The 71,321-nt window shown below is 49.4% G+C and overlaps 1 protein-coding gene across 1 annotated transcript; it reads left to right on the forward strand.

The window, feature by feature from the left end:
- Positions 1 to 13,020: 13,020 nt before the first annotated feature.
- Positions 13,021 to 53,380, forward strand: KY (kyphoscoliosis peptidase). The gene is made up of 11 exons (XM_063114770.1): positions 13,021 to 13,167; positions 16,531 to 16,593; positions 20,257 to 20,319; positions 32,817 to 32,891; positions 34,652 to 34,714; positions 37,672 to 37,754; positions 39,071 to 39,179; positions 40,567 to 40,684; positions 48,932 to 49,120; positions 50,372 to 50,562; positions 52,159 to 53,380. The coding sequence occupies exons 1-11, from the start codon at positions 13,032 to 13,034 to the stop codon at positions 53,052 to 53,054; spliced, it is 1,986 nt and encodes a 661-aa protein (XP_062970840.1). The 5' UTR covers positions 13,021 to 13,031; the 3' UTR covers positions 53,055 to 53,380.
- The last annotated feature ends 17,941 nt before the right edge of the window (positions 53,381 to 71,321 follow it).

The raw sequence follows: 71,321 nt of genomic DNA on the forward strand, positions 1-71,321 counted from the left end.
GTTTGAGCTCCAGCACCACCATGCTTCCTTTCATTTCTTGCTATTTTAAACATTCAGGGTCTCTGAGATGTAGGACAAATTCTTTTGGTGGTGGAGGTGGAGGGGATGAAGGGGATGAAGGGGATGAAGGTGGTGGAGGAGGTGGTGTTGGTAGAGGTGGGGGGGGAGTTGGATGTGGTGAAAGTGTTAGAGGTGGTGGAAGTGGAGGTGGAAATGGTGGTAGACTTGGAGGTAGAGGTGTGGAGGTGAAGATGGAGGTGATGGAGGCGGTGGGGGTGCAGATGGTAGAGGTGGTGGATGTGGTAGAGGTGCAGATGATGGTGGATGTTGTGGAGGTGCAGGTGGAGGTGGATGTGATGGAGATGGTGGAAGTGGAGGCCTCTTGATAGAAATGTGGCAGTAAGATGACTTTATTAAGTAGAAACTAATCCAAGAGAAAAGTAGAGAGTACATTCATTCACCTGTGTGCAAATCTACACAGTGTGAGTGACAGTCTACCTTAAGAGCATTGAGTTTAGTTAAAAAAAAGAAACAGAAATGATTTTATCATAGAGTGAACTGGACACCACTAATACAGAAAGTGATATGCTGAAAGTCTGCTTTGCAAGAAGCAGCTCCATGACGCGTTCTTGGCTTGTCTTCCCAGTCAAGGCAGCAATGAACTCATAATGTCACCCCTAGTTCTGCTCCCACCTCTGGGCGGGCTCAGTTCCTGAGAGCAGGGGCCCTGGGCAGCTCCCCTGCTGGCTGCTCACACCTGCACAGCCTTTCTCAATCCTCAACTTCCCCCTCAGGCAGCAGGCCACTTTGCAGACAAGGAGATCCCCTGGCCCTGGGCTTCATGGCTTCCTCTCTCCCCTAACCTGGCCAGGGCTGTGTGAGGAGCCGCAAGTCAGAGTGGCCCAAGAGTTCTCAAAGTGCAAACTTGGATTTACACATTTTTGCAGGCCCCCAGCTCCTCCTTCCAGAGCAGCCTCGCAGTGCAACCCCAAGGCCCACGTTTGCCTGCACTTCTGGTTCCGGGCATGTCCATCAGCAGGATCCAGCCTATAGTCTGATGGGGGCAGCTCCTGTGAGTCCTCCTTCAGCTGGTTGGAGCATGAAACATGCCGCCCACCACATTTTGAGCCAAGAAGTCCCTTTCCACGATGTGTCCCCAGGGCAGATAAGTCTGTGAGGCAGACCCATGGGTGTTCCACTGACCCTGCTGTCTTCATGTTGTCAAGTCTACATATTTCTAAATACAATTTGCACTTGACTGTACCGACTTGTATTTTATTGCCTAATTTACTCTGTATCATCTTACTCACCAATAAAAAGTGCCCTCCGGTACCAGACCCAGTTTATGAGCCTCAGCCGAGCTGCTTGGCTCTCTCTGCCCCTTGGGCCTCGGTCATCTGCCCAAAGGAGAGCCCAGCCACTGGCACCTTCCGTTCATCTCCTGACACTGCCAGCCATCTCTGCCCTCCCAAGAGGTGAGGGTTGGACATGGCACAGCCTCTATCCTGCCTCCCGTGGAGGGACTTACAACAGCCCCATGTCCAGTCAGCATGTCCATGGCTGCCCAGCAGGGTCCAGGCAACAACCTGGGCGTGCGAGAAGTCAGTGCCTCTCGGGGCGAACTTTCACCAGTGAGGGATAAGACACAGGAAGGAGTAAATAGGTAAATTCCTTGCCCTTTCAACCACACACACGTGCTGTTTCAAGGGAATATACTCCATGAATTTCTTCTGGAAACAACCCAAGTGCCTGAAAAACTGGGCTTTGCTTCTTGAGCCTGTGACCAGCTCAGTAACGCTCTCCCTGCATTTGCCTTCCCCTCACACTTGCTGCTGTGAAATCACATCCACCCCACCCTTCCCTTGTAAGCTGTTAGCATGTGAACGTGCCTTGGGCTCTGTTCTCTAGAATACACGGAAAGACAGCTACCCACCATCACCTTGCTCACTTTCAGTGGTTTGTGCAAGAACTTTAGGGAAAAAGGGAGCTGGAAGATTGCTGCCCAGGTGTGGGCGAGAGGCATGAAGGCTGAATTGGGAAGAGGCATGACAATGGAAAACGATGGTGACAAGTGAGAAACCTAGAGTGGAATTGGCATTGGCAGGCTTGGCCACCAACTGGATGGGGAGATGATGGAAAGAACCAAGATAGAGGAGTGGGGGTCTTAGCCTGAGAGGCCATCGAGCCGTGATAGACAAAGGGGAGAAGCTGGGAGTGAGGGTGGCCTCTAGAGTAAGGCAGACCTGGATCCTGGTTCAGGTTCTGCTGTTTACTAGCTGTGTGACCTTGGGGACCTTGGGCATGTTACTTGTTACTTTCGGCCTCACTTCTTCACTCCTGAGCTGGAGTCAATGATGATCCCAAATCTATTTAAGAGAATGACATAAAATTATATTCAGCACAGAGCCCGGGACATTGTAGGAGCTTTTTAAATGAACGTCGTTTACTGCCTTGGCCCAGCTACTGAGGCTCCTCAGCTGCACAGAGTGGGCAGGACTCAGTCATGACCTCCAAGGTAATCATGACCGTCCGAGGTGGGCAGAGGGCCCCTACCCTTCCTGAGGGATTGCTGGCTGGTGAGACAGCACATGTAGGAAGCCCTGGGTCTGTGGGAGGGTAGCCTCTGACCCCTCCCTGCCCTGGCTCCTGTCTGGCCCCTGCCCACCCAAGGGCCCTACGATATGGGGAGAGGTGAGACGGGGGAGAGTAGGGACCAATTCCTGGCTTATCCTGGTGCAGCGTTTCTGACCGTGGCGGTTGCAATCCCTACAATAGAATCTCCTGGGAGCATGTTGGAAATGCAGATTCTTGTCCCCCACGACCAATGAATCCCACTCTGGGATGGAGCCCGGGCACTTGAATTTGAATGTGCCCCTCAGGTGATTCTGCTGCCTACCAACATCTGAGAACCACTGTAGGGATCCTAGACCCAGAGGCCTGGGATCGGGTGTGACTTCTTCCCTCTGAATGTCTGGGACTGAAAGGATTTGGGTTCACGAGGGTTCTCCTTCCACCGGAGAGCTTGCCCAGAAGCAGCTTTGTCTACCTAACCCCTCTCCAACCCCAGCCGCCCCAGCGTGCACCGCTCTTCATCTGTCTCAGGGAATCTCTCTGCCTCTGTCTCTCCCTGTCTCCCTAGTTCTTTTTTCCTCTCTATTGTCTCCCTGTCTGTCTCTGTGTGTGTCTGTCTCTGTCTCTCTCTCTCCCTTTAGTTCTCTCTGTTCCTCTGTTTCTACAGTTCTCTCCATCTTTCTTTGTCTCTCCCTCACTGTCCTGTCCTTCTGTCTCTTTCCCTATGTCTCTGTCTCTTTCTCTTTCTGTCTCTCTGTCATTCTATTTCTCCAATTCTCTATGTCTCTTTATCTCTTCTACTCTGGCGGCCTTTCCTCTCTCTGTGTCTCTCTCTCTGCCTTTCTGTGGTTCTTTCTTCCTCCCTCTGCCCCTATGTCTCTGAGTCGCTCTGCTTATCTCTCTGTCTCTGAGGGTCTCTTTGTCTCTGTCTGTTTCTGTGTTTCTGTATTTCTCACTCTCTGTCCCCTGTTTTTCCCTCTGTCTTCTCCCTCCATGGAGGCCTCTGGGCTGGTGGCTGGGAACAGATGGCTGTCAGTCCTTGGCCAGAGGCCCATGTCATCACGGAGGCCCCTCCCTCAGTGGCGGCTTTTCAGCGACCACCTGGGGAGTGCAAACTGTCCTGCCACAAGCTGGTTGCTGTCACCACTGTGATCCGGGCCTGGCCCGGCCCCGGGGCCCGGCCTGCCTCTGATAACCCGGTACGAGGCCAAACTCCCTGCCTTGCTTGCACTATAGCCACTCCAGGGGCCAGAAGCTCACCCTCAAGGGAACTAGGGTTGGGGGAGAGGCAGCCTTGCACCCAGTAGGCTTTTCCCAGGTCCAGGGGCAGCACTGGGAGGTAGGAGTCCTCCTTGGACACAAGGGCAGTCCCACCCTCTCTCACTGAGAGGTCACAGTCATGGCACTTGAGATGCCCTGGACACTTTTTCCCCATGGGGAGATGGGAGAGAAGAAGCTGGGCTGGTTGGAGTGCTCTAAGGTCCCCTTCCTGACTCTCCTGGACCTGCAGAGTGAGGCCAGCAGCGGCCTTGTGCAGGTGACCTGAAGCCCAACCCTGTCCACCTTGGTCTGCAGAGCACATCAGTGTCTAGTACGAAGCCAGGGTTCCCATTCCCCTGTGCCTGTCCCTTCTTCTCAGGACCCCAAGGCAACCTGAGGAAAATCTCTGCATTGAGTGGGGGAAAGGGAATGGATATCAAGGGACCCCTTATTTCCTGGGTGCCATGCAGTGGACCAGGTGCTGAATTTAGAATAGTCACATCAAGCAGAAATCAATATACCCATTCCTCAGATGAGAAAACCAAGGCCCAGAGAAGTGAAAGGATTCCTTCAACATGCCACAGCACCATGGGGAGACCTAATGTTCACATGGTCTAGTTATACACACGCGCACGCGCACACACACAACTTCCTTAAAGGAACACCTATCACGTGCCAGGAAGCAGACTGTTCTAAGAAAACACAAACGAGCGGCACAATCCCTGCCGTAGAGAGCCCCCACACACAACACTTGGCACACACGCCACCATGCTGATGTCCCTGAGACCCCGGAGTGAGGGGCATGTACAGGAGCTGTTTCTGTCCTTACTCTTCCTGTCCAGGACGCCAGAGATGCCTCTGGGAATGAGGTAAGCAGCGTGGTGCAGGTCTGTGCTTGTGTCCCAGGTTCCGGGATGGGCCTGGTGCTGCTCGTGAGCCGTGACCACCTTGTGCCCGGCCATGTGCTAAGGGCACCCTCCACATTATCTCATTTTGCCCTCTAGGCTGGGCAGTGAGCGTGATTGCTGCTGGGTGACAGACGAGGAGGCTGAGGCTCTGACTTGCCTGGGAACGCTGGGACTTCGACTCCCTATTCCTAGATGGTCTTTTTAAGATGAAAATTAAAATACCCAGCAGGAGCCCTCCCAGACTAGCAGAGAGGAAAGCAAAGCCTCAGGGGAGGCAGGAGCGACTCTGCTGGGCTGAACCAGCCTCACAGGTGTCCGGATGCCCGAGGAGGCCGGGGCAGCCCCCACATGCAGGCTCCTGAGGGAAGGCTGCTGCAGAAGCCCGAGGTGGCCGGGCCTGGGAGCTCTCCCCAGCCCTGCCCTGTCCTGTCCCTACCCTGCCCTCCCCTCTCTCCTGGATGAAGGGAGGACAGGATCAGGATGCAGCGGGAGAAGGCCCAGCTCATGTTCCCTCCTCTCTTCCTGGCAGGGATTACATGGTGAGCAAGAGGGACAGCTGGGCTGGCAGGTGGGTGGCCTGGCCATGCCAAGGGGAGAGCAGGGGAGGAAGGACGGCTGAGGTGACTCAGGCCTGCAGTAGCCACTCTCCCCTTTCCCACGACCTCCTTCCTAGCCACGCTGGGGCCCTGCACGCCAGTGGGGTATCCCCACTGTGGACCCAGCACCAGCACATGTGCACTAAACTCCCTCTCCCCCAAACTCTGCTCTCCAGGGTAGGCAAAGGCAAAGCCAGATAGGCTTCTCAAAGACAGACAGACAGACTTCAGAGAACAGAAGACACATGGGTGTGTGGGAAGCAGCAGGGCTCGAGTGAAGGAGAGCTGTGGAATTGTAGACTCTCTAATTAGCAGCAACGCCCTTAGCCAGCCTTTGCCATGTCCCCCACTCAACAGGCTCTGCAGCTGTTAGAATGCATCTGCCTGGTAGCCTGCAGCTCTGTCTCACCCCACCCAAGCCCTTCTTGAGATGTCACTAGAGCCTTTGGTTGCTTGAGCCACCTACCTAACCATCTGGCAATACTCCAGCCTTGGGACAGAGGTTGTCAATCAATAGTCCTCGAAGATTCACCAAAATGGTCAAGGAACAGTTTGGTAATATCAAGCAATGAGAACTGGGTGTGGAACCAGAAAGTACCAGGAATGATGTGTCAGGAGAAAACTGTGCACATCCTGGGTGCCAGAGAGGCCAGAGTCTGGGGCTGATGGAGCCCTGGCTGGAGCCTTAGCAGATGGGAGGAGAAGCTGATCTGTCCTCCCTCGGCTCTGCCTCCTACTCCACCCCTGTCCCCAGGAAGAGATCCTGGACCAGAAAAGCAAAGCTGAACATTGAACTGGCTGTGTGAATGCCTGCATATCTGGTCTAAGGGTATCTGGTAAATCCTGGCCAGAGAGAGTCCAGGGCCAGGAATCTCCCATAGGACTCTGTATCTGGTGCAGCCACCAAGGGATGCTCCAATTCCATGTCGAACAGGCACACTCTGGCATCAGACTCCAACAGCTGTGCATACCCCACCACCCCCTTCTCACTGGGCGCCACGTGAGCAAACAGACTTTGTGGTTTCCATCCACGTACAGCTTTGGGCAACGCAGTCCAGAAGTTAACTGTTAAGTAGCATGCTTGGTAGTTGCCCTAGACCTGCTTGCTTCAACCTCTCATTCCGAGGCTCTGTCTCAGCAGCGTGTTCAACCTAACTCTGCCCTTCACGTTTTATTCACATTGGACAGGTGTCCTCTGCTTTCCTTCAGCCAACTCCTGTGCTGCTCCTCTCAGGACGCTCTTCAATTCCATTGTTTCCCTCATGAGTGGATACGCACAGTATTTTCTAGGTTGACTACAAGAGAGTGACATTCATCTCTGTGTCCCCACAACAGACACAAGGCCTAGAACATAGTGTCTGATTCCAGATGGAATGAAGGAACTGTAATTGGATGGGGGTGGGGAATGAATGGATGGATAGTGAACAGGTGGGTGAATGAAGTGTGTTAGATGGAAGGACAGAAGGACGAGATTGGCAGAGTGGTGTCTAGGTAGAGATGAAGGGATGCCTGAAGAGAGGGCTGAGGAAGTGGACAGGTGGACAGATGGATGGGTGTGAAGGAGCGTGGTACTCACGTGTGCGAGAGGATGGACAAGGGGATGGGTAAACAAACAACACGGGCACATGCTCCCACCCCAGATCGAAGCTTTCATTCTGTCCCCCATTGCTCTCAAACCTTGAAGATGGGCGTGGCGAGGAAGGGCGAGGCTGGCAACAGCAGGGCCCAGTGCTGCCTCACTGCAGCTCTGCCCAAGCCCTCGCGAAGTGAGTTTTGCCACAGGCTCCATGCATCACGGTGCTCAGAGCCATGGGGCCTGAGAGGGTTGAGAGCACACTTGCCCCCTGCTCGTCTCCCCAGTCTCGTCCTCAGAAGATGCCACACAGAAAGAGGACTGACTCTTCTCACGGAGCTTTGACTGTCCTCACGCCCCACACAGAAGGCTGGAAACCTGCCAGCTCCACCTGCCAGCTGCCTCTCGCACAGGCAAGCTTGCACACTGGCCACACCGTGGTGCGGCTGGGAGTCACCTGTGGGGACCTCATCAAACTGAGAGCTCCCTGAGTGCAGGAACTGTATGGTCCTCACTGCCACATCCCAGTGGTAGAGATCCTGACACAGAGTTGGCACAGAAAGAATGTTTGGGGGCTGAATGAAGTAGACAGAGAGTCTTAGACACAACTCACTGTCACTGGGGAAATAATAGCGGCCCTCAGTCTCCGACACCCACTGTGACCTTACGAAGTCCCTGCACCTCTCTGAACCTCTGTTCCTCATCGGTGAACTCAGAATAGTAGTTGATGCTACTCAACCATCTCCTGTGGCTGCAAGGATCACACTGGGAACTGGCTTCTAATCTGATCCTTGTAGGGGCCCCCAGCCCCACCCCGAGAATCCTGACAGCCACGCCCCAAAGCCTACGTCCTCCTCCCCAACCTCCTCACCCAGAGGGCAGAGATGAGTCCTGTGGGGAGGAGATGGACAGGCCTCGGGACATGAACATGCCCCGCTTTCAGGTTTCTGAAACTGGGGCTGTGCATAATCACCCTGACCTCAATCTTTCTCTATGAATTATGGAGAGAGAGTTCTCTGAAAAGGAGGCATGTAAAAAGTTCCATTGGGCTCCCTCTCCTCCCCTTATTTCATCCTTCCCAACTTAATAAGGACCATGGCTTATTAGCTGTTCCCATCCAGCTCACCGTGTCCTGTGCCTGCACACGTGAGACTAAAAATACTCATGGCTCCTATTAGAAGCTCTGCCCCAGGGACAGGAAAGGCTGAAGTCTGCACTGACACTAAAAACTGGCTCCCTCATGCCCCTGGGATTCAGGCCACTGGGCCTGTCCTGCTTGGGGCAGATGGGCACCTGTATGCTCCCAACAGACCCCTCGGGCGTACAGGAATGCTCAAAAAGCTGTTCTAAGCTCATCTGTTTTCGTTCAGGCACTCCAAAGCCCTTTTCTGTGTCCCTCCTCACCAACTCATTAGATAACCTCATGCCACCCAGGATAGGGTTCTCTCCCAGGGGACTCATGTCACCCAGAGTACTGCAAGTGGCCAGTCCAAATCTCAGTCTACTCCTGGAAAAGCCCCCTGTGCCCTTTTCACTAAAACATGCAGAATGGCAAGTGGGTTAGGATTGGTGGGAGGATTGGGCCCATGCAGAAACCACCGGGAGAAGCATGTTAACTGATTTCCTGACCTTTGTTTCTCTGTCAATAAAATGGGCATAATGGGATAAGCTATTGTGAAGACCACCTGAGTTCATGGAAGTAAAAATGCAGAATTGTGTACAGAAGTAGGTGACTGATACCGAGCAGACCCAGAGCAGGAACCACAGAGGACTCCTCCTTTACATCAGAGAGAAAGGTGGATCGAGGAATATGCAAGGGGCATTTCATAGTTCCGTAATAAACACTTGGCAAAGGCGAAGGGGTAATCTATCCATGTGCTTTCGTGTGCCACTGGATACCTCTCTTGGCATTGCCCAAGATATTTTAGAAATGGTGGTGAGAGACAAATTGATTTTCATCATCTCCCTCCCCAGGAAAAGGCCAAGAATGCCACAGAGTGTAAAGACCAACATTCAAAGTACCTGAAATTTGGAGTGTAGCCCTTCCTGCATTTGCATGTCATTATGCACAAGAAGATGGGACTTCCGTGAGCTATGGATAGAAAAATACGGAAAGTCAATTAAGGTGTCATGAACAGAAATACTGAGACAGAGTATGGCTGACGGGCCAATCGGGGAAGGATGCACCAGAAAGGTGGAGAACGGAAACTTTAACAGAAGGAGTCGCAGCTCCTGGGCACGGGGTAGGGGCAGTGGCTGCATGAGACTCAGCAGCACTGTCTCAGAATCAAGCTCTCCCCGAACTCGTGCTCCGGATGGCTCTATCAGCAGTGGAGGAAGGTGCTTTTACAGCCTCTTGTCCTCATTTGACCCCCTTCCCCTCCGTTCTCTGGAAGTCTGTAAGAAAGACACGGAAAAGCAAATGTTACATGTCTCTGGAAGTCCCCCAGTTATACCTCTGGGCTAAAGAGAGAAATCTCAGCTTGTAGAGAGCACTCATTCTGTCCAATTTGATTCAAACATTTATTGAGCACTTCCTGTGTGCAACACACATAGGCACAGTGTATGGGGGTGAGGGGGGTGGAGATTCAGAAATGAGTAAGACCATGACTTGGCACTCAAAGAGCTTACAGTGAGTGACCAGAGGTGTGGCACTGACTTTGCCACAGACTTTGCTGTGAAATATCAAAGATCTGAGGTAAATCGGAAGAGTATTCTTTTTTCCAATTCATATTTAAATGTTTGTGTCATTACAGTAAGAAAAAGGAACTAAAGATATGAACCAAAAAAATCACACACACACACACACACACACACACACACGTGTGCACAGGCACAAGTAAATTTGTGAAAAAAAAATGTTCCATCTCAGTGGTAATAAAAATGAAAATTACAAAGAGTTATCATGTATCAATTATTATAAAGGCAAAGGTTTATGTAATGATAGTATTCAATGATTGTGATGGTGTACGGGGAGATGGATATACAGAGCTAATGAGATTGTAAATAGGTGCAATCTTTCTGGAAAGTAATTTGACATTATATGTATCTCAAACCTTAAAATAGTCATAACCTTTGACTCAGTAATTCCACTTCCAGGAATCTATTCTAAGGAAATAACCAGATACATGGTCAAAGGTATTTATCATCACGTTATAAAAGAGGACGATGCAAGGCAAACAAAATCTAACAATAAGAAATTAGAAAAAGGGATAGTGGTAGAGCAATATAATGGGTGATTAGGCAGCCTTTTAAATAGGGTTTTGAAGAGTTTTTAGGAAACTATTCATTACATGTGTTGAGTGAAAAAAAATCATGATACCAAACTTTGATCCCAGTTTTATTTTTTAAATATTTAATTACATATATTCATTCACTACATATATTGTAGTAGTAAGAAATGACAGAATGTTTAAAAATGATTATCTCTAGATGGTGGGATGATGGGATTAGGGTAGTTTTATTTTTTTCTTTATATAGTTCTTGCATTTTCTAAATTTTCAGTCATGAGCATAAATCTGGCAGTGCAGCTTGTCTCACAGATGCCCTATGAACTCCATGGCCCAGACACCCAGAGAGGTCTCACCTGAATCTGAAGACTGAGCTGGGCCCTGGCCCTTCAGCTGGGGTGGAGGCTCTACCTCCCACCTGCCTGTCCTCCCCATCTGAGCCCGGCCCCCCACCTTGCTGGGGCTCTCTTCTCCACATGCCCAGATCCTCCTTTGCTTACAGAGCACATGCATGCGGTGCTTGACTATCTTTTCACGCCATCACCACCCTTGCTAGCATCTTCTCCAGAAGACCAATCTCTGGTAACAGTGGTTTTCATCACGCCCATGGTAACTGTCAAAGCTGTACCTCTCCCTTGTGGATACTCCCTTCTCTCCCATCCCTGCTGACAGTGATCAGCCTCGCTGCTTAGACAGGCGGCAGAAGCCCCAGGCCAGCAGACTGGCCCTGGCTGTTTTTCAGCTTCCCTCTGACCTCTTCTCCCTGCACCATGGCACCAACCGGCCTGCCCTGCCTGAAACACGTCATTTTCTCTCTCTCCTCCAGCACTCCTTCCAGACCCCTACCCCTCTGCTTGGAAGGCCTCACCCTTCTGCTATGCTTCATTCCTACCCATTCATCCCTAAGGACACTGTTTGGTGTCACCTCCACCTAGTAGCCTTCTTGAGCCCTGCCCTCTAGGAGGACAGGTGCCCCTCCCCTATGCTTACTCTTTCATGTAATCATATGACATTGCACATAGCAGGGTCTCAAGAACCAGCTGCTGCCTGTGCTGGGCAGCATATTCACAGCCCACTGAGCAGAAGCAGAAAGCCCTCTTTACAAGTTTAATCATTCTCATCTCAAAACAGTATGAAGCATATTGCAACACAAAATTTCTTTCAATGTCTGCAAAAATGGCAGACTTCTGCCTCCCTCTCCATCCCCGACAGGGTTACCTCACTGCTCCCAAAGACTGCTGAATGCTCGTGGCCACCAACTTTTGACCACTTCCACTGCCACCAGTTCTCCCCCATTGATGCCACAGAGCCTGGGAAATCTTTATCTGCAAAGGCCCAGCTTAGGGCTTGAGCTCAAAGAATTTTTCCAGGAGCCTCAACAGAGGTCTTGGTCCCCTGGGTCCAGGTGTGTTCATCATGGTCATTGAGAGCATCTCCCCTGCAGGCTGACAGCTGCTCTTCTGCTTGGCCTCAGCTCACAGACACGTGACGGTCATATGGGTGGGGTGAGGGTGGGGTGATGGTGTAGCTGTGTGACCCCTACCCAGCTCCATCACTGACTTATCACTGCATCTGTCCCTTTCCTCACCCTTAAAATGAGGTAAGAATGACAGCTACCATTTGGAGACCACTTACTATGTGCTGGGCACCTTACATGCACGTCATCCTCACAACAGCCCTGTGAGAACTCTCATTACCTGAATGACACGGGTGGGAAGATGTAGGGGAAGTGGCTAGTCCAAAGTCACATGGCCTGCAAGTGGTAGTCCTGGTACTGGAATGCAGCCTGTGAGACACAGGCCATTCCAAGGAGAAGGTGGGAGCTCTCAGGGGCCATTCTGTAAGGTGGGAGCAGTACACTGCAGTGTGGGGAAGGGTCCCAGAGCACAGGCCTCCATGTGGGCGGCATCTATTAATGATGAAATCTCAAATTAGGGCACTGCCCCCCACTGGGTAGCCCATAGTGCAAAGGGCTACCAGGCAGATGCCCGTGTAAACACTCCTGAGACCTACAGCCAAACCCTGCTGCTGTTGGCTGGGCAGGACAGGCCAGGATAAAAATAGGCAGGGTTCTCAGGTCCAACTCCCTGACAGCAGCAGGCAGCTCCCTGTGTCCCAGCCTCCTCCTCTCCCTCTCCCCCTTCCCCTTAGGGCAGGAGCCAGGCTTCTAGAAGGAACAGAGATGTTAAGACTTCAGGCCAAAGAGGATTGTTAGTTTGATGCTCAGTGGACATGTTCCAAGTTCTGGAGGGGCCATAAGTGGGGGTGGGGGTTCTGACCCCAACACCCCATCCTGCTCCCTTCTACAGAGGGACAATCCCCAAAACCCACCCAGGTAATGAGGGAGACCAAAAGCCAAAACTTGTCCTGTTCTCACATTTTGCAGAACCCAACCCGGAGACCCCTTGCTGTCTCCTTTTCCTGAACGACTCTGTGTTGACAGCACTATGAGATTTCTGTATTTGCTAGTGGCTTTTAGGAACAGGTCTGCTTGAGCCCTCTCGGGAACCCCCTAGAGATCGTGGGGACCAGGCAACACTGGGCCATCGGGAGAACAGTCCTGGAGTCCAGGAGCGGCGCTTCAAGTGCACCGGGCAGGAGGCTCTGGAAGCGGCCGCCGGTGCCGGTGCAGGTCAGGGCTCGGCCGGCGGGGATTTCCTTTCAAAGGTGACTTAGAGCCGCCTCATTAGGGTAGCGCCCTCCCGGGCGGGCCCTAATGGCGTGTTTGGCAGAGTCAGCGAAACGCGGCGCCCAGCGGCCCGGGCGGCGAGGCAGCGCCCTCTCCCGCGCCCGCGCCCTCTCCCGCGCCGGGCAGCGGCGCGCACGGGGCCATTTGCAGCCCGGGCAGCCTCGCGAGCGGCCGCGGCGCGCGGGTCGGGAGGGAGGCGGCACCATGGAGCCGAAGAAGGACAGCAACGCCGTGTCCATCGACATGCTGCTGATCGTGCACTCGGAGAAGCGGCGCGCCGCCCAGGGCTCGCACTCCGACCGCCAGGCGGACCAGGGCGCGCTGCCGCAGCGCCGCGGAGGTAACGCGCGCCCGGCCGGGACCCCCAGCACCACCGCCTCCTCGCCCCGGGGCCCGCCCGCCGGGGGGCGCCCCACGCGGCCCCGAACCAGGTCGGCTGGCCCGATCCTCTCCCCCACGGCTGCCTGCGCCTCCTCGCTGTGGCTCCGGCGTCCCGTGGCAACGCACAGTCCCGTGGCAACGCGCAGCTCCGTGATTGCCCCAGGTTGACTCTTTGTGCAGGCCTGTGGGTGCTTCCGTCACCCTCGGGAGCCAATTTCCTCCCAGCCACTCCCTGAAGGGTGCAGGTCAGGGTTAGAAGATGCCCTGGAGGAAAAAGGCCAGAGCCTCAGGCCTGAGTCATAGATAGTGGAAGCCTACTCCCACACGCTGCACACTGCGGGGGCACAGGGGACCCAGGAGAATCCGTGTGCTGGGTGGGACTCGGAGATGGGTAACTCCCTTGGTGTCCTTGCACAGCTGACTGCCTGTTTCCCCTTTCTTGAGCCTCTCGCCCAGCCTCCTACAGAGAGAAGGCATGAAGGGGGTAAAAGGAGCACAGGCTTGGGTAAGGTGAGGTTTGAAATCTGCTCTCCCCACCTGAACTTAACCAACAGCTTTACTGGTCCCGCAGACTCTCTGGGGAAGGGTGGGCTAGTAAAGTGCCTGTTTATACAGTGATTGTGGAAAGCAGGACCCAGGCCTCTGTATTCTCTAGAGGACAGGCCACAGTGTGAATATAGATAGATAAAAATGGAGGTTAAATAAGCCCCGGAGAAGTCTTGGAAGCTCGCTGGGTCTGTGGGTCTATGAGGAAGCTCTCCAGAGCCCTCTCTGAGGCTGGTGTGAGGGTGCACTTAGGCTGACTGTGCCCCAGGTCTTTAGCAGAGATGTTTGACAGCCCATGCTGGAAAATGACTTCTGCCTCCCACCTCCCTCCAGCTCTCCAGCTCTGTCAAGTTCCTGCTGCTACTCTGCTCCTGACTCTTCTGTCCCCAGAGCCCCTGTGCACATTGAACATCCACCTTCCACCCACCCTGATAAAGCAATGGTGCCGTGGATGGCCTTGCTCCCACCAGCTACACAGGCTGGAGCTACCCCAAAGCTCCTGGGGACCGCTTGAGTAGGCAGTTAGGGGAAAGAGATTCTGCAGGGCTGAGAATGTTGACAGGTGCTCACTCCAGTCTCAGGAGGAATTTGGAGGCCAGGAATAGTTTGGGTTAGTTGGTTCTTTAGTTCTCAGAGCTTCTCCTAGGAAAAGGGGAAATGGCTCACCACGGGTATTTATCGTTAGGAACTGGCAGAGGTCACCAACTTCTTGATGGAAATGAGACTGCTCCTACTCCACCCACCGCATTCAAGAAGGCCTCCTCCAGTGTGTGGTGAGGTCAGAGGTCCCCCACAAGGCCAAGTTCCAGGTCAGCCCATGAGTCCCCACTTCCCACTCCCATTCTGATCACATCTCTCCTTAAGGTTCTGACAATAGAGAGGGCAAAGAATACAGAGATGCCCAGGAAATGCCAGGCATAAAAACTGCCTGAGAGGTGTCCGACACCTAGCACAAACCTCCCGTGACTCCAGACCCACACACTCCACATTCATGACCATGACTCAGGGAAAAAAGACCCCTACTGGCTGGGCCCTTTCTGCTGATATTGCTCTCCAAATATTTTCCTAATGGAGGTTTCTCGCAGATGCTCTGACGGTGGAGAGACTGTGCCACTTATTCACAATCAGACAGTTCTGCACTGGGGCAGAGAACAGGGAAAGTGCATGGCCTCTGACCTTGCTGGACAGCGATGATGTCCAGGAGACCCCAGACTAAGGCAGCTTGCAGGCCCACTCTTCAGGATACAGACTAAGGGAGGAAAACGGAAAATGCCAAAAAAAAGACTAGCTTGTTCCAAGGCTTCCCATTGGTGCACAGAACAAACCCATACCCGCTTCCAGGCATCTCCCCCTGTATCCTCCACACTCCAGGTCCTTCACTAGGGAGCAATCTTCCTCAGCTCTGCAAAGGAGGGCCTGAGCTCCATGTCAGAAAAGATTGAAGCTCAGTTATTGTCGCAACACAGAGGAGTGAGTGAAGCTGTGACTTGGTGGCTCATCTGCTGGTGGCTTTGTGTCAGAAAAGAGTCAGAGGGACAAAGAGGCAAGGAAACTATGAACAGGCTGGGTCACCAGGAATTTGGGCTGCAAGGCCAGCGGATATCTCTCCCATATCCTGTAGGGTCCTAGCAGCCTCCAACTTTTTCCTTAGAGCAGTGCTTCTCAAAAATTTGCCTGGAAGCCTTCAACACCTATCAGAAAGGAGAGTTCCTACGGCAGTGGAGGAGGTAGTGTAAAACTGCCTACACCAAGTTGGAAAGAGCTTCACAGTCTTAGGTTCTACCCTAAAAGTCTATATGACTGTGCATTCCACTCCATGAGTGTGTCAGTGAGGGTTCCAGGTGATAAGCCACAGACATTGACTGTAGAGGACTCTGCAGAAAGGAAGGGTGTTAAGAAGGGAGTCGGGGGCTGAGTGGTTGAAAGGGCTGGAGAGCCAGATTGAGGTTGAGCCTCCAGGAACAGTTCCATAAACTGAACCACAGAGCTGGCCTGGTGAGGGAACCTCCGTAGCCACCAAGGAGCACTAGATACTCCTTCCATGCCAGGAACTCAGTTTTATTGCAGTGGCTCCCACTGCCAGGACATATGCCAGCTCGGTGCCAGGAAGTCAACCTTGCAACTACCACTACCAGCCACTGCCAGAGAGAGAACTTCCCTTCCCTTCCCTCCTCTCCCCTCCCCTGCCATCCCCTCCCCTTCCCTTCACTTCCCTTCCCCTCCCCGTTGCATCACCAGGTCCCAAGACAGAGGCAGACACAGGTGCATGCATTGGCCATAGCTGGGCCACACATGTTTACACTGTAGCTGCAAGGGAGGCTGGGAGAGCAGGCAACCATCACTTTCTGTTCACATAGGGATAGGCAGTCTTTGCCCACCCCCAACCCCACATCAAGACTCTAAAAGTGGGGGATTCACATACAGAAATAGGCCAATGGATAGCAAATGTCTTTGAAAACAGTGCTTTCATATTTATGCAGTGGAGATGTGGGTGTGGGAAATGGGCATCTGTATTGCAAAAATTCTCCCTTGTTGATCTTGATAACCAATCCCACCACTCTTGAAAACTTGTTTTCACATTTTTCAAATGTTTTAAATTTTGAGCATTGCATTCATTCCCCCAAGTGCATCTCATTCATAGGTAGCCTCCCTCAGATCCCAAGAGAGCCAAGTTCCAGCAGCCCTACTTTAACCCAGATAAGTCTGCAACTGGTCACCCACCTGCCCTGGGGCTCCCCCCAAAGAGGACCTCACACCAGTACTTGTTGTCTCACAGGATTCCAAGGTGTCGGAAATGGACTCCGGAAATGGCAGAAATTAGAAGGAAACGAGCTGCATGGTAAATTCTCTTTTCTTTTTTATTTTCTTTTTAATCTCTAAAATTGAATACATTGAAAAATAACTGGAAGGACTGGGTTTCACTCATTTGAAGACTGGCCCTGGGCATCTAACCACTGAGCAGAAAGTGGCTACTCCCAGCCTCAGGTTCCCACTGTCCTGGAAGCTGTGGCTGAGGAACAACCATCAACTGGAGCACCCACTTGTTTGCTGGCTGAGCTACTGGGAGGACTTGGCATCACTTGAGATGGTCAGGTTTGAGTGTGTTCCCAGGGGAGGCAGAGCTGCTCATGCCATGCGGCCTCTTGAAATTTTTTCTGCAGAAAGAGGACAGTGGTCTGCCTTGGGACACTATTACTTGAGGCCTGGGAAGACTTCAGTCAAGGGTTCTGTAACTCCCTGGGACCGAGAATACAATAAGAAGTCAGCTCTCAAAGCTTCTTCTCTCTGGTGCCAGGTGTCTGTCCCCCCTGTGGGCCCAGGATCTCTCTGGGAACACTATGGATGGAGTGACTATGATGGGCCTTATTCTGTGTACTTCAGAGATTTATTAGCTTAGCTTCCAGGGACAAACAGTGACAATTTGCTGTGGGCATGTGAGAATTCTAACAAGAATCAGACATCCCCTCCCACTGCCCCTGTAGAGGGCTTAGTCAGACCCTGCTATGTGAGCCATGGGATCAGATGACTGGCTCATCAAATGCCATTCTGAAGGAATCCCCCCTTCATGACCCTCCACAAATGGGAAAAAAGGACTGCAGTAGGATAAGAATAGCTGTGCTCTACCATCCTTCTGACAGTAACAAAAGGGAAGGATGAAGTTCCAAAAGGAAATTCATTTATTCATTCATTCCCTCAACAAATGTCTATATTGCTTACTTGGTGCCAGCCACAGTTCTAAATGTTGGGGATGAAACAGCAAATAACGCAGTCAAGAACCCCTGCCCTCGTGGGGCTACGTTACAATTATTGCAATCGTGATAACATTCACTGCAGTAGACTCTCAACACTGGAGGTGAAGCGCTTTCCTGTGACCCCTGCCCTGCTCAGGAGTAGGAGCCATCCTCAAGATATGCACCCTTGCAGGGGAGCCACTCCTCTGTGTCCTGGCTGATGGGCATGCACGGCTGCAATGGATTCCTTAACCTTGCTACTGGGGCCATCAGACGGTAGACATACCAGCATTAGCTCTACTGAAGCAGACGCCAAAGCTAGCAAAACTGTGCTAGTAAGAATCAGACCTCCAAAGACCTGTCAGCCACAGAAATGGCCACGCAGGGCCTACATGCTAGGCCAGTGTGTGGGGGGGTGAGAGGGCAAGCAAGCCTCTGATGGGGCAGATACACAGCACCCTTGTGTACCGCGGCTCTCTCTTACCTGGCCTGAGCTGTCTGACATTCATCGTAGGGCTTCTCAGAATGTTATTACGTCCGGAGAGGATTGAAGTATACCAAATTCATCCTATTTTTACCATCTTCCGAGTTTCTGATTTGGGGGAGGCTTAGTGGAAAAATACAACAAAACACAAAGTGGCACAGTGACGATGACAAGACTATCACTAGATTCTTGTAGGATGTGAAATGGGTCTTAGTATGGTGTGTCAGCTAATAAAGAGGATGGTGAAACTAGCTCCTGCAGAACCACTTCGAGAACTGAGAGTTTCAGGTAAATGCAGGGCTGCAGAGAGGCTCTGCAGAGGGCCTGAACCCTCAAAAGATGATGGTTGCACCGCTCCACCAATATATGTGTAATGTAAACTAATGTTTTATTTATTTTTAAGTGGCTTGTTTGCATGCATGCAGAAATTAAAATTATAGCTTCTTTCTGCATTTTCTGATATCAAGATTCTGAGTGCAGGTATTGAAGCTGACCTTTTCTCATACCTGCCTTGCTGGTGCCCCAGGCACCCAGCCCGGGGAGCTGGATGGCTTTCATCTGAGAAGGAAGTAGCTGATGGCATGCGCTGGTGGAGTGTGCACAATGTGGCTGAACATGGGGCTGATCCAAAAGGGCACATTTCCCCCTCTTGTTGCCCTGAGCACTCCTTGTGCTGGGGCGTTGGCAGGGGCGGGGGGAGCCTGAAGCGCTCCAAACTTTTTGAAGCAGCAGGTGTTTGGGCCGAGCCACCGCCCCCCCACCCCCACCCCAGCTTGCCCAGCAACGGGCTTCCCCTGCTTATGATTGGCTGCTTTCCTTGGTCCTGGCCAAAGTCTGCCTAGCAGCACAGGGACTGACACCCCATAGCTACAGAGAAACCAATTGTACAGCCCTGACTATAAATACCCTGCAGCAGCTATGCCAGCCAATCACCCACTTTGAGGATTCCCTTCCAGGATCCTGTTTCCTCCCTCGGCCAGCCAAGCAGAGATGCGGCCAGCTGTGCCTACAGAAGGTGGCCTCCCTGTCCTCGCCTGAGTCTGGCCTGGGGTTCCAGCCCAGCATGCTACACCACCCTGCAGTGGTGCACACAGTGGACCTGGCCCTAGGCAGACTAACCATGGCCCCGGGGGCTCAGGAACCTGGCTGGGCTTGTTCATAGGAGAATGCTGGAGTGGGCAGGGCCCTCCAGGGTAAGACACTGCCCAGCACACTTCCCCAACCCCCAGACTCGACTGGCTTCTGCTTAGGCCCAGGCATGGGAAGCACAAAGTGGGCCATCTGGTTGGGTGCACAAGGATGGAAACTTCAGGCCAGTGCCCCGGAGGCATGCTTGTTCCCAGACCAAGGCACTGGTCCCAGTGGTCACTCCAGTGTCAGGCCCCTTACAGGCCAGCAGGAGGCCAGAGGGAGAAGATGGCAGACCAGGGTGGTAGCGGAGGGGGAACATCCTGCTGGCCCATTGCTGGCCCCTCCCCAGTTCCTCCCCCTGCCCCTCTGAGACAGAGGTTCAAGGGCAGCCTCAGTAAGACCAGGCCACAGTGACAACTGTAAAGGGGGGATGTGGGAAAGGTCATGTTTCCCATAGGAGGGGCAGGCAGGCCAGAGGATTCCCCCTTCATGGCCCATGGCAGGAACTAGGCATCTCTCTACAGCAGCCGGACCCCACCAAGCTCTGAGGACAACTCTGTGTTTGGGGACAGAAATGTCCCTAGTGTATGGAGAGAACTTGCATGTGGTGGGTGCCCTGCAAAGGTTTCCAAAATTGAATCAAACTGCACATCATCCTAACTCCTAACCTGGAGTAAGGGGCAAGCTGCCCCCTCTTCTTCTCGGGGCAGCAGGAGGCTGAGCTGGGAGTCAGTGGGGTTCAAGTCCCAGGTTGGAGCCTCCCAGCCTGCTCCACAGAACGGTGAGAGGATCCATGACATGTCCAAGTGCAGGGAACTGTGCCTCATGACACCAAAGTCGGGGATTATGGCTACATAGACCACGAGAGGCTTCAGCAGCCTGCTCTAGAAGAAACCTAGCCTGTGCTGGCTCCTGCTGGGAGGCATGGGGTGGAGGATGCACACAGGCTCCCAGGCATTTGCCTCCACATTCAGGTGTGTGACCGTGCTGGCTCACGAGTGTGCACGCCATGGGAGCATTTAGGCCAAGCCTGTGCATGTGCTTGGTCCCTGCCAGCCTGCCTTCCTTACAGATGCACACAGCTCCCTGCTCTGCCTGGGAAAATTCCACCATGATCCCAGTGGTCACTGCAGACTTCTCTGTCTTCCTTAAACAGGAAACCTGGCGGAGAAGCAGCGCTCTCAGCAGCCTCAGGTCATCACTTCCTATGACAACCAAGGTAAGTGATTTGCCGCTAGCCATGACCTCTCCTGTGTCTGTGTGCCCAGATCTGCTGCCCCAGCCAGAGACAGCCTGGTGTGTGGATCTCGGCCCATGCAGAGCAGGGTCCTCTCTGCCCCGTGGATATTGGAGCATCTTTCAGGAAACATTGACAGGCTGCACAGTCTGAGTCTGCCCCTCACCATGGGATCAAGAAATAAAGTCCTTTGCCCACAGAGTCCACTGCTGTCACTAACATCACCATCACTGTCATCACTAGAGCTAACATTTACTGAGAGCTAACCATTTGCCAGGCATGCTGCCAAGCCATTTACACGTTTGCTCTCATGTAAACTCAGCTTCACGGCAATCCTGTTTGATGGGTACTCTTACTATCCTCATTTTACAGATGAGCAAACTGAGGCATGGAAAGGCTGTCACGTGTCCAAGGTCCCATAGCTAAGAAAAGTCAGAGCTGGGCAGTCTGACCTTCCAAACCCCATCAAGGCCTCAGCTGTTAACCTTCCTTCCATGGTCCCCCAGCTGGCTCATGGTGTCCAAGCTCTCCCTCATCCTGAGTTACAATGGGTCCTTGGCCTCTCCTCCAGAGACAAGCCTCCCCAGGGCATTCCACCCAACGCCAAGTTTGCTGCAGCAAGGCAGAGTGAGAGGGCCCTTCTGTGGGAGTCCTCACTTTTCAGGGACAGGCTATGGGGGCTCAGAGAGGGTAGGCAGGGGCATCACTGACTCTGCAGTTGACTGGGTCTGAGAATATGATGTGGTAGACACAGTGGGGCTCCAGAGACTACCACGCCCGCCTTGGTAAACTGCTCTACATTACAGACTCAGAGCCTGGTGTCTAAGAGTTCTCATAGGCTCAGCCCTAAGAGTTCACCACGATTGCTCTCAGTGCTGATTCCTGACCTGTAATGAATTATCTGATTGCGTCCAGGAGGCAGTGGCACCTCACCCCCCATGCAGGAGGCCTCTGGAGGCCCTGGGGGATTGGAGCAGCCTCTCAGGGAATTGCTCTCTGACATGCGGGCTGACCCAGAATTTCTGTAGAAAGGCATGGGCAGGTAGTGAGGAAGGACCAGTTAGCTTAGGTCATCCTTGCAGTCCGGTCAGTATCCCTTTAGGCCAGAATTTCTGGGAATACAGCTCCAGGACAGGACTTAGAGCCCATTCAGTGAGCCCACTGAGACCTGCACCTGCCCTGAGCACCACAGCGATGAGCCTGGGCCCTGCTGCTCCTCTGCTGCTCCTCTGAAATGGACTTCATTGCATGAGGCTCACACAAAACAAGACTCAGAGATATCTTGGTATAAGGAGAGGGGATTAACGACCACTTATCTCCCTTACTGAGCAAAACAGACAGAGACTCCTGCCCTGGTGGAGCTGACGTCCTAGTGAGGGGAGACAGGCAGTCCTAACAAGTACAATACAGCGAGTCAGATGAGGCAGAAAGAGAAGATAAAGCAGAGAGGAGGATGGGGACAGGGTACAGCATTGTGTTTCAGTCTCCTACAGCTGCTACAGCAAATTTCTACAAACTTGGTGGCTTAAAACAACACAGATTTATTCTCTTACACTTCTAGAGGCCAGAAGTCTGAAAGCAAAGTCAGCAGGGCGTGTTCCTTTTGGAGGATGTGAATCCATTCCTTGCCTCTTCCTGCTTCTAGAGGCTGCTGGAATTCCTTGGCTTGTGGCAGCATCACTCCCTTCTCTGCTTCCATTGTCACATTGCCTTCTCTTCCTACAAGTAGCAAAATCTCCCTCTGTCTCATTGTTATAAGGATTTATGTGATGTGATTGCATTTAGAGCCTATCCAGATAGTCCAAGATAATCTCCCCATCTCTAGATCCTTAATTTAATTACATCTGTGTAGTCTCTTGCCATGTGTGGTAATATTCACAGGTTCCAGAGATTTCTCCATGGATAAAACCATTATTCAGCCTACCACGGGGGGCAATTTAAAATAGAGTAGGTGAGAAAGGCTTCACCAAAAGGGAGACATTTGAGCATGGAAGGAAGTGGGGGAGCAAACCATGTGGGCTTCTGGGGAAGAGCTCCCAGCAGAGGGAGCAGAAGGGGCAGAGGCCCCAGGCAGGAGTGTGTCTGTCATGTTCAGGGAGCAGGGAGCAGGCAACTGTGGTGTGGAGAGAGAGGGATGGTCATGGTTTTGAAAGGTGGGGGTAGAAGAAGATGGGTCAGAGAGGACACAGGACAGACCTTGCAGGGTCTGGGAGGCTACCCTCAGTATGCTGGCTTCTAATCTGAGTGCAATTGGAAACCATTAGGTGGTTTAGACATGACAGCCTCCAGCGGGTGGAGAATAAACAGAAAGGGGAAAGGTTGGAAGCAAGAAGACTCCTGGGGAGGCATCATGATAATCCCGGCAATAAAGGTTTCTCCATCATGTGGATTTGGGATGTAAGAGAAAGAGAGGAGTCAAGGCTCAGGCCCGAGCAGTGGGCAGAATGGAACTGGGGGAGACGCAGGTAGAGCAGGTTGGGAAAGAAATGTGAAGAATTCAGATTTGGCCTTGTTGAGGTTAGTGCCAGTGCCTGCTATTTTGGAAAACAGTAACCAGGAAATCATTCCATATGCCACTTTCCGACTCCAGTGAGCCTTGACATCCCTGGGCTCTGTTCTGCAGACCACACCAGCCCCCAGAGAAGCTTCCTCAGAAGCTCTTTTTAGCATAGTAACAGTAGTGACCAGAGGTAGAACACTGGTGTGTGCCTTTCATGGTTTACCTCATTTAATCCCCACAACCACCTTCTGTGGGAGATTATTATCCCCATTTTACAGATGGGTAAATTGAGGCTCAAAGAGGCTTAAATAACTTGTCTGATGTTACACATCTAGTGCATGCCAGACCCAGGAGTTGAACCCATGTCTGCATTTCCAAAGCCAGTGGGTTCAATTCCACCATACTGCCTCTTCCATGCAGAAAGGGACCAACTGGTCAGGTCGACTGGGTGCAGCACCCCCAACTCCAACAAGAAATCCAAGATTTCAGTTAGAACTCGTTGCTCAGAGAGGTCCAGTTTTTTTACCTCCTCCTCAGCTTATCATCCAACGGTAGACTTTATGCAACAGGTGACAGCAAGCGCAGGAAGGGGCTTCAGAAGATCCATCTGTAATGTGTGTGGGTTGGATGAGAGGAGAGGAATCACCAGGATCCCCGTGACTTCAGGCCCCAAGAGTTCTTCATGAGGAGTCAGTTTTCGGCCAGGGCTTCTATCCTTCCAGGTCATCAGCTCTTGTCCCCATGCAAACACTCTGTGGAACAGCCTTCTTTGATCATGCATGTACTTGGGTCAACCTGACATGTTTCCAGACCTGGGACTTCCTGTGGAACTCCATCCTGCAGAAGGAAGCATGAGTGGCCCTGTGTTTTCAACAGTCCAGTGGAAGCCAGGGGCAATCAGGGCTGCAAGAGACACCCTTCATCACACACACCAGCAGGTGCTTAAATGGTCTCATTTTCAAGTTCTGGCACACTAGGTTGTCATCTCATAATCAGAGCTGCTGAGTGGGGCTTTCATGCCACATCAGGCAGTACCGGTGAGGGTGGTGCTCCATAGATGTTCTACAGAGCTGGACAGTCCCCGGTCACCATCTAGCATGCCTGTTCCTGGGATGTCACAGCTTACCACTTCCAACTACTGTATCCTGGGCAGCATCACAGCACATCTCTTTTGAATACCTAGCCAGGGTCTGTTTAAGGGTGTTTTTAAATTATAAATGCTTTAGCTCAGATTTTCCTGACTCAGCTACTGCAGGAAAAAATTACAAGGCAAAGAATCCAGGTTGTAAATGTGGCAGCATGCTACAGAAAGAGTTCATGAACACCTGAAGGCAAGGATGGCAAATATCTAACATGAATCCTGCAGCTCCTACACACACCACGCATGCCTGCACACTCACACACACAGACTCACATTTATACATACTCACATGCCTGACAGTCTGTTAATTGATCAGCGCTCCAGGCAGCCACTTCCAATCAGTCAGAGTTAATGAACAACCCGAATCCTGTTTGCCATCCCTGCATTAGGTATTCTGAGCAAATTAGGCCTTTAGACAAATCCTGATTGAAACCTGAAGAGATCTGGAGAGAAGATGTCAGGTAGGAGGAATCTCCTGACTGGGTAGAAGGCAGGCCCAAGGCAATACACACACAGACGTGTTTGTACTTGCCCACGTGCGATTATTTCTGAGAGGCCAGGAAAAAGGAAGAAGAGCCAGTGGGAGCCAGGAAAGGGGACTGGCAGTCACTTCTTAGGGTGAGCAGGAAATAATCACTGACATACCTTTGAGATTGGTCAAATCAATATTTTTCTTAACTGAAGAGATTTATTTGATACAGGAGTATTGGAGTCAGCAAACTTTCTGCACTTCATGCCTTGAGACAGTGCTCCCAGCCCAGGCCCACTTCCTGGGGCCAGAGAAGCCTCCAAGAAGTGCCCTTACTCACTGTAAATGAGAGCAGGACTCCCACTTCCACACAGATCCCACAGGGCAAGTGCTTTGCTCTTTTCCCTGAGGGAGTACTAAGCAGCAACCCAGCTTTGGGCTAGAGCCAGGAAGAGGGATCCAAGAGAACGTGGGACAAGGGCCCCTGTCCGAGAGGGAAGAACAGCAGGAAGGGGAAAAGGATTAGAAAAGGTGACAGGTGGAGCTTCCAGGACAGGGCCACGTTTCCAATATGAGATTACCTCAACACCCAGTCCTGGAATGGCTTTAACAGCATTTTGTCTTCCAGCCGGATCATTCTTTGACCGAGACTTGGCTGAATTGGGAGTGGTTGGAAGTACCTGGCCATTATGAGACGATTGGGGAAGAGGTTTGTTGTTGAACCCTATACCAACAAGTTCACTTCTGCAGCTTCTCTAAGCTTATGGAGATTGTGCCAGTCTAGCATTTTCTACATGGTGTTTGACAAAATAGTACTGGGTCAGTTAGACTTTGCTGCAGAACTTCTCAGAGCATTATACATTGTGACTTACAGGAGGGGAGAGAGGGCGTGTTTCTTCATTCATGTTTCACAAGGCATCTTGTAGCTGAGTACCAGTTGGCACCCACTTTGCAAAACACCTCAGAGTGTTTCAGGTGGGGAAAGTGAAAAGACACAGGAGAAGAGGCCAATGCCCCCTGCATAGGTAGGCACACAGGAAGTGTCTGCTGCCGATGGCAATGGCACCCAATCCTATGACCAGAACTGAGTTTTGCCTTGAACTCTAAAATGCTGAATATCCTCCTTATAAAATCATAAGGCTAATTGACTTTCACAGTGAATGTGCTAGAAACTACACTTCAAAATGAATGTTAATTTCTTCAAAGTAATGCCTGGGGAGGCCGCATTGTCTCTTTTACAATTGTTTGAGAATTACCTTCTTCAGTACGCAGAGCAAGTTTATGAGCTATATGAGAAAGTCAGTATTGTTATTCTGTGAAAAATAATTGCAACATGTTTAACAGGCAAAGGGTTAATAAAAGGAGCTCTTACAAAATCAGTAAGGAAAAATAGTACATCAATAAGAAAATAGTTCACAAAATAAGAATTTAAAATGGCAAATATGTATATGAAAAGAATACTACATTAAAAATTAAAGAAATGCGCAAAAACAAGGTATCATTATTCATTGATAAACATTTAAAGGACTGATAAAATCAGATGTGAGTGTATCAGTGATCTGTTTTTGCATTACAAACCACTGCAAAACTCAGCAGCTTAAAACAATAAGCATTTACTAGCTCACAAGTCTGCAGGTTGGCCTGCTGTTCTCATCTGAGCCATACCTGACTGATCTTGGATCTAGGCTGGGCTTGCTTGTGAGTTTGTTGTCAGCTGGTGGGTTGACTGCAGACCAGCTGGTCTAGGATAGCCTCACCTGAGGTCCTGCTCTGTTCCATGTGGTCTCTCATCCACAGCCGAGCTCATACCCACGGCAGTGTGGCTGGGTTCCCAAGAATGAGATCAGAAACTGCAAAGTCTCTTGAGGTCTAGCCTCAGAACCTGTACAATATCACTTCAGCCACATGCTAATTCACCAAACCAAATCATAAGTCCAGCCCAAATTCAAAGAGTAGAGCAAAATCTCTCTCACTGGGAAGAAGTGCAAAATATTATGGACAATTTGTGATCAACCGAGAATGATCAGAACGGGCATTCTCTTGCACTATTGGTAGGATCATAAATGATGAAATCACTCATGGGAAAAGTTTGCCAAGATCTAACAAAAGCCTTAAAAATTTCCATAACTCTTTGGTCACTATTTTAGAATTTATTTAAAGGAACTGATATGAAAAGTGTGTAAAGATGTATGTATCAGAATGTTTATTGATCATTGTTTAAAATAGCAGAACATTTGAGAATAGCTAAGTATACAACAGAAATGTATTGCTTATAAGGATTATAAATCATCTATAAAATAGAGTACTGTGCAGCCATTTAAAATGATGACAAGTAAAGGCTTAAATGAAGACAACAGGTTACAAAAAGCATGTTTGCTATTCCTGCTTTGGATTTTTAAATGTAAATGTAAAAATGAAGTCTAAAAGGATTTTCACTGTCTACTTTATATTTTTCAATACCGTCCAAGTTTTTATTTTCTATCAATTCAGCTTAGGTTTTTTTGTGTGTGTGGTTGGTTTCGTTTTTCTTTTTTTCTTTAATTTTATTTTTTGTTGACATACAGTAAAATTGAATTTTCAGGGTTCTGAGTTTTAACGCATGCATAAACTCATGCAACCGCCAGCATAATCAAGATATAGAGCAGTTCTGTCACCCCAAAAAGTCTCTTGTGCAGACTCTAATCTTCCCATTCCCCCAAGAGTTCCTTTGCGTTGTTTAGAGGTATTCCTTAATATGCACATCCCACACTTGTTTATCCATTCACTCATCGAAGGACATTTAGGTCGTTGCCAGTTCTGGGTGATCATGAATAGAGCTGCTATAAACATTTGTGTGTGTACAGTTTTTTGTGTGAATGTAAGTTTTCATTTCTCTGGGATAAATGCCCAAGAGAGCAATTGTTGGGTTGTATGGTAAGTACATGTTTTGTTTTATAAGAAACTGACAAACTGTTTTGCAGAGTGGCTGTTCTATTTTACAATCCCATCAACAATATATGAGATCTAGTTTCTCTGCATCCTTGTCAACATATAATATTACTACTATTTTAAATTATAGTATTGCTCTTCTAATAGATGCAATATCCCATTTTGGTTTTAATTTGCCTTTTCCTAATGGCTGATGATGTTGCACATCTTTTCATGTGCTTTTTTTCCATCTGTAATCTCTTTTTAAACAAATATCTGTTCTGCCTTTTTTCCAATTGAATTGCCTTTGCACTTTTGTAAAAAAAAAAAAATCAATTTGCCATATTTATGTGTGTCTATTTCTTGACTCTCTATTTTGCTCCATTGAATTATGTATCTACCCTTTTGCCAATATCACTGTTGTGAGTACTGTAGCTTTGTTTTCATATCTTAAAATCAGATAGTGGGAGTCCAACTTATTTTTTCAAAATGAGTTTGGTTATTCTAGTTCTTATGCCTTTCCATCTAAATTTTAGAATCACCTTGTCCATATCTACAAAATTCCTCCAAGGAGTTTGACTGAGATTGCATTAAATCTATAGATCAATTTGGAGAGAATTGCCAACTTGACACTATTGAGTCTTCCAATTCATAAACATAGTATGTCTCCCCATCTATTTAAGTCTTCTTTATTTTTTTAATCATATTTTCCAGTTTTCAGCATACAATTTCTGCACATGTTTGTTTGGAGTTTTGTTTGTATCTTTTAGATTTATACCCAAGTATTTCAATTTTTATAGCTATGGGAAATGGAGATTTCTAAATTTGATTTCCAATTATTTATTGCCAATATAGAGAAATACAATCAATTTTTATGTGTTAACCTTATATCCTGTGACCATGCTAAGCTCATTTACTAGTTCTAGAAGCTTTTTCTTGTAGATTACTTGGGATATCCTATGTAGACAGATGTATCATCTGCAAATAGGACAATTTTATTTCTTCCTTTCCAAGCTGTATGACTTTTATTTCTTTTTCTTGTCTTATTGCACAGGGCAGGACTTCCAGTACAATGTTATTAAGAGCAATGAGAGTGGACATCTGTGACTTGTTCCCAATATTAGGGAAAAAGCTTACCATTTTTCACCACTAAATATACTGTTAGCTGTGTGCTTTTTGTATATGCCCTTTTTCAGATTAAAAAAGTTCCCTTCTATTCCTAGTTTATTGAGACATTTTATCATGAATGAATGTTAAAATCTGCCAAATGCTTTTTTGGCATCAATTGATATGATCCTGTGTTTTTTCTTCTTTAGCCTGTTAATATGGCAAATTGCATTCACTAATTTTCAAATATTAAACCAGCTTTGTGTTCCCAAAATAAACCACACGTGGTTGTCATATATTATCCTTTTACTATATTGCTGGATTTAATATTATAATATTTTGAAGATTTTTGTGTTTATGTTTTAAGGGATATTGGACTGTAGTGTTCTTTTCTTATGCTGTCCTTGTCTGGTTTTGGTATCAGATTTGTGCTGGCTTCATAAAATGAGTTATGAAGTGTTTCTCTTCTGTGTTTTGAATGATCTTGTGAAGAACTGGTGTTATTTCTTTGCAAATGTTTGTCAGAATTCAATGGTGAAACCATCTTGGCCTGGCTTTTTTTTCCCCCAGAAAGTTTTAAACAACAAGTTTAATTTTAAAAATAGATATAGGAATATTCAGGTTATCTGCTTGGATGGGTTTTTGTGGTAGTTTGTGACTTTCAAGGAATTAGTCCATTTTATCCAGTTGTAAAATGTATGTGCATAGAGATTTTTGTAGAATTCCCTTATTATTATTTTAATATATATGAGGGTCTGTAGTGATATCCCCCCATTTCGCTCCTGATATTAGTGTCTTGACTCCTGATTTATGTCTTAGCTCTTTTTTTCTTGTTCATTCTAGCTAAAGTTTATCAATTGTACTGATCTTTTCAAAAAACCAGTTTTTGGTTTTCACAATTATTCTCTATTGTTATTGTTTTTAATTTCACTGTTTTATTCACTTATCTTTACCATTTCCTTTTTCCTGCTTGCTTTAGATTTAATTTTCTTTAACTTCTCTACCTTCTTAAGGTAAAAGCTTAAATTGTTGATTTGAGACCTTTTTTCTTTTCTGATATAAAAATGTAATGCTATAGATTTCACTTGAAGTACGGCTTTGGCTTCATCTCATACATTTTGATATATTGTATTTTAATTTTTGCTGAGTTTGAATATTTTCTAATTTTCCTTGATGATGCTTCTTTGATCTGCGAATTATTTGGAAGTATGTTACTTAGTTTTCAACTGTTTGGATATTTTCCAGTTACTTTCTGTTTTTTTACTTCTAGTTTAATTCCGTTATGTTCGGAGAACAACTTTGTATGATTTCAGTTTTTAAAGTTTTTAAGGTTTGTTTTATGACCCAGGATATAGTCTATTTTGGTGAATATTCTATGGGAAATGAATGAAATGAATGTATATTCTGCTGTTACTGAATGGAGTATTTTATAAAGAGCAAATAAATCCTGTTAGTTGATAGTGTTGTACAATTCTTTTTATATATTTGCTGATTTCCTTCCTATTAAATCTCTCAATTACTGAGAGAGGAGTGGTGAAATCTCCAACTATAATTGTAGATTTGTCCGTTCCTCTGTTCAGTTCTGCTTTCATGTATTTTAAAACTTTTGTTGTTTTTGTTGGTTGGTGATATTTTTGGTTTTTTGTTTTTGGGGGGGTTTTTGGTGGCTGGCCAGTATGGGGATCAAACCTTGGGCCTGGACTTTGGTGTTGTCAGCACCACACTGTAGCCAACTGAGCTCACCAGCCAGCCCCTTGTGGTTAGATGCACACATACCTATGACTGTTACGTTTTCTTGGTGAATTGACTCATTTACCATTGTGTAGTGTTCCTCTGTCTCCAATATTTTCCTTCCTCTGAAGTTTACTTAGTCTGATATTAATATAGCAACTCAGATCTCTGTTATTTATTTATTTTTTTACTTTTAACCAACCTATACCTCAATAGTTAAAGTTGGATCCTTGGAAGCAGAATATAGTCTTGTTTACCCTTTCTGACAATCTCTATTTTTAATTAGTGTGTTTAGACCATTTATACTTACTGTACTTATTAATATGTTTGGATTCAGATCTTCTACTTTTTATTTGTTTTCTATTTGTTCCTGTTTCCCCTTTCCTGCTCTCTTTATTATTTTTATACCTTTCAGAATTACATTTAAATTTATCTATTAAGTTTTTCACTAAATCTCTTTGTATAGATCTTTTAATATGTATTATGATATACATACTTAATTTTTTACAGTCTAATTATAATTAATATTATTATTTCAAGTAGTATGAGGAAACTTTGCCTTCATATAGGTATCTTTACTCTCCCACTTTATGTTGTAGTTGTCATATTTTATATCTCCATATATTGAAAAGCTATCAGAAAATGTGATAATTATTGCTTTCAACCATCATTCATATTTTAAAGAACTTAAGAGGAGAATAGAGTAATATATTTACCTAGATATTTACCATTTCTTTTCCTCTTCCAAGTTTTCCTCTGGTACCATTTCTCTTCCGTTAGAAGAACTTCCGTTAACATTTCTTTTGAAGTGAGTCTGTTGGTAACAAATTTTCTTGGTTTTACTTTATCTAAGAGTGTCTTTATTTTACCTTCATTCTTAAATGATATTTTTACTGAATATAGAATTCTGTGTTGACAGTTTATTTCTTTCAGTGCTTTGAAAATGTTGTTCCACATCCCTCTGATGAGAAATCTGCAGCAATTCTCTATATATCACTTTTAACTGGCTACTTTAAAGATTTTTTTCTTGTATCCAATAGTTTGATTATAATATGTCTGGACTTGGATTTCTTTATGTTTATCCTATTTGGGATTTGTTGAGCATCTTGAATCTGTAAGTTTATGTCTTTTACTAAATTTTGAAAGTTTTTGTTATTTCTTCAAATATTCTTTCTGTGCCACACTATTTCTCCTCTCCTTTCAAGACTTCAATGGCATGCATATTAGACTTTTAGGTATTGTCCTACAGATCCTTGAGGTATTATTCACTTTTTCTGTTTTCAAACTGGATAATGTCTATTGATCTATCTTCAAGTTTGCTGACTCTTTCTTCTGTCATCTCCATTTTGCTATTGAGCATATCCAGAGAATTTTTAAACTATTATATTTTTCAGTTCTAAAATATTCATTTGTTTCTTTTTTATATCTTCTAATATTTTGCTGATACTTTGTATCTTTCCATTTCTTTTCAAAATTGTTTGCCTTCACTTTTTGGAGCATGGTTATCATGGCTGTTTTAAAGTCTTTGATCATTCCAAAATCTGTGTCATTATGGGGTTGGCATCTGTTGATTGTCTTTTCCTTTTCAAATTGGGATTTTCCTGGGTCTATCTATGATGAGTAATTTTGGATTGTAGCCTTTGCAGTGCTATATAGATCTGCCCTGCATGTGCACCACCCAGGGGCAGTCTGGGACCTGGGCATTGGTCTACTTAGCTCTCAAGGACTGTGCTATGATGTTTAGGATGAGATCTGTGCATGCACAGCTCAGAGGTGACCACAGCAGTTCATCTATAACTTTATGGAATTGCTCTCTTGAGCTCCCTCCTCTTCCTGATCCACTTCCTGGTCCTGCAGCCAAAAAGCTGGGGCTCTAATTGCCTTGTTCTGCCATGCACTTCCCACAACTCTGTCTGTATCTGGTGCCAATCAGCAGAAAACAGAGAGAGAAAAAAATGAGTGTTTGCCCCCACACTCTTAGGATCATAGCCTCTCTGGTAGGAGAAAAGAGTTATCCCCACCTCAAAGTCTCAGATGCCTGCCTAGCAAGAATTGCCTGGGGGCTGAGTCAGGAAATAACAGGAAAAAAAGGAAAAAAACAACAGGGGATTTCCCTTGCTCTCTCTCTCACTCTTAGGTGTCCCCTTTCTTACACCAAAGGTCAGAAAGAGATGGTTTCTCTTGTGTGCTTTTTCTATGTATGCATTGTGACTTCTGGGTTTGGGGATGCCTTTGAGTACAGTCTAGGTGATACCAGAGGTGGAGGAAGAATGGTGAGCTCACGGCCAATTTGGTGATGCTTTAAATTCTGGTTTCGTCACCAACCTGCCTTCTATCATTTACTTCGCAGAGTCCTCAAATGGTTGCCCCATGCATCTGTCCAGGATTTATGGTTGCATTCAGTGGGAGAAGCAGGCTGGAGTAGGCTTACTCCATCTTGCCTGAATCCAGGAACTGTCTGCTTGGTTTGTTTCGGTTTTGGTTTTTTAAAAAACAAGAATTACTGGTATATTCAAAAGAAAGCTCTAAAGCCATTGTGTTTTGTTGTTCAAACATCTGTCATGGAATGTTGCACCCTTTCCTGGCAGCATCCAGCTGAGAATTTACCTCCTCTTCCTCTGCAGGGACGCAGCTGACTGTGGAGGTCCACCCCCAAGACGCCATGCCCCAGCTGCTCAAGAAGTTCTCCTTGGCTAAACGTACGTACGTACAGGCCTGCTCATGGTGGAGGGCTGGCAAGGAGGGCAGCTGGGTGGGCCAGATCCCAGCATGAGCATCTTCCAAAGGCAGAGGAGGAGTGACGTGGGCCTACAAACTCGAAAAAGGCAAAGGCAGCACAGCTTCCTCCTGGGAGACTCTCCACATCCAGCTACCACCACTTCTATGTCTCTGGAACCAGGCATGGGGGACACAGGGTGTTTAGCTGAAGATGCATTTCATCACAAGCATGTGGCTACCATTTTCTTTAGATGCCATTTGTTGGCTGCTTAAAAAGTGGCATGCCCAGGGCTAAGCGCCTTACAATTCATTAACTTTTTAACTCATTGAAATAATACAAGTATCTTCCCCACTCTCTAGATTAGAAAGCGAGGCTTGAGAGGTGAAATGACCACCCAAGTCAGCTGGCTAGGAGCTGGGTCAGAACCTGGATCTGACTCAGAGGCCTGTGGTCCTGACCACCACACCTCGCTGCCCTCAGTGCAGGGCCACAGGCCCAGGCCCATGCTGTCTCCACCACTCTCTTCTCAGCCCGCTCCCTGCATCGGTCCATCTCATGGCTGCACAGGGGCCTGGGAAGAATGCAAGCTGAGGAATGGAAGCTACAGAACAGCTAAGGCTCCAGTCCTCTCCATGTCCTCTCAGTGGCCAAAGTCCTCCAAAGCTATCTGGCCCTGCAGTCCTCAGCAGTCAGGGTCTCAGGAGGGTGGTCCATTGAAGAGAGGGCAGGCAATGGGGTCAACTGGCTGGCTTCACATCTCAGCTGTGACTTTCAGCAAGTGGCTTGACCTCTCGTTTGGACTCAGTTTCCTCATCTGCAAAAGGAGGAAAATAAATAAATCTCCCTTGGAGTTTTGTTGTGGGGTTAAATGAGGTAGTCAATATGAAGCCCAGGCCAGACACAGAAAGTACACAATAAATGCTAGCTGCTATTTGAACTCCCATCGTTCTATCGAAGAGTGTAGGTAGAAACAAAATGTAGGTGTGAGAAACAAAAGGAGCTCTGTTTCTCAGAATGGCCTGTGATTGCAAATGATAACATTTGCAATCTTCTGTTATATTTTCAGCCTAACATGGCCTTCCAGGGCATAAAACCACCTGCCACCCACCCCCAATGTCAGCCGGTTCCATCTGGGAGCCCCATCTTCCTGACCTGGTTTTAAATCAGCAGGAAAAGCTCGTCTCCTTTTGCCCATGGAGTCTAATAACTATTGTCTACCATTCTGCCTAACAGTCCTGAATCCATAATGACTTGAACTTTCTGGCTTTCAAGCTCTGTGTAAATAGCCTTCCCCACACCCCCAGCCCCATTTTCGATTTTACCCATGGTCAGTTCTTGTCCTGGGGTTATCTGGCCGCAGGGAATTGTTCAGTTCTCTCAGCAGCCCCAGCTGCCTTCCAGGATGGTAGGAGGACTCAGAGGAGAGCAGGAGCACCAGGCTCCAGGCAGGTCCACTGGATAATCAAACTGTGAGGTTGAAGCAGGGCCTACCTCTGCTCGCAGACTGCAGCTCCCTTTCTTGTCATCCACTCCCTGGTTTCCGGTCTCCCCAGTGCCCCCCAGGAAGTTCACGGCAATTCCAGCAGCAATTCAGTGCTGGGTGGGATGGGAGCAAAGAGGCTATGGAAAGAGAGTGAAGAGGAGGGGTCAGAAGCAAGGACCACCACACAGAGAATGGTCCGTGCTGGCATTTCTGTATCTTCTCAAGTGTCTCTACCTCTGATCTTTGGGATATTGTAGGTTTACAAGGCGATAAAAATGGAAACACGAGACCCCGGCAGCCTGGAGGGAAAGATGCTCATGGTAAGTTCCAGGGCCTTCTCCAGGGCCATTCTCAAGACAGCAAATGGCTTTAGTCTCATGAGCCAATCTCCAATCTATTGGCAATGACTTCCTGGAACACTGTGCTGAGAGTCTGGGGCCACCTCTGGGTTCAGGGGGGAAGAGCATCATGATTGATTAGCAATGTCTGCCATGACACAAGTGGAGAAAGAAAGAGCGCATACAGCAGATGCCATCCTAAAGCTAAAACATAAACCCCACCAATAACAAGGCAGCCCATTAGGGGAATCACTAAAAACAGAATTCAGAATCATGTTAACTTTAAGTGAAATGCCAAATGTCTGTAAGATAGGAGGCATGTGAATAGGCAGAGGGAGGCAGAGGAAGCAACTCTGAAGGGGGTGATAGACAGCGTAGGATAAAATCCTGCTTTGCCCCTCACTTGCCTTCCCTGGGCCTCAGTTTCCCTCTCTGTAGACCAGGTGGCTCTAAGGCTCGATACAGTTCATCACTTCTTCCCATTATTTTGCTTTCAAATTAGAATAATTTAGTTAATGCCACTGGTATTTTAAATATATGTATGCAAAATCATATTTGGATCTTATATAATCTGCTCAGAAGGTAGATTTAATGAGGCATAAATCATTATGGGTATTTTTAATGTTCAGATATTGTAAAATGGAACCAAGAAAGGAGGAGACTAGTAACAGAGTTTTCGATCCCTTTTTAGAAATGCCATCTCTCTTCTAAGTGGGGGTGGGGGAGTCCTCATTTGCAGGGCTATACTGGGTGGAAACCTGTTAAATGTGCAAGTCACTTCATATCCACTTAGGGCTCCCTGATGGCTCTTGTCAGAGGATGGCAGAAGACAGACTCAGTGCGGGGAGAAGGCACTGAGAAGTGGGGACTCAGCAGGGGCCAGGGTATCCCCACCCACTCTGAGGGACTGGCTGGCTGGGGGATGGCTGCATTTGGCCCACACAGGCTGGGGTTGATGTGACCTAAGTCATGGTGGCCAGGCAAGAAACATCAGCTCCAGTACCAGAGCAGTAAGTGTGGTCTGGACAGTGCTGGGCCTCAAGGGAGTTCTAATGTAAGATTGTGCAGCATAAAAGGATTAGGAGGAGTCCAGGATGAGGAGCAGAAGAGTGGAGAAAAGAAGGGTTGACTGCTGGGTGAGGCTTGCACAGCCCACCCACCCCCCATACTCCTGACCCTCCCCTGGAAAGGAACAGCCTCACATCCTGGAGCTGTCAGAGCAAGTGACATGACCAGGACCCAGAGGCTTCTGGTTGAAGGGACCAACCCCCCAGGGCTGCAGTGTGAGGGAGGGAGCAGTATGAGGTGGCCTTGGAGAATGTGCTGGATTCAGTCTGGGGTTGAGAAGGAAGAAGTCCTGGTTCCTAACAGGAAGGGACTGTGGAGCAGTAGGGAAGTACAGAAAGATCCATGTGTCCTACTCCTGACAGCTAACCTTGACTGGAGGTCTGGGGTTCAGACACTGGCCAACTCCCTGACAAGCTGGCATTGCTTCTCAACAGAAGAGGGTCATGGAGCAGCTGGGTCCAGGGCCAAAGGTGACACAACCCTCCCCACCCTCTCGTCACATCTCTTGGGTCTATGGGACCAAAGTAAAGGGCCCTCATAGTCAAGGGCAGCCCTGAGGGAAGTGTGGGTAAATGAGCTGCACCTCCACCCCACTGGGCACGGAGGCCACATACCCCTGCTCCTGCAATTCCTACAGAGGAGCCCCACACCCTGCCCCCTCCCAGACAGCAGTGGGACACTAACGTCACAACATAATCCACCATCTCATCCATGCTCCCGGGAGTCCCATAGGTGTGCCCCTGAGACCAGATGGTGGTTCAGAGCCCCCAGTGAGGGGGAGGCCAGGCCCAGGCTGGAGCACAGGCCCGTGCAGCCCTGCAGTGCCCGTGCAGGGCACTGTCTCACATCACTCTGCTCTTCCCAGGCTTCCTGCTGTTCCCAGGGGGCCCCACCAGCACACCTCCCTCTCCCAGCCCGGAGGCCCCTGAGAGGAGGGTGGGTCCACCCAAGTCAGGGCATCAGGTCACCTTTGGCTCCATCTTCCCACACCACCCTGTCCTCCCATCCACCTTCCCAGATTTGGGTCTGCCTGGCTCAGAAAGACCCTGCCAGAGCCCTGCCACAGCTGAGCAGGGCTGTCCTGTGTCCAGGGGAAGCCTGGGTCAGCATCAGTCTTGAGTTTCCTTTCCTCCAGGCATCCCTGTCCCAGAGACCTGCCTCAAGGCCCGTTCTGTGGGCAGAGGCTTCCTATGGAAAGGCTGAGGCCCAGCCTCCCTCAGGGGCCTATCACCAGAACACCACCACCCACAGCTGGTTTTCCTGAGGTGCTCTGGTCTCAGCTGACCATGGGCAAGGGAGGAAACCTATGTGGGTGCCAAATACACCTCACCCTAGAAGACCCAGGTGGGCCAGCCCCGCCACGCCCTCCTCCTACACCCAGGGTAGTGTTCTGTGCTGCCTCCAACCCAATGCCAAGGCCATCGCACAGACCCTCCTTCCTTGAGCTTGTCAGGGATTAGCAACACTGCCTGGACACTTCCCACAGAGCAAGCACTCATTCCTGGAAAAAAATAACAGGGAATCTGCAGAAAACTAAATGATGGGGAGGAGATTCCATCATCCATATGTCTGGGGACTGCTAGGTTAACTGACATTAAGCCAGTTATTTTCTGCTGACTTCCCAGGTAAATAGGTAAATAGGTTTGTGTTCTCTGCAGATCTCCAAGAGGACTAATAGGAGTTGCCATAGTTCCCAAACTAATTTGACTAAGGAACCCTTCTAGGAGAAATAGCTCTTGAGAGCAGTGTTCAGGCTTTGGGAATTGTGTTAATAGTCGGCAGCCTCAGCTCCTCAAAGAGACAACCAGGCCTGGGCCAGGTGGCCCCTTGCATGGGTCTCAGCTATTGAATGAGTATCCCTGCATTTGCAGCCTACCCCTGGGACCGGTCCAGCCTGAAGTCCATGCCACTGGACCTGCGGCAGTTTGAGACACTGGACACTTATGCCTCGCAGGTAGGACAGCTGGCCCTCTGGCCCTGGGCACCCCAAGGTGGTTGGAGTTCTCCAACCCAGGGCAGCAGAACGTCTCTCCAGGACCCTCCTGAGCACATGAAGGAAGGGAGGGTGAGGAGGGGGAAGACAATGGATGCAGATGACAGAGCCACTGTGATTACAGCCATACTCACCTCTGGAGAGATGTTCACTGCTGGGCCTGGGCAAGTCTGGAATGGGGATGAGAGGGGCAGATGAAGAGCTGAAGCTCTAGGGACACATGGGGGTCATAGCAGCTGGGAACAAGACAGGAGCCTTGGCACAGAGAATTGGATAGGAGGGCCAAGGCACTGGGACATCCTTTCTAAAGTCAGAGTGAGCCATCCTAGGACCTCGGGCAGTATGAGAAAGACCACCCTGTGGCTGGCACATAGTAGGTACTTGGGTACCTTGTTTGTTGAAATGATGAGTGGGTGGGCAAGTGCATGGATCAAGAAAGTCAGGTTGGAGTCAGGGACATCAGTTGGGGGCATCTAGCTGTCCTGGCAAAAGATATGACCTGGATTGAGTGGGCCATCGAGGACAGAGCAGAGCAGAAAGGCCAACGCTGGAGGCAGAGGGAAAGAAGCTCCATCACCAGTGTGTGGAGTGGGTGGGAAGTGGGGAGAGGGGCTCCCAGGTGGCGGGACGGAGTCATGGAGGGCGGGCAGTGCCTCACCATGAGGAGCAGGGGAGAAGAAGCAAGTTTTGGGGGAGAATGAGTTTGTGTGGGGGATGACGGGCTCTAGTATGTGTGGCACATCCACTGAAAGTGCCCACTGGGCAGGAAACGCTGATTGAGAGTCATCAGATTTAGTTCAGCGCTGAAGCCAGAGGATGAGTGTCATACTGGGGAGGGCAGGAGGAGTCCAGAGCGCCTAGAGACACCAAAGAGGCTGGGGCACGCCCAGGAAGGGTCAGAGTCCCGGAAGGTCCAGGGACGAGCTCCTGCGGCAGGCACGGTCAACAGCGTGAGCCCTGCAGTCGGGTTAAGTGAGGTTAGGACGGACGCATTTCTGCTGCTTCAGCATCGAGTGCTTCTTACTTCCAGTGGGGCTGCTCGAAGAAGGCTGGAGGCCTCAGCCAGCCTCTGGTGGGTCAAGGAGCAGATGGGAGATGAGGAGTGGGAGTGGAGGGGAGCCCCACAGGAAGGGGGGCCAGGCATGGGCAGGGCTGGGGAAGGACTAGAAGGGCATTTTAAGCGGGGAGAGCAAGAGGGCGCAGGACAGCCAGGAAAGGCTGGGCTCCCCTCAGCCCTCCTCCAGGCCCTGATACAGCACACCCTACCTGCTCCCCAGGTGACGGTCAAGAGTGGCCTGGACGAGCTAGTGAGTGACCTGCTCCAGGAGGCCCACAGTGACCTGGAAAGGGTCCGCGCCATCTGGATCTGGATCTGCCACCACATAGGTAGGCCCACCTGTGGCGCCACTGGCTCTAGAATCCTTGATGCCACCCCCTGCAGATTTCTGCTTCCATTCAATCACCAGTGTGTGCGGAGTGGGACAGAAGGTTGGGGACAGGGGCCCAGGTGGCTGGATCAAGTAAATGCCATGCGGCCCTCCGCCCACAGCCAGTGACCAGAGCAGCCTTCACTCAGCAGCAGCCCTCCTAAGTCCTGGCTTCCTAGTAAACCTGATCCAGAGAGATGAGAGCCCAAGACACAGAGTCATCTCCAAGAAGGATGACCACTGCTTGGGGAAGTTACAGCTGTTTGAAAAGTTATTGCAGGCCTGGAGATTTCATAAAGTACCAGCACCAGGAAGGGCGCCCACACTGGCAACTCTGCCACCATCTCAGCCCAGTTTCCAGGGTTCTCAGAGCCACCTCGGGGGACATGGGCCTGTGCAGCTGCTCACAGCCTTCTGTGGGACAGCCTTGGGCATCTCACCATGTCCAGCCAAGCCGCAGAGGTGGTTGCTAGGGGGCGCTGCCCCTTGCCGTCTTGCAAACACAAATGAGAGTATGGAGGGGCCAGAGCATGGGGTGCACTCCTAGTCCTTTGACATGAAGACCTGCCGGGCCCTTCCTGGCCTGCTGCTACTGGAATTTTCTTTTGTCCCCCTGAGCAGCAATTAGGGACACAGCTGAGAGGATGAGCTCACCTGACACAGGAAGGAGGTTCAACCATAGGTCCTCCCACTCCAACCCCACCAGCTCCACCTGGGCCTTAAAAGGGCAGGATTAGAGATAGAACATTCGGTAGGACTTTGTTCACTGCTCCCATCCCACACCCACACACACACAGAGTCCCTTTGAGCCCTGGATGGCTACAGTGGCCCTGCCTCGGGGCCTCACCACAGGCCCAGGCCCTTCTCAATGCCCCCATCCCCTTGTTAATGAAGTGACTGGCTGTGGGACTTGGGGACAAATCTTAGCTGCAGCTCGGTGCAGCCCCTCGGGGTCAGTGTGAGGGCTTGGCCTTGGGAGCTGCAGCCAGGAGGGATGAGTGGTTTCACTGGAACTGTGTGCAGAGCTGTGTGGTGGGGGCTAGCCAGGAGAGCCCCCATATCTGACACTGTCTAGGTCCGAGGCCTGAGGAGCAGGTGGCCAGCTCTGCCTAGACCTTGCTCTTCCTCCCACCACCTGCACAAAAGGTGACATCTCCCAGATCTCACTCGGGCTGGGACCCTGGTTCCACTCAGCCCACTGTGGCCCGTCCCCTAGGCCTGCTGATGCCGAGACACAGGTTGGGGCAGGGGCAGGGGACAGTGGAGCCTCCTCTCGCCTCTGCGCAAGCTTTGGCCAGCCACCTCCCAAGCCCTGGTTCCTCACGGTCCCCTTCTCTGCCCTCCAGAATATGACATCGAGGCAGCCCAGGAGAAGGACCGCCAGGCCTTCAAGCCCACCGACATCCTGCGGACCCAGAAGACCAACTGTGATGGCTACGCTGGCCTCTTTGAGAGAATGTGCAGGTACGAGAGGCAGCAGCAAGAGGCGGGAGTCCCCGGTCACATGCAGCCTCTCCCTCTCCCCCTCGCAAAGTGCTGCGGGCCTTGCCCACATGGCAGGCCTGAAACCTGAGTTTGCAAACTCTGCTCTGGAATCCAAGTGAGTCCTGAAAAGGTCAATTTCTCCCTTTTTAACACCAGCATAATTGACTTTGTACCATCTGCCGGGCTTCGCGATGCATTAACATAATGGCAGATGAATGCACACAGATAATTTGGTTATAAAAGGCTGTTTTTCCACCTTCTTCCATCTCTGTGTCGCTGAAGGTTAAAAGAATGGCAGGCTTGGGAATGGGAGGACAGAGGCTGCTGATGCCAAGGGGACTGTGAAAGGCTGTCCTCAGGCTGGCACAGGGGGCGTCTCCTGGGGGAAAAACAAGATCTTCTACCTAAAAAGATTTGTTGATTGGAAAGCTGAATAACTAGAAAGCAGCTTCTCTCAGAGCCTTTAGGCTACATTTTCAGCACTGTGGGGGTGAGCATGGGCCGGGTTGCTGGGGTAGGTGACAGCTCTGGCCTGGGCAGGAGAATGGCCATTGCTGGTTCCCAGTGGCCTCAAGAGAAGTTCAAGGCAGGGGGAACCCCACTGGTCCCCACAACTTCCTGTGCCGATTGTCAGAGGTCTGCTGGGTTCCCGCAGGTAATAATCAGCTAGCTCTGGGTCCACCAAAGAGCCCCCTACCCAGTCTTTCCAGGCACCCAGATGTCAGCCCCGCAGGACTGCAGGTGGAAATTCATCAAACCCAGTGTAGCAACACTTAGTCCACAGGTGGGCAGGTTAACTTCAGTGTAGTGTAGGCAGTCACCAGGTACCAGGCACATGCAACTTTTTCCTGGCCCGAGCCCCAGTTGTACTGCCTCCTGCCCCCATCAGAACTGCCAAGCACACACCCGCACACCCGCACTTGGCCCCGCACTGCCCACCCCTCCTGCTCCACCCCCTGCTCTTTCCTTTGCTCACCTCCAAGGCTTGCCCCTGAAACCACAGCCCCAGAGGCACCAGAGCAGGTCAGGGTGCAGAGCACTCCCTCCACACCTCAGAGCAGCCTGCCCCACCCCCTCTCATGCCCACTGCCACTCCCACCCAGATGCAGGTGCCCCCACCTGCCTTCAGGCCTCTTCAGGAACCTGGGTCCTCACCACCCTCCCTGTCCAGGCTCTCCTGGCCTGGGTTTCTGAACACAACTGAAGGCTAACACACTGTCTCATAAAGTCCTCCCAATCTGTCCTCCACCACCCCTGCAGCCCTGCATCCGGAGACACTGCCTGCACTTCCTGTGCGCCCCTGCTCCCTACCCCTAAGGCTCCTTCCAGCCACACACTCCAGGAGGCCGCATCGCCTTCCTCGCCCTTGATGTCCTCAGAGTACCTCATAAACCAGCTCCTGTGCTGCCTTATGCTTTCGCTTAATAACATTTGCAAGTTAAAAAAAAAAAAAAAAACTTGTTCATTGTAGACAATTTATAAAATGCACTAAAGCAAAAAGAAGAAATTAAGTAAGTGAATCCCACCACCTAGAGATAATACTGCTAACATTTTGTCATATTCCTTTCCAGACTTCATCCTATGCATATGGGCACTGCCTGTGCTCATTTCTTCTACATCTTACAGGTCTTAGATGTCTTTATATATCTTTAGCTCCTCTCTCTTTCTGCCTGGCCTGTGAATACTCATCTCAGAACCCTACACACAGCAGGCCCTCCAAAGACACTTAGAGAATGACAGGAAATGACAGGGTAATCCCAGCAGACATGTGAAATGGGCCTTATTCCTTTTTAAATAATGAAATAAACACTGGTTTGTTTTCAGCTTCATTTGTGCCTAGCAACTTGCAGGCCATGATTATTTTTATCTAATTTTGCAAACTTGAAAACACTCAGAGGTTTCTTTCAAGTTATAGGATATATCCTTCTTTATCCAGTAAAAGCTTCCTAGCATGCTATAGGAGAGCCAGAGGTAAAGCCAGAAAGACCTGGGTTCCAGCCCGTCGTGTACCACTTGGTGGTTGTGTCCCTCTGGGTAAAGCGCTTATCTCTCCGAGCCTCTGTTTTCTCATCTGTAAACTGGATGCCTACGTTGCGTATTTGTCAGGACTGTAGGACTAAACGAGAACATGGAGTTTGGGGTTTGCTAACAAGACTTTGAGGTTGTCTTTTTTTAATCTTTCCTGTCTTTCTTGAGTGTTGGAATGCTTTTGCTCTGCGGAACTTTCCTACAGACTGTGCTGGCCCACATAGACTAAGAAAATTGACACTTGCCTTGAGTGAAACTGTCAAGTTTTGGCCTGGTTCAGATTCTTAACAATGGCCATATTCTGGCCTGCAGCTGATCATTAAAACATCTCCCAATATTTTGCATCATTTAAAGTTAGTTTCAACCTGGAAGTTACCAAATGCAAAACTTCTCTCACTGCCTGGGATGTGCAATGATAGCGCGCAGTTCCCTGACCTCCTTTAACTTTCGCTTTAAAGATCAGTAGCCTGTCTATGCCTCACCTCCCTAATTCCCTTTGCCTTGAGTTTGGTAAATTCATTAGCTGATTCCTTAATAACTGAAGACATGGAATCCACCCTTGCTGATTTATTCCCGCCTAGTTGTCAGGGTGGCCTCTTAGCAAGAATTGTACCCATCAGCACTTCCTGCCCGTCCGTTCTGCCTCCCTGCAATGGCCTCATTAAAGACTGATTTAATAAAGTAATTTGGTGAGGAATTCAGATATTTTTGCAACATCATTCATTTCCTTATTGTCTTTCCCAAGTTACAGTTGTGGGATTTTTTTTGGTAGTTCTATTGCTTGTAACTGCTGGTGCAGTTTCTTTCTGATTTTCTATCATCCAGCATTAATGACTCTCCTTTTGCCTCAATTGCCCACAGCCTTAGTTGATTCTGCCTAATTTCCTTGCAGGGAACAAGCTTAATTCTGCAGACTCCTGCCACTGAGCCTGCCTCTCTCCCCATGTTATCATGGCTCTAGCACCAGCATCTAGCAAATTTTCCAGAGACTTTGGATAAAGCCAGGAGCTGACTACCAGTTTGAGGTTTAGATGCTGAGGGGGCAAGTTGTCACCAATGAGATGTCAGCTGGTTTTCCATCCATCCTGCAGCTGTCACAGAGATCAAGAGCAGGAGTGTACACAGTCAGATGGCTGCTGCTGGTTAGCATGATGTCCCCAATGATCCTAAAACATCACTTAGTTCCAAAGTCCCCAAAAGGTGGGGAGTGGCCAACCAAGCTTCTTGGGAGATGCTGATTCATTGGATAACATTAAATTATCACCAAATCTGACTTTGTTATAAAAGGCCTCTGAAAGGAACATCTAAACTCCCCCTACCCTAACAGATACACCAAAGGAGTTATGCTATACTGATAGCAAATCACCTTTTAATTTCACTCTATACCACCCACAAATTTATGGATTTAAACAAAATCTTGATTTCAAAAGGGCTGATGCAACACAGAGGCTCCTGAACTATGCATTGGGACAACTGTGCCTGACTGCTGCTTCTGGCACTGGCTAGCTGTGTGTCCCCAGGCATGGCAGTCTCCCTCTCTGAACTGCTGACTCCTCGCCTGTTGGGAGGATGCCTCTGATGGCAGGTCTTATGAGGCTCTACATGATGTCCTGGAATGAGAATTACTATTTTGCCTACAGGTTACCGACCTGGCCATAAGGGTAGTATAAGAAAAGGGAAAAGGGAGCACAAAACAGAAATATAAAGGTACTGGCAAGTTAACAAGAAGTCAGTATGCAATTGTGAAAGATAAGTCATGGTCTGTTTGTCCTGCTGCAGTATAGAAACCACGATATATTCAACAAGATACCAAAAGAAAAGCATGCTTCATTGTCTCTCCTTAAGCTACCGTCTCTTCTTCCCTCCCTCCTTTTTTGTCCCCATTTGGCTCCGACATCCTGGGACAGTCGATCAGAGCTGGGAATGTCCACTACGGCCAGGGCTCGTTGTCTAAGGGTGCAGCTGCCCACCAGACATTTCAGGCGCACTGCGGCTGGAGCCTGGGTGATCCTGGCTTTTAGCAGGATCACATGATTCCTATGGCAGTGCCTGCACCATCTCAGTATAAAATAACAGTCACAGCCTTCACCCACCACCTATTCCATTAATACCTGTGGATACACAGCCCACAACAGGAACACACAAATCCTTTTTTAAATAATAAAGATAATGCATTCATAGAAGCCACTGCAGCTTCAGGGATCAGCAAAGGTAACCCTGGTAATGGCACTGCCTTCTGCTTGGCTGCACCTCTGTTCCGTCCCTCTCCATCAGGCCACATTGGGTAACCATGTGGTTTCTGCAGCCCTTGGGGCTTCTCTGGTTGGGTCTCTGAGCCCTGGCTCTTGCTGGGGAGGAGACAGCTGCTTTCCTAGATCCTCCAGGGTGCTCCAGGGAAGCTTGCTCAGGGCATCTTGCATCCATGTTTTCGCTGTGGCTTGGGATACATGTCAGCCATGAGCCATGGGGGTGGCATTAGGGTTGTCAAGACTGTTGAATGTAAAAGCCAAGATTCTGCAGCCCAAGGTTGTTAAATAGGTCTCCTGGGGTGATATGCTGGGCTCGAGGAAGACGGGTCAGAGCTCTCCAGGAAGTGGAAATGTTCCTCATCCTCTGCCCCTTCTTCGGTGCTCTCCTGCTCCTGCCAGCAAAGTTAATTCTCCCTCCTTGGGGCTCTCCAGGGCTTTGTTATGGCATTTTAGTGACGGCTCACCCATCAACTATGAGCACACCTAGAGCAGTCACTAAGTTTTATTTTTATAGTATTATATTTTATTATGTTGCATTCTGCTGTCATGTCATGTCATGCCTTGTCATGTTAGAGTATTCTCTGTGCCTGCTACCGTGCCTTGTACACAGCGCATACAGTCAGTGATCTTTTGATATCAAAAGGCCATGTCATCCTGACTAGTAACTAGTGGTTGGACACAGAACTCCTACTAATTCTACAATCATTGTCATATGGATCATTTTATTTTTCATGAGAATTATGGATTGTTAACAATAATGCTTTACATTATGACTTCCTTTGTCCAATTCGTCTGCCAGCTAATAAAATCTCCTCACGTCATAGTCAAACTTGGCATAAGCTTACAGCTGAGTATTTTATTTCATCTTTTTTCTGCCCCGGGCACTCCCCATGGCCCTTCCAAATTCTCCTCGACCTGACAGAGGAGAATCAACCTCTGGAGATGATTTAATGCCAACTTTCTTTTTGCCCCTGGTGAGCCTGGCAAGCTTAGAGCTGGGAGTGGAGCCCTGATGGCCTGGCTCAGCCCGGTGGCTGTCCACTCCAGCTCAGAGCAGTACAGGTGGACGTCCCTGCCACTCGCTTCCTCCTCCTCCAGCCCTTCCCAGGGTTGTGGGGAGGCGCTCCCTGCTGCTCCCCCACTTGGTTCTTCAGAACTTACCTACATTTCACCCCCTCAGTGGGAGGTTATGACCCTGGGCACACTGCCCAGGACACGGCTTCTCCCAGGCAGACATTCAGGCAGTTTGAGCCGGGCACCACTGCCCAGTCAGTGCCCACTCCAATTTACCCCAACACCTGGAGGGCATGTGGAAGCCAAATGCTTCTCCTTCCTTCTTTGACCCAGATGGCCCTTAGCGGAGGATGAGCACCAGTATGTCCAGAGGTGCACAGCTCCAATGACACTGGTCCCCTTAATGCAAAACAAGTCATTCTGTAAATACCGCTTCACAGGACTCCCCTTCTCTCTCCACGTCATACAAGAAATCAATATGCACAGATGTTCTGGGCAAGAAAGGAAAATAATTCACCAAAGAACATAATTTTAAGTAGTATTTATGGATTTTTTCCAATTCTTAAGCCACACATAATCACTATTAAAATTTTAGAAAATATAGAGAATTTTAAAGAAGAAAATTAAATCACCCATCAAGAGTTGGGGTGACTCTTGTGTCTTCTGTGTCCCTGCATCCTTCCCCCGCCCCCCATCTCCATACAGAAACATGCGAGTGTGTTCGTGCACACAGATGTTTGTACTGATCGTAGAGTCGCATGTGCTCTTGTCGATTAACACTGCGTCAGAAGCACTACTCACCTCGTTAAATGTTCTTCCCAATATTTCTTCTCCTTACCCAGTCTCGGAGGGGCTGCCTCCTGTTGAAGGCCCACCCCCCACCCACACCTCCATCCCACCCTCTGGCCTTGCTTTTAACCCTCCCCTCTCTCCTGGTTGTTTTCTCCACTACTATGAAGACACGCATGTCTCCCCATCCTGGGAACACCCCCTCGCTGCGTCCCCTCCATGCTCTGTTACAGAGAAGGTGGCAGAGGACGCTCAGGTGTGCACTGCACTTCCTCCCCTCCCAGGGCGCCTCTGTCCACCGCAATCCTGACACCAGGGTCTAGTTTCTCCTTCTGTCTGCCCCCATTCCCCAAGTACTCCCAAAATCCTTCCCTCAGGGCCCAGCTGCAGTGTTCTCCTGGGATTCTATAGAGAGCCTGGGAAGCTTGAACCTCCTGCTGGGAAGTGCAGGAAGAAGGGAGGGGGCTGCAAAACTCCCAAGCTCCTCAGTAACCTCAGCATGAGTGGCCCAGACCCTCTGCAAGTGAGGGAAAGTTAAGGCAGAGGTGGTAGAACATAATCATTATATGCACATGAAGCAACACCCTTAGCAGGGAAATTAGAATCTGCACTGCATTTTGTCTCAATGACTCTCAACAAATGATATGTAGATGTAAGTTGGTGATATTTAATCTAACATTCTGCTAATTTTTAATTAAATGTTCATTTTTATGGGGAAGTTTCGCCCCATTGCTGTAGTCAACGCCTGGCCATTTTGCCTCATTACCCAGAGGCTCCCCAGCCCTCTTGCCGAGAGCAGCTGAAGCTGCAGACCTGGTCTGTGGAAGGACCGGCCCCCGAGGGGCCTCTGCACTGGAATGGGCCTGGGTGACATCCCAGACTGCAGACTCAGTTCATTGGTCAGAGCACAGGGTCAGTGCCATGTGCAGGGCTGGGCAGCTTGTGTGGTGCTTGGAGGAGCCCCATCAAAGGGGTGCCATGTACATCCTCAAGCTCACAGATTTGTGTACTTATTATACCAAATGTCTTGAGGAAGGGGCCCCAAAAGGGCTAGCATGGGGTGTCCCCTAGGTCAAATGAGCAGGGGAATTGTCCACATGATCCATGTCCTCAGCTGTCACCTGGGGGGTAAGGATGCTGAGCAGGAGGGCCAGCTGGCCATGGCAGGACATTCATGGGTCTTGCTTTGGCCTTGGGGTAGTGCCCACAGCCCAGACCTGGGCTCAGGGTTTCAACTCCAAATGCCTCATTTTATGTGGTCCCCAAATGTAAGCAGCACCTATCCTCCACTGCCCAGTTCCCAAGAAAATGGTGGTGCCAGCTTGGTTGTGAGCACTGGGGGAACACACTTTCAAAAGGACTCTAAAACTCGGGTCCACTGGTCAGCATTTCCATTCCCCATCAGACAGCTGAAGGAGACTCCAAAATCATGGCCAGGGCACTCAGCCAGCCAATGACCTTCAGTGCACCGTGGTGGCTCTTAAACTGTATTCACAGAGGATGAGATGACCTGTCCATCACAACTGAGTGATCCTGGCAGTGGGCCAGTCCCCTGAGGTGGGGGCTGGAGACACCAGCTGCCTGGCCCTTGGGTCCTTGGGAGGACGTAGCAGGGTCTCAGCTTTCTTCTGCACCCTCACGACCAGCTCCCTGCTGACACCCACCTGGGTCTCATAGACCTACATCCCCAGTCACATGTCCAGAGGCGACCTGGTTCTCCCAGCAGCTGTCACCCCTTCCCTGCAGGCATTTCCAGAACATCATCATTTCACTGCTTCTGTGTCCTTGAGGTCATCCTCAGCTTACCCCCAGTTCTTCCTCCTGGAGAGATGCTCGCAGGGCATGTCAAGCAGGCTCTGAGGAGAGACTGCAGAAGTGATTTGAACAGTCTCAGGGGAGGACCAGACGGGGAATGCAGCCAGTCTGCACCAGCAGGACCAGCCAGCTCTGTGTCCCCCTGTCTCCACCCCCAGAGATAAAAGCCCTCAAGGCTGGGTACATGTGAGTGCGTGAGTGGCAGGAGAAAGGAGATACAGGAGGGACTGGTGCGCAGCAGATGTCCCTGAGGCCCGGGGCCACAGACAGACTGATTTGCGGGGGCCAGCCCCAGCAGGCATCCCCCCTCAGACCCCTGTCCCGCCCTCAGGATCGCTGGAGTGCAGTGCATGACCGTGCCTGGCTACTCCAAGGGCTTCGGCTACCAGACAGGCCAGAGTTTCTCTGGGGAGTTTGACCACGCCTGGAATGCTGTGCACCTGGAGGGCAGATGGCACCTGGTAGACAGCACCTGGGGCAGCGGCCTGGTGGATACCACCACCTCCAAGTTCACCTTCCTGTAAGTACCAGTCACAGTTCTGCTGGGTGTCTGGTCGGTGGAAGTGGGGGAGGCACAAGGTTGAAGGAGGCGGCAGGTGGAGAAGGCCAGCTAGGGGAAGGACAGCCAGGTGGCCTCCACCTGCTGCCCGTGCGCCCCGCCTTCTGCACTCTTAGGCGAGCTAGCCTAGGCCGACTGTGAGCGCCCAGGCCTTTCACTGCCTCACCTCCACCGGCTACATCCCCCCTCTGGCTCCTGCTGCTGCCTCCACCAAAGCCTTGAAGCCTGCAGCATCTGCTCGCCCACAGGACACCTGTGAGGCGAGGTGGGGCAGAGATGCCTCTGTAATTGTCGGTAGGTTCCCCTCAGGCCTTTGGCCCATTGCCTGTATTATTATTTGTGGATGCCAGAATGTTCTCCCACTGCCTCCCCGATGCGGGTTCCTTCGAGCTGGGCTGAGTGAGACCACATCACATCTCTGAGGAAAGGGCTATGGCTTTGTGCGGAGAGGTGCTGTCAGTGGATGGCTGGGATGCAGGACGTGGAGCATTTCTGTCCTCCAGGACTGAACAACATTTTCGTGGAATGTGACATCCACCAGCAGCCCAGATTCCTTTTTGTTTGAAAAATGAAAGCATCCTGTCTGATTTTTGCAGCTTAAATCTTGACACCCCCAACCCCAGGACAAGCACAAGCCACGTGCACACACGTCCTTCACACGGGGCGGCATGCTCACAGACCTGTCCTTTACCTCCGTTCTCTGAACATTGCTCCCCTTAGGCACAGGGAAGCCTCTGCCATCTCAGACAAGCCTCCCCATTCTTCTCTTGATCCCCATCACTGACCTCCAGGGAGCCACAGAAGCCCCCAGCCACCCAGCTGCACAGGCACAGAGACAAGATGGGAGGGAGTGAATTCAAGCATCTTGCCTCTCTGCCTTCCCACAATCCCCCTGCCTGGCACCTGGTCCACAGGTTACTGACACCTTTGCTCTCTTCAAATTTCTGTTTGTCTTTGAGAGCCGGGGGAGCCCATTCCCCCCTGGACACCCTAGGGCATCAGACCTTGCCTTGGCTCCAGTTTCTAGAAGCAGCCACTGAGATGTCTCCAGTGCCCATATTAGGGTTGGAGATAGTTCCTCCTCCCATTCCGGTGTCAACAGGATCCCTCCCGTGAGTGTGTTAGCCAAGAGCAGGCCCCCAAGGTCCTGCTGTGGGAGTGCCCTACAGGGCAGGTGAGGGTGGCCGCTGACCAGCTTTCCCTCCACTGCAGCTACAACGAGTTCTACTTCCTCACCCATCCCGCGCTGTTCATCGAGGACCACTTCCCAGACAACAAGAATTGGCAGCTGCTGAAACCCCCTCAATCTCTGAGGCAGTTTGAGAACAACATGTACCACAAGAGTGAATTCTACAACAAGGGCATGCTGAGTGCCCACCCGGAGACCCCCATGATCAGAACAGGTAACCCGCAGCAGGTGGCTGGGCCAGGGCCTCAGCAAGGGCCCGCAAGCCCAGTGTAGGGCCTGTGGCATGTGTAGGTGTGCGGGGCTCCTGACGCAGCCAAGGCTGTCAGGCTGTCAGGGCAGAATGTGGCTGTAGGTCCTATCTGCAAGGACAGAAGCCCATGCGCACTAGCATAAACCGAGAAGGAGGCATGTCAGAGGCTGCAGGTCTCCTTGCACCCTAGGGCCGAGTGCACAGCCCAGCCTGTCACAGGAGCCAGGGAGGAAGGGTCCAGAGCCTGGCAAGTCTCTCTCAGCTTACACAGCAGGAAAAAAAGATGGCCTCCATGCTGGCTACACGCAACCTCCCCAACAGGTGCCCAATAGAAGCTGTATTCTCATCTCAGACTCCTGGCAGGGAGGACATGGGCCAGGCAGAGCTGGGATCTGTGTGTCAGGGTCCAAACAGCAGGGTTCTCCCAGGACAGGAGGGCAGTTCCATCCTGTCCTGCTGGCCCATGGGGGGTGTCTCATTCCTGAGGTGACAGCTGTCACAGGATGGAGTGGCTGGGCAGCCCGGCATAGGCACTTCATGCAGGTTAGATGGAGTCTCAGGAGCGCTCGACCTAGAGGCCGGGCACAGCGTTCTGCCTCCCCAGCAGGAGCATCTGAGCCCAGGCTGGGGAAAGGTCACCAGTGAGCATGAGCTGGACAGTCTGTCTCCTTCCCTTGCACTCTTCCATGAACCAGGCTGGGGAGGTTGCTAGGACCAGGGGCAGGTGACCAGCTTCTGAGAGAAGGTGAAGCCAGGCTCTTAGAGAAGCTACTGCCCCTCCCTGTGGTCCTGGGAGCTAGGAAAGGTCAGGCAAGTGAGTCCTTGTGGGCTGCAATGACTAGGGAACTGACCGCCTGTCCCTGAAAATCCATGGCCAGGACAGGGGAAGATAGAAGCGCAGGGCAGGGGGAGAGGAAGAGGGAAGGGAGAGGTCAAAGACTCCTCCTGTGCATGCACTGAGTCTTCAGAGGTCCATTCCAGAAACACGGCTCAGGCACACGCATGTGAGAAGCATGGTGGGGAAGCACCCTGCACCCACCCTCTGAGCGTAGCCCTCTGGAGTGAAGCAACTCCAACTAGATTTTAAGATAATGTGTTGACATGACAGCTGTGCACACCCTAATGAACAGATGCTGGAAGGAATGGGGTAAATACGGGACCTGAGTCTTGGAGGAGGTGATGTCCTTTCTGCGCCTGGCCCTCTGCTCTGCTCTGGGATCAGGCTAAGCCTTCAACTAATGTGAATCAAATTTTGAGGGGATGAGCACACACAGCTGGGGGCAAAGTTTTCTTGCGACCCCCAGCTTTCAGCTTTCTCAAAGAGATCCACCTAAGGGGCAGAGGAACCCTTCCCGGGGTATGCTGCAGCTGGCTAAGACCGTGTTCAGTGACATCATGTTGGTTTCTTAGAATCGATCATGGTGAAAGTATTTACACCGCATAGATGGGTAAACACTTCAAGTCAGGGCTTTTTCCTGCAGAGAGCCAGTTGTGAAGCATCTACCAGCAATCAGCACATACTGGACCTATCTCACCTGACCCCAACTTCTCTCTCCACAGTGAACGGAAAGGCCACAGTCACCATTGAGAGCTGTGCCCCAACGCTGTTCATGTTTATGCTCAATGGCAAGCAGGAGCATGGGCTGCTGAGCCTTAGGAAGGACGGGATGAAGCTGGAGGTGTATCCTCCTACCCTGGGCACCCACAAGCTGCAGATCTTTGCTAAAGGCAACTCCGACATCTACAGCTCAGTGCTGGAGTACACACTCAAGTGCAACTATGTGGACATGGGTGTCCGGCTGCCAGCTGAGCTTCACCAGCCTGTGGGCCCCAGCTGGTTCTCGGAGCAGATGGGCATTGTGAAGCCCTCCCATCCGGACCCCATCATCCACACCAGCGATGGACGCTGCTCCGTCAGCTTCGGCGTGGAGGAGGGCATCAGTGTCCTGGCTTCCCTGCATGGAGACGATGGCCCTGTCACCGAGGAGACGCAGCGGCGCTACATCTTCCAGCTGCACCGGGAGAAGCGGACCGAGCTGAAAGTCCAGCTGCCCCATGCCGGCAAGTTTGCCCTCAAGATCTTTGTCAAGAAAAGGCAGGAACCGGGCAACTACATCTTTGTCTTCAATTACCTCCTGTGCTGTGCCAACACCAAGGTGAACTGGCCCGTGTTTCCTGAGAGCTTTGGCAACTGGGGGCAGGACAATGAGCTGCTGGAGCCTCTGTCGGGTGTGCTTCCTGCCAACCGGAACATCCCATTCAAATTGAAGCTGCATGGTGTCGCCAAAGCCCTGGTGAAGGGGCAGGACACATGGCCCCTGACCCTGAACCACGAGGGTTACTGGGAGGGCAGCTGCAGCACAGCCGGCTGCCAAGAAGTCTATGTCATGGTGCTCGAGAATGCCAACCACAGCTTCTACTCCTACATCCTCAAGTACAAAGTGAATGCCCAGTGAGGGCCTGTGCCCAGCACACCCTCCCAGAGGTTAAGGCCAGACCTGCCCCGGGAGGGCCCCAGGGCGGTGCAGAGAGCCCTGGACACCACGGAGCCTGCATGCATTCACTCCTGAGCCTCTGCCTCCGTCTCCCTGCTCTGCCGCCAGAGCTGTGATGTTTGTGTTCTGAAGTCTTCACTCAGTTGTGGCCTTGGCCGAGGGGATGGAGGCAAAGGCCCTTTAGAAGAAAAAGGTGCTATGTAAATCCAAGGTATTGTAAGCTGTCCACCAGTGCCCAGATGCCCCCTTCTCGTACTAATGCTGCTGCTGTCGTCGTCGTAGGGTCGAGGTGGGAAAGCAAGAATGTTACCCACGCTGAGAGCTTTGCGTGTGATGGTGAGAGGCTTCGCCTCCACACCCAAGGAGGAGATGATTTGCAAGGCTGAGTCTTTCTCAAATCATAAAGCTCCTTTCAAGTAGCAGCACAGTGTTCCTCGACACCTCCTGGCCCCCAGGGGATGTTTGACTGTTGTCTCTTCCCAGACCAGACTGTCTTCCACCTTCCTGCTGCCTCTTCATTGGCCACATCTTGCTCTTCAGGAGCCCACGACCAGCTGGAGGCTGGTAGTCTCCACGGTCCCTGTGTTTAGCTGGGAGTATGACAACCATAAGACTGTGAGGAGACTGCAAAGCAAGGAGCAGCCAGGGTACACTCCTGGGGGTCACGGGAGGGGCCAGGGGATGGAGGGATACTACGGGCAGTCCTGCAGCCTGAGTCTGAGTGTCAGACCTCCAATGCTGTGGCCTTACTGGGCCCTCCAGGCCCCCACCCCGCTCCATAGGGGCTTTGTCAATAGCCCTAAATACAGCCCTGGGCAGGAGATCAGTGAGGCAGGCAGCTGCAGCATTGCCACGGAGACTCGCACAGTAATGGGGCTCTGCCTACCCCCAGTGTCCCTACCAGCAAAGCCACCGCTGGGGGTACCTCCACCTGTCCTGGGAGCAGTTTTGGTGCTTGTCTCTGAGAAAAAGCTCTACCCCATCTCCCTTCCTCTCTTTCTCTGTCCACCTTCTGTGGGGACAGTTCCAGACCCCTTGTCTGCTCAGGCTTGGCCTGATAAGTCTCAGCTGCCCAGCTGGCCCACAGCAGCACCTCGGGCTTACGTTGCCATGGCAACAGCAGAAAGGTTGGCTCCAGCCAGGGCAGCTGAGAAGGAGGGATGGATGGAGAGAGGCCTGCGTGTCCAGGGCCGACTTCCTGGCTTCCCCAGCTCTGTGACCCCCAAGAGAGCCAGCTCTGCATAGCACCCCTCCCCACTGCTGCTCCACGTGCCCCAGGCTCAGCTACAGCCAGGGCCAGCTTGGATCCTCATAGCCTCCTCTGCATTCAGCCTCACATCCATGTATCCACAAATGCTCGTGGGCACTTAGTAAGTGCCAGGCACTGCAGTAGATGCTGGGACTACAGAGGTGAACCAAGGGGCCCAGCCCCTGCCATCCAGAACTGAAAGTGTCTGAAGGTGGGTGGACTAGCAGCCTCCCCCACTCCAGGCCTCTCTCAAGTTCCAGGCTCTGACACTTCAGTCCATCATCCCCTAGGGTCCCTCTTCTCAAGGTCCCCACTGCCACTCAGCATGGACCTGGCCCAGAGCCAGCGTATGAGGGTGCCCATCGTCCACCAGACTGGGGATCTCCAGCATGAGGGGCATAGCCCTTGGAGGATGAGCTGCCCTGGCCTCTGTCCAGCGCCCTCTGAGGCTTTGCCGCTCAGGCCCCCAGCCCATGCTTTGTCACTCACGCCTGAAAAATGCGCAAAGGCCCTGAAGACGTAATCACTGTGCACCACCACAGGGAAGCAAGAGGAGATTTTACACCCTGAAAACAGCCTTTTTGCTCATCTTTGATTTTACGGGCTGAAAGAAATGTGCTGTGTTTCATCAAAATAAGAAGTGCCTTCTGTGACTCATGTCACTCACTGGACCCAGCGCTGACTGCCACGCTAGTCCTGCTGAAGATCTTTTGATAAAAGATGTATCTTTTAATAAACAATATAATTGATCAGTACATTCTGGAGCATGCAGGAGTTGCCGCCTAGCAAAATAGGAGCTGTTCTCAGCACTAGAAAGGAGGCCGCCTCTCAAAGCACCCGCAGGGCATGCCCCTCCCTCCTGGTTAACCAGGCACCCCCTTTGTAAAGACAGCTGTAGGCTGAAAATCACCTGCTTTTCTTTCCATTGAAGTGAGAATACATGACATGAAACCCAGTCTTCATGAATTTTTACATGCATGCTGCTCAGGGTAGAAATTCGGGGTTGCATTTTGAAGGCTTTTATTCAAATCCTCATCTTTGTTTCCTGGTCGACGAGTCCCAGTTGCCGGCGGAATGGCACGAGCGCCCCCTGGTGGCAGAAATGCGAAGCTGCCGGCGCTGCAAACCTCTCCAAGGCTGGATGCATCACCCGGCTTTACGCAGAACTTGATAAAAATGCTCTTGAGATGTTTATGTTAAAATCGCAGGATGCGTTCTCGTGGCTTCTCTGCGCTTCCTCGTGTGTACACCGAGCACATCTCTGCCAAGCACAAGCTGTGAGGGGACCCCAAGGGACCGCCTGGCGTGGTGAGAAGATATAGAAGGGGATAGAAATTAGGAGTGTCGTGCGCAGAAATCTCTTCTTGAAACAGAAACACAGGACGTGGGACTGGATGGGACAGTTCTGACTACACGCATTGCTATGCCAGTGAAGGAACTCAAGAGTGTTTGCTAGCAACTCCCAGTACAGCAGTCCCCAGGCCACAGGCAGAAGGGTGCCAAGGGTACAGGCGGGTGGGGGAGTGGTGGGGCAGAGGGGCTACAACCACAGCTACAATTAACTTTTTTTCAGCTTATTTCAGAAGTGCCACCAGCACAGCTGGGCTCCATTTGCAATCTGATTATGATCATTGTGTGCTCCCCTTATGTTACATTGTCCCACCAAGACAAACTTCTCACAGCCTGCTGAGATTAAAAGGAAATAGATTAACTGAAGTATGAAGGATTTAGACTACACGTAAAGAACTACTTCCTGTTGTTAAGCAGGAGGGACACGTTGTCAAGAAAGTTTGTGAAATCCTCTTGTCAAAGGACTTGGAAAGTAGACAAGTCTCCCCAGTGGTCTGGAGTTTCAGATGGCATGCTAACTGGAAGGACGAAATCCTCTCCAAACCAATTACTTTTTGCAATATACCAGTTCGCCCACAGCAAACACAGGGTAACCATATTGCAGAGTCATTTGCAACTGGCAAAGTTTTCAAAGGTGGCGTGCATCTGTGAACCACATCCATTTATCAGAGGTCTATAATTTCTTTTTATTGGGAATAAGTAGTTGGAAATCTTAAAAGCTGATGGCTTCTCTACGTGTGCACTGAGCTGTGTGGGCCAGTGGCTGTTGCGTATGCTTTCCCCACATTGTTGCTGGTGTTGTTTTTCAATAAAATTTATATTCATTTTTATCCAACAATGTAATTATCGATCCAGTCTTATCACTGTTCTCACAAGGAGAAAAAAAAAAAAAAAAAACAGGAGAAAACACTTTCATGTTCAAAGGGAGCCCGAGAAAAAAAAAAAATCAATGTCCTAGCCATTTGAATGTGATGGCAAGATGCAGATGGAATGTCAGGCAAATAGCTATTTCACATTAAAGAAAACATAATTAGGTTAGCTCCAGCCCTTTCTGGCTCACAGGCCTTTGAAGAACCTGAAAGCAGGTTCTTTCATTGAATCTTGCTTAACTTGAAATTTTTTAAGTCAATCTTAATTTCTTTTTATAGTGGGAGAAAAAAAATGTACCCCAAATGCCTATCAACCTACTTTTTTTGTTCTGAACATATATAAATATATATTTCTTGATACTCATGTACATGCAGAAACTTTCTAGCAGGTTACCTAAACAGATTATTCATAAATTAGACAGTTATAGCAATACAGAAAATACAAACTTAGACATCTCTGAGAAGCTGCCGTAACCATGGAGACCATTCTCCTAGCTGTAGTGTGAAGGACTAAAAGAACTTGTGTTCTCAAATACGGCCTCGCCCTGTCCCTCACTGCTGGGTCCACAAAAATGAGACCAGCGTGCTTCTCCTTAGGAAGGAGGCCCACAGTAAACCATGTCTTCAGCAGCAAGAGGAAGTCAGAAGGGACAGTCTTCCACACAGTAGAAGGAGGAACTCTTGAATTGCTAGAACAGTCTGAAAATGCCAACCCCAGGGCTGGAAAGGGTGAGCTCCATCATCCCTTCCAGTCCGGAGAGTTTGTGATGCCGTGTCTCTGTGAACAGATGCTGGCAGGCGGTGGGCCTGCGGTTGTCAGTTATGGAGCTTCTGAAGGGCCCCGCTGTGGAGCATCTGAAGGGCCCTGCTGTGTTAAGAGCCTGCCCGAGAGCCCCGGGCAGACTGAGCCGCTGGCCCCTGTCTCGCCTGAGGGCAAGAGGCTGGAGAAAGCTCAGCAGAAGGACAAAGGGGAAGCGGGCAAGCGGCAGCCTCTGACATGGTGTTGGTTCTCTCTGATTTAGCAAGCAGAACTAAAGAAAACAAAAGCCAACTGGGGTGTCCTCTTTCAGATGTCCCACTGGCATCTCCAAGTCAAAAGATGCTGAACTGAAGTCACTTTTCTCCCCCAGATGACCTCTAACTCCTCCTGGGCCCACAACTCAGTAAATGCATCCCCATCCGCCCAGAAACCGAAGTCAGACTCATGGTGGCTGCTGGTGACTCCTCATCCCTCCCCATGCCCCAGTGATGAAATCCAATGCATTCTGGACGTGTCCCCTATCTGGCCTGCTCTCCAGTGCCACCTCCACTCCCTTCCCATGGTCTGCCGTAATTCAGGCCCTCATCCGCTCTCAGCTACACTGTTGTGATTGCTTCTTATGGTGAGATGACCCCCACTGCCCCATTACAGTCCATGTTGGCCACTTATATGAACATCAGGACGACGGGGTATGTTAAAACAAGGTTTCCATGAAAGTCTTCCAGAAGAAGGGCACCATCTCTGGAGAAGGCGTGATCTGTCAGGCACTGGTGGAGAAGGCAGGTCTTCAAACAAACACTGGTTTTAACAGGGAATTAGGAGAAAGCCTAGTCTCCTCCTTTTGCTCTGAAGACACAGGTGCCGAGGTTCTGGCTCCTGGGTGATGGTGCGTAGGATGGCTGGCTGCACCACAGCCAGAAGGGGGGCTGCGACAAAGTCTGGCGGTTGAGCCTAGCCTGCAGGTGAACAAGCTGCACCTTGTAAATCAGATCATCCACGCCCGCGGCGCACAGATCAGTTATTTCCCTGTTGTCCTCCTGGACCAACACCAGGACTGATCATATTTTCAAGTGCGCCAGTTGGATTCCCTGGGGTGCAGCTGCAGGGGCAGTGTGAGGAGTGCTAACAGTGTTCTGGAGGGTAATAGCTGCAAAAGGTACAAGGGGAGGGAGCAGGATTGGGCAGAGAATACCTCAGATGGCGCTGCAAATCTGACCAAGTCCAGGCCAAACCAACAGGAGCTCCAAAGCAAAGCTTTCCTATTAGAAGAGTCCCAATCTGTGCAGAAATGGCTAGGCCCTAGAGAACCCACCATGCTCAGCCGCTGGCTGGGGCTGCCTGGGAAGAGCTTGGCCTCCGTTCAAAAGCTAGAGCTGACCCTGACAGCGCTAACAGCTGGAGACTCTCAGCTCACTGCACTCCCTGCAGCTAATCAGCAAGTTCTTCCCAGAAGGGAGATCTGAGCAGCGCACCTCCATGTCTGCCGCACAGTTAATTTGGCTGTGCTACAGAGGAGTCGGGAAAGACGGGTGATGCCTCTGGGAGTGGAGGCGGCATGCCCACACCATCTGGGATCCCGTGATCACCCGTGAGACTGCAGCAGAGGGTTTGTGGAAGGGACAGGGGGTCTTGCTGCCTTGGCACAGGAGGAATGCATCCTCTGAGGGCCCATCTTCAAGGAGCTGTGGACTAATTCGATGGAAGGCAGCTTCCTCCTCACTTCTCTTCTTTGGCCTCTTGCCCCCTGCCACCCAGGGCCACTCAAGACTACAGCCAGAGGATTAGTCCATGTTACGTTTTTACTTAAATCATGCCAGTGGCTCCCCGGTGCCCAGGGATGAGGTGCAGACCCCCACTCTGGGCTCATACTGCCTTCCCCCCTTTGTCTCTCATGACTCTCCCTGAGAGCCCCTTGGAATAATCAACCACATGACACCGGACAGGCTGACCCTCACACCACCGTGCATGTACACAGGCTATCCCCTGTCACCCGGGTGCCCTCCCCGCCCTCTCTCCCTGGGAAGCTCTGCGTTGCCTTCAAGGAGCTGACCTGCACCTGTTCTGTCGGCCCCCCCAGCCCGCCCCTGGCGACCCTTCTGCCCCCCCCTTCTTGCTCACTCCCCACCTTGTCTCTCATCTGTCAACCCAGCACTTGGTACATGATTCTGATATTGAGGGGCACTTGAGGTTCCTCCCACTAGGTTGTGATTTCCTTGAACACACACTTTGGTTCTCCTCCGTGGCACAAGTAATTGTCTGGCAAATACTTGGCAAGTGTTTTATCAGGAACACTGAGAGGGACAGGAAAATGGGGCCAGGGAAGAACAGAACTCAGCGGTCCCTGCACACTTGCCAAAGCTGCTCCCGTTTTACCAGGACTGGCCCTTGTGCCTTTTGACCAACTCTGCATGCCACTGCCTGGATGCTGAGGAGGAGAACCCAAGATTCTCTCAGATGAGGGCCACAGCCCAGGAAAGGGCTGGGAATGTGGGCTGGGGAGAGATCCTGGAAAAACACCCTGGAGAAGGTTGAGGGGGAAGTGAACGGTAGTCTTCAATAAGGCAAGGGGCCCTTTTACCAAGACTAACTGCTGAAACTTATTTCAGAGGATACACACTTACTGTGCGGAAGTGACCAGAATACAGGACTTTAGCTTCAGGAGAGAAGAATGGCCACCCTGCCTGTGAAGGTGGGAGGCAGAGGCGGTCAGGGACTCTTCAGCTATGAATGATCTTATGGAATTGCTTTTCCTCTACTTGTGGTCCCTGCCCCTGTTTGAAGGAGGTTCTATAACCTAAGCTAGATGCTTCTGTTTAACCCAAAGTAACACACAAATACAGCTAAGGACACCTGCCAATCCCATCCTCACCCACCCAACCAGAACACAGCAAACAAACCTTTCTGCAAGAAAGCTTCTAAGACCCCCAGGAGAACCTGCTATCTTAGGAAAGAGATGCAAAATGGCAAAGCTCTGGCTAATTAAGACCAAAAAGCATAATTATTTTCTACTGGCAAAGCCTGAGTATGTGGAACTGTCTTCAGGAGAGTTGGTATTTTATAGAAAACAATGCTCAAGTGAGCACTTGAAGCTCATAGTTTCTGTGAATGTGGTTGTCCTCAAGGCTGATCCTCTAAAGAGAAGCATCTGCAGGGTGAATGTGAAGGAGACAAAGAGCAGCGAGGTGCTTGGTATGTCCAGTGGCCACGCTGAGCCACGAGGGCTTGAGAATAAGCCCAGAGACCCGCACAAGGGCCTGCAGTGATTCGTCTCTCAGCTGAAACCAGCTCTCCAGATGCTGGTCCCTGCTGCCTGGAGCATTAGGTCTAGAAGGATTCCGAGGTCACATCTGGTCTCAGTGGGAAAGAGTGCCGTGATTAGCTAGTGACCCATAGACATTGATTGGCAGGCGAGCTGTGCCATGTATTTGCCAATCCGGACTCAAAGGCAGCCAAGTCAGGACTAAGATCAAAGTAACAAAGGATCACAAATCAAGATTATTCAGACCAGCAGGATTATTCAGCGCTGGCTCCCAGCGAGCCAGCCCACTGACCGACAACCAGGCAGCTGGCCGACCATAGGTCCCAGGATGCTCCAGGTCGGTGTGCCGACCTGCTCTCGGCTTTAGGAGGATTCCACCCAGTGAACCCACTTGGAGCGCACAATAGCACGCAGGTAAATCACCCCAGAGAGAAGGAGCCCAGGCCGAGCTTGTCTGCTCCTCCATGTCCATGATCAAGCAATTTAGATCAGTAAACTTTTTTTTTTCTGACCGGTAAGGGGATTGCAACCCTCGGCATGGTGTGGTCTGCACCACGCTCAGCCAGTGAGCGCACCGGCCATCCCTATATAGGAGCCGAACCTGCCACTCCCAGCGCCACAGTCTCCTGAGTGAGCCACGGGGCCGGCCCTAGATCAGTAAATTTTTGAAGTGAACATTGACTTGTTGTTTCAAAAAGGAAATAATAGATCACTGGGTTATTTACATGGCTGTTGACCAAAAAGGCTGTTGTGTTATAATGTTCCAAATAGTCATTCCCTTCTTCTTCCCAACTAACTAAAAAAGTACATGCAAGGCAATGAGCTCCTTTGCCCTGGTGGGAAATGTGTGTTTACAGGAAGAGAGAAATTGCCACCTGGCTGGAGCGCTAACGGTGTTTGCCTCCAGGAAACAGTCAGGACTTGGGCAACCGACCGACCAGTCGATCGGAGGAGCTCCCTTCTCTGGGGAATCCACCCGCCCCGAGCTTGTGCTGAGATTGCTTTGCTCCCATCGGGGGCACGGCTGGCTGCCTCCGTGCCACAAAGAATCAGCCATCACTTTGCTCTGGCTGTGCAGGGACCAAGGCAGTGACGCCCCCTCTGGGGTGGCAGGGACGACTGTGGAGAGGCTGTGGCATGAGGACAGAGCTGCAGCCACAACCATGAACAGGCAAGAACAAGGGGGCTGCTTGATTGAAGAAGTACAGACAGTAGGAGCAGGGAGCCCCGGCAGCTCCATATGAATGAAGAATGCGGATGGGGAACGAGGAAGCGCCTGATTGAGATCCAAATGACTGCAGGTTACAAATCGGACATTTTCCTGATATTGTACATATGTATTTGTACCTATGTGAACAGCAAGGAGACCTGAATATTAACACTGGCCATTTTATTATATTATAAAAAAATTAATGAAGCCAAGATCCTGGGAGGCTGTGCCCTCCCCCCACATCCTTTGAGATAGCCACATGCCGGGGACTGAGGCAAACATGGGCACCAAGGCAAGCATGGGCACCATGACGCTTTGGCATCCATTTCATGAGTATCGGATCCCCTTCCCATCTCTCAGGAGAAACGCAGCGGAGAGGACACGTTAACCTGATGGTGGGAGGGCATTCGCTCCGGCAGGAAAAGCTTCACTTGACGTTTTTAAAGCTCAGCAAGAGTGTTGAAAGTCCATTTCAGAAGGAAGTAAATGGGTTTCTTTCTGAAATACGGCCCCTTAGCCACTGGTCTCCTGTTTGATGAAAGCTGCCTTGTGTAGCCAAGAGCCACCAATGTCTGATCGGAGCCTCAAATTTCCCTCTCTAAACGTTGATTTGACTTGGGACAGCCCTGCTGCTGGCTGGGGACCTCTCCTCGCAGAGACCTGGCTGTCTCTGGCACAGACTGTTTGACGACAGGCAAGAGAGTGTGCCAGATAAGAGCACGAAGGCTGGAGTTGTCACCAGAATCCTAACCCCAGCTCTGCCCACTCACTGACTTTAGCAAGTTCCTGGACCTCCCTGTGTCCGTTTCCTCACCAGTAAAATGGAGACGGTCATAGCATCTCACCCATGAGTTTCTCACGGGAAGTAACTGAGTTGACACCAATACAGTGACAAGAAAAGTCCCTGGCACATGTGAGTACTCAGTCGTCCTCCCTACCACATCATAGTTGTCATCAGCATGGTGATGATGGTATCAGTGTGTTGTGTTACTCCCAAAAGAATTCAAAGGTCACAAGCCCCTCATAAAATCACAGCAGCCACTGATTTCAGCCTCTAACTCAATTTGGAAATCCCGTCCCCAACACTCACCACCCCGCCTCTCCTACAGGGAGCTCACCCCCCCCACCCCACCCCCGAGGCAGCCATGCTGCTGCTGGACACCTCTGTTAAAGGCCTTCCTTAAATCAGAGCAGTTGAAGCAATCCACGCACCGGCTCTGTGAGCTTGTCTATTTTATTCCAGGACCGCCATATGGCAGAAGCCCTGAGTCACCAGTTCAAAAGCTGGCTCTAGTCTGGGGAATCGGGGGACCTGGTGGAAGCAGCTGCAGCATCCTAGACAGGGAGGGGGAGCCTAGAGAGCAGAGGGAAAAATAAAGAAAATCTCTTACTCAAGATAGCCTGCAAACCAACATTTGATACCACATGAGGAAAATTAATGGTTAAAAAAATAATGAATGGTTTTAAAAAAAACAAAATCTACATACTGAATATTGAAACCACTCCAAACACTGATGCCACTTAACTCCCCAAACTTGGCTGCCTGGCTTATATTCTCCAGGCGAAAACTGGAGGATTCCTCTCTGAGAAAACTGACCAACCCAGGAAGAAAGATCCACAGGTACTAACTGTGGGCAGCAGCCCAGTGAAAACACCAGGACCCTAGATATCCACCTCTGGGAAGCCAACCTGTCACTATCGTCCTATACACACACACACGCACACATATGCACACATGTACACACACACAGAGTTTGCAATGGCATTTGTGGTGGTTTAAAAATGAGTCCATGAATTCTCTAATTCTCCTGCCTTCACAAGGTAGAGCCCAATTCCCATCCTCTTGAGAGCTGTACTTAAAGACTAACATATAGAATGCGGCAGAAATGATGGCTGTGACATCCAAGATTAGGACATAAATGGCATTATAGCTTCCTCATTCTCTCTCAGATCACTTGCTCTAGGCAAAGCCAGCTGCCATGCTGTGAAGACTCCCAAGCTGCCCTGTGGAGAGTCCCATGCAGAAAGGAACTGAGACCTCCTGCAGATAGCCACGTGAATAAGCTATCTTGCAAGCAGCTCCTTCTGCAGATTCTGCAGCCCTGGCCAATTTCTTGACTGCAACCTCATGAAAGACTCTGAGCCAGAACCACCCTCTTAAGCCATTCCTAAATTCCTGACGCATAAAAATGGTGAGGTGATAAAAGCTTACTGTTTGAAGCTGCTAAATTTGTAGGTAATTTGTTACACAGCCACAGATAACTAATACAGCATTTTAGCATCTCAATCTTAAAAATGAAAGGACCTCCAAAGATCCCCAGATTTGAAGAAAATGTCTGACTTAGAGAATTTCCAGGAAGGGAATGATAATACTAGCAAACACTATCATAGGACTTAGTTTGTGCCAGGAACTACTGAGGATCGGATTATTAAAAACATTGTTTGATTTAATTTCCCAGGATTGTGGAACATAAACACAGAGCAATGAATGAAAACTGACCCATTATAAGGTTCATGATTATGAATTTTAGAGCATTGGAGACAAACAGGTCTTCCAGAGAAGAAATAAAACAAGTCACCTGCAAAGGGTCAGAATCAGAGCAGCTTCACACTTCACAGTAACATTGAAAGTGAGAACCCTGTGGAGCCATACCTTCAATATTCTGCAGGAAGATAATCCCAACCTGGAGTTCTACACTCAGTTAAATCTCATCCAAGGTTGAGAGTAGAATTAAAACATTCAGGAGCATTCAAGGTCTCAAAGAAAATCTACTTTCCGTGAGCCATTTCTCGGGTGGAGTATTCTACCCTATGAGGAATGTAGACCAAGAAAGAGGTTTGCATGTGTGAAGGTTAATTCCAGGTGTCAACTTGGTTAGATGAAGGAATGCTGAGAAACCTGGTAAAGCTATCTTATCAGGTGTGTCCATGAGGGTGTTTCCAGCAGAGATTAGTATGAGAGTCTGAGTGGCCTGGGTGGGAAAGACCCACCCTCAGTGTGGGTGGGAACCATCCCATCTGCTGGGGGTCCAGACAGAACAGAAGACAGAGGAAAGAGGTGAAGCTATCTCTCTCTCTCTCTCTCTCTCTCTCTCTCTCTCTCTCTCTCTCATCTCTCTCTCTATCTCTGGAGCTGGGATACTCTCTTCTGTCCGTGGACATCAGAGCTTGAGACTCTTCAGCTTTGGGGTTCCAGAACTTACACCAAGGACACCATCAGCTTCCCTGGTTTTGAGGCCTTTGGACTTGGACTGAGCCACGCTACTGGCATCCAGTTTATAGACAGCCTATTGTGGGACTTTTCTTCATAGCCATGTGAGCTAATTCCCCTAATAAATCCATCTCATATAATTATAACCTATCCTACTGATTTTGTCTCTCTGGAGAACCCTGACTAACACAGCATGGGACCAGAAAACTCTTTCACGAGAGTTTGGGTAGAAGAGGAGACAAAGGGAATTCCTGGCAAGACAGTAATGGAAGGTGTCTGGAGAATGGCTTCAGGGTGAACACAGTGCAGAAGGGAGTAGGGCAGACCAGGAGACATGTCATAGAGAAAAATAAAATGGGAACAATAAAGTCATTACCTGATGCAGTTGACATTATTGGGGGAATATTATGGTGCCATCGAGGAGTTTGGAGGACTGTTTGGTGAAAGGAATGCAGAAAACTAAACAAATGCTAACTCCACAGGGAAAATTCGTACACAAAAGTGAATAGAATCATAGTATATTATATGTCAGTGTTTACGTTGGTCATAGTAATGTAAATGTCACATATTGATGTGGCAGACACTGTTTGTACATCTGCTTATGGAACCAACCCATTCTATCTTTTCTATCTCCCATTCTAGAGGGAACAGATTCTCACTTTCTCTTGGCAGTGCTTAGCAGATTTTTGTAGAGTCTTACATATCATTTGTTAGATATGTTTCTAGATATGGTATTTACAGGTGTGTTTTTGATGATGTGATAAATGGTACCAATTTTTAAGTTCATTTTCTAATTGCTTATTTCTAGTGTGTAGAAATACAATTATTGTTGCATGTTGATATGGATATATTGCATCCAGTGATCTTACTAAACTTTCTTATTCATTGTAATAGTTTATAAGGAGATCCTTCTAGGTTTCCTACACACACAATCTGTGAGTGAGTTTTATCTGATAATTATTTTTTATTTTCTCCTCTCTGGTTGTTCTACCTTTTATTCCATTCCCTTGTCTGGTTGTGCTGGGTAGAAGTGACACTGATAGTGGGTATCCTTTCTTCCTCCCAGTCTCACGATGAAAGTGTTCAATAGTTCACCATTTAGGACGATGTTCAACAAAACTTGCATGCCAGGAATAAACTCAGCTTGGTCAAAATATACTATTCCTATTCCTGGTTTAAAACTATGTGCTTTTATAATAAACAAGTATTGAGTTTTGTCAAATGCTTTTCTGCATGCCTTAAGATGAGTGTATAATTAGTTTTCTTTATTCTATTAATGTGGTAGATTGGTTTTCTACTGCTGCTGTAACAAATTACCAGTTAGTGACTTAAAACAACACAAATGTATTATCCCTTGGTTCTATAATTCAAAAGCCCAAAATGAGTGTCACTGGGCTAAAATCAAGGTGTAAGTAGGACTATGTTATTTTCTGGAAACTCTAGGGGAGAATCAGTTTTTGTTCTTTTCCAACTTCTAGAGGCTTCCTGCATTTCTTGGCTCGTGATCACTTCCCTTTCCAAAGCCACCAAGGGCCAGTAGATTCTTTCTCACATCACATCACTCCCACACTCTGCTGGTTCCTCTTCCACATTTAAGGTCCCTGTGATTACAATGGGCCCACATGGATAATCAAGGACAATCTCCCTGTGTTAAGGGCTAGCTGATCAACAACTTTAATTCCATTTGCTACCTTAGTTTCCCTTTGCCACCTTAGTTTCCCTTTGCCATGCAAGATAATCACAGGTTCCAGAGATTAGGACACAGACATTTCTGGAGAACCACCATTCTGCCTACCAAATGGAGTGAATTTCATTGTTTTTCAAATGTTAGACCAAACTTGCGTTCATATGAAATAAACCCCACATGGATATGATATATTATCCTTTTTCTTTATTGATGAATTTGACTTGCTAATATTTTGTTAATAATTTTTGCCTTTATGTCCATGGGGATATTTGTCTGTAACTTTCTTTTGTTGTAATATCCTTATCAGGTTTTGGTATCAGGGTTATGCTAGTCTAATGGAAAAAGCAGAAAAGGATTCTTTTCTGTTTTCTAAAAGGATTTGGTTATGGTTGGTATTATTTCTTTTTGTTTGTGTGCTTGTTTTTAATTGGCTTTATTGATATAAATTACAGATGATAAAATTCCTCAGTAATTTTGATAAATTCTTTGAGTTTGAACAACCATCATCACAATCCAGTTTTAGAACATTCACTTACCCCAAAAAGCTCCCTCATACCCACCTGTTGGGAAAAATAGAATAGTTTAATCAGGTCCTGTTGGGGGTGGTGCGGCACATTCTTTGTAAATAAGTTGTGTGTGGGTGGAGTTAGTGTGCATGCATGGTGCCATGGCTTGGCTGGTGTTGACTGCCTCAGGTAGCCGCCACCACACAGCCATGCTCTTGGACCTATGACTCCAAGGACCTTTTGGCCAGTTACCTAGCTCATAGACCTGCGTGTGAGGGGTCTGGTGATCCAGCCTGGTGTCTGAAGGGTTTGTGACCCAGGCTGGACAACAGGCTTGAGGGATCTGTGAGCTCCAGACCGAGCCGTAACTCTACACCACCCCAGACCCAGGCAACCACTGATCTATAGATTTGCCTTTTTAGATTTTATATACATGTGTATACACAATATGTAATCTTTTGGCTTCTTTCACTTAGCTTGTTTTTGAGGTTCATCCATGTTGTAGCATGTGTCAGCACTTCATTCCTTTGTATTGCTGTACGTTATTCTATTGTATGTATATAACACATTTTTATTCCTTTACCAGTTGATGAACATTTAGATGTTTCTGAATTTTGGCTATTATGGACAATACTGCTATGGAAATTCAAATAACATCTGCATATCAACATATGTATGTGGATATGTTTTGATTTCTATTGTGTAGGTACCTAAGAGTAGAATTGCTACATTGAATATATAAAGGACCATTACACCCTTCATAATAAGAAAACAAACACCCCAATTAAAAACTACGCAGAAGTTTTGAATATACATTTCATCACAGAAAATATATGAGCAGGTAATCAGCACATGAAAAGGTACTCAACACCTTTAGTCATTAGGGAAATGCAAACTATTGCTACAATGAGGTACCACTGCACACGGACTAGAGCAGCTATCATCTAAGAGACTGATGGCTATCAAGCACTGGTGAGGATGTAGTTAAACTGGAACCCTCAAATGTTGCTGATGGGAATGTAAAATGGCTTAACCACTTTGGAAAACAACTTGGTATTTTAAAAAGTTAAACATAAACCCAGTAATTCAACACATCATTTCAGGAAAAGTGCAAAAACCAAATCTGTATGAACCAAGTCTACCCCCAGGACCTCTAAGTAACCTTGCAAGGTGCTTATTTGCTGGTTGCAACTTTTATGTATGGTGTTGCCATATATACCTCTTATAATACATGAAATCATGCTATGGATTGTGGATACGTACACATACAAAAATATGGCTGTGAAGTGTTAACACCATCATCAGGATAGCAGTTGCTTCTGGAGATAGAAGAAAGGGTGTCAAATAAGAAAAGGCCACAAAGAAGTTTTTGGTAGTTTTTTTATTCTGGACAAGTTTTGAAGCATATATGATGAAATGTTGACATTTGTTAAGTCCAGGGGAAAAAATCATCCATGCCACTATTTTTCAAAAAAAGAATCTTTGCTTAACCCAGGATCACAAAGATTTTCTCCTGTGTTTTTTTTTTCCTAGTTTTATAGCTTAGTTCTTAAAGGAAGTCACTCTTGAAAACGAGCCCCATTCTCCCTGAAGGATTGAGCCAGCACATGGCAGGTGGCCAGCTTCTGTGTCTTCAGTGTCCCTCAGAGCCCTGCAGACAAGGGAAGACTGCCTCTCCTCCTGCTGCCCTCCCCACCCCCTTTCCTGGGGGCCTTGCCTGTGGTAACAGATCATGGCCCCAGGTCAACCTTTATTACCCCAACACTGGTGTGGGCAGAGGTTGCATACTATACTATTCAGCCTGCACAGTGTTTTTTTTTTAAAAGTTAATTTGTACCGACATTTACAAATCAGGGAAATCTCATTAAAAATCCGACTAGCCAGCTTTTGCTGAGAAGCCCGTGAACACCTCCACAGGGACCGAGCTGCCACTCCACTTTGGATGGGCTGGTAGTCCAAGCCACCGCACAGCCTGCCCCTCTGATCGCCTCCCAGACCCAGGCCAGACCTGAGCGGATGCTTCCTGCCCTCCTTGGTGACCGATGTGACTTACCTGCAGGGCCCCATCTACAGCTCTTCCATTCTCTTCCCTACTAGGCATGTCACCTGGCCTTGGGAGAGCCTGGATGAGTTAGGATCATAGTCCACGTTTTGCATATGAAGAAACTGCCCTAAGGCGTACAGCTGCTAAGTGGGAAGCTGGCTTTGAGGCCCTGCCTCTCTGCTCTCAGACTCATTTCCCTCAGCCCCATTGCCCTGGGCGCAGAGCTGTCTTCAAGCACTGGTGATGCACATTGCTGAGGGCGCAGGTGTGTGACTTGTCCTTCCAGGCATGCTTGTCAGAAGGCTGGAAGCAGGAAGGGAGCTGGCTTCTGTGGCACCTGTGCTGGCACTTTGAGGGCAGAGCAGGAGTTTCAGTCCTTTAAGCTGAGGGTTTGGTTGATGAGTGTTTGATGAAGGAATTAGTAAATGGATGAACTGGCATCTGAGCAGCCCATGTATGATTAACCATTAATCAAAATGGATTTTAACTGCAAAACTATTTCAGTGGAGGCGTAAAGGAGGAGGAGGTAGGGCTGGCCTACAATGTGCCAAACCCAAGCCAGGCCTCTACCACGGAGGCCCTTCCACCTCGTGGCTGGACGTTCAAGAGAGGCTTGCCATGGAAAGTGTAGATAGTAACACTTGCACCTCTGGGGTAAACTGGAAAGAATTTAGGCGTATCTGTATGGGACGAAATTCTTTATATTTTCTCTGCAATATGTAATTATGATGATAAAATGCAAGTATTAGGAAAGAAAGACATTGAATTTATATGAAACTTCCAAAACAATCTTTGCGAAAAATTTTAATGAAAATCCTGAGCTTTATTACATGACCTTTAACTTTTTATGTCAGAATTTATGTTTGACATGATTACCCACAATTCTTGACGGAGATGTTTTTAGTGACAATGTCTTTAAATGCCTCATAGTCCATGTTGATGAGAAGCTTTGCAAAATAGTGTTTGTTTTCTTTTTTTTTTTTTTTTTGTCTTTTTCGTGACGGGTACTCAGCCAGTGAGTGCACCGGCCATTCCTATATAGGATCCGAACCGCAGCAGGAGCATCGCTGCGCTCCCAGCGCCGCACTCTCCCGAGTGCACCACGGGGTCGGCCCTAGTGTTCATTTTCTTTACAACATTCATTTGAAAATTACAGCAGTACAGATTGTACATAAAGACTCTAATTAAGATTTCTCTTCTTTCATTGATAAATTTATTGTTGAAATTCTTAGTAATATTATGGATATATTTTGAGTCCAATCAAACATTTTGATATCAGTGTTAAAAAATAATGAGAAACACCAATTTAAAGAACTTCTGTTTCTTGTTGGAACTGGCTCCCTGTAGTTGCCTTGAGGTGAGAGGCAGAAGAGTACACAGGATGCAGACAGACAATTATCTGATGCATTGCTAGGTGCTGTAGATTGGATGCCCCCCCCCCCCAAATTCACTGAAGCTTTATCCCCACTGTAACTGTTGAGGGTAAGAAATCCTATTACAATAATTGAAAGGTGGGGCCTCGAAGAGATGATGAGACTGTTTAAGCACAATGCCTTAAATCATGGGCATGGTTCTGAGGGCTTAAAAAGGGAGCAGGTGAGTCTCTCTGCTCTGCCATTTTCTACCATGTGAGACTCCTGCATTGCCATAAAGCCACCACCAAAGACCCTCACCAGATGTGTTCCCTGGACTTTGGACTTCCCAGGCTCAGAAACTGTAAGCAATAAATTTTGTTTTCCTATAAATCACCCAGTTTCAGGTATTTATGTTATAAGCAATAGAAACGGACTAATATGCTAGGTAATACTTTGGGCCTTGTTTGTAGTATTTAATTTTAGGCCAAGGATCCAAAATACATGTCTTGAGATTCCAGAAAGATTCAGAAACCATTAGATTGTTTCGTAAAGACAGATTTGGGACTGACATCTAGATTTGCACCCACCTGAGCTCTGCCTGGTCTCCCTGCACCAACTCCTCCGCCCATCTCTCCCCAACCCCAGTCCCCAAAGGGCTGGAATTGGGCTATACACAGTTCTCTGGGGCATACAGAGCACCAGCTCCTCCAATAGTGCTATGGGCCCCT

The sequence above is a fragment of the Cynocephalus volans genome, chromosome 11, assembly GCF_027409185.1.
Source record: "Cynocephalus volans isolate mCynVol1 chromosome 11, mCynVol1.pri, whole genome shotgun sequence".
Lineage (NCBI taxonomy): Eukaryota > Metazoa > Chordata > Mammalia > Dermoptera > Cynocephalidae > Cynocephalus > Cynocephalus volans.

Bases quoted from the DNA above. Each gene is read 5' to 3' on its own strand.
- KY (XM_063114770.1), top strand. From the start codon at position 13,032: ATGGAGCCGAAGAAGGACAGCAACGCCGTGTCCATCGACATGCTGCTG. The intron at 37,755-39,070 runs GTAGGACAGCTG...CCTGCTCCCCAG, and splicing joins TGGACACTTATGCCTCGCAG to GTGACGGTCAAGAGTGGCCT. The intron at 39,180-40,566 runs GTAGGCCCACCT...TCTGCCCTCCAG, and splicing joins CTGGATCTGCCACCACATAG to AATATGACATCGAGGCAGCC.